General features: G+C 36.9%; 2 protein-coding genes across 7 annotated transcripts; one reads left to right on the top strand and one right to left on the bottom strand.

Moving 5' to 3' along the window:
• Positions 1-34,782: 34,782 nt before the first annotated feature.
• Positions 34,783-36,582, top strand: LOC107796069 (uncharacterized). The gene is made up of 3 exons (XM_016618789.2): positions 34,783-34,924; positions 35,015-35,183; positions 35,979-36,582. Exons 2-3 carry the CDS (start codon positions 35,027-35,029, stop codon positions 36,359-36,361), a joined length of 540 nt encoding a protein of 179 aa, XP_016474275.1. The 5' UTR covers positions 34,783-34,924; positions 35,015-35,026; the 3' UTR covers positions 36,362-36,582.
• Positions 36,583-37,123: 541 nt separating this feature from the next.
• LOC107796068 (homocysteine S-methyltransferase 2) lies at positions 37,124-42,760 on the bottom strand. Of its 6 annotated transcripts, none has more exons than XR_001650303.2 (9): positions 42,487-42,760; positions 41,047-41,103; positions 40,687-40,916; positions 40,142-40,271; positions 39,679-39,882; positions 38,772-39,103; positions 38,568-38,688; positions 38,413-38,484; positions 37,124-37,654 (listed from the first exon to the last, which is right to left on the bottom strand). XR_001650303.2 is itself a non-coding variant. In XM_016618787.2 (7 exons), the coding sequence occupies exons 1-7, from the start codon at positions 42,670-42,672 to the stop codon at positions 37,505-37,507; spliced, it is 1,029 nt and encodes a 342-aa protein (XP_016474273.1). In that variant the 5' UTR covers positions 42,673-42,757; the 3' UTR covers positions 37,124-37,504. The 6 variants fall into 6 exon arrangements, 2 of the variants coding, with proteins under 2 accessions (XP_016474273.1, XP_075093880.1); XR_012702705.1 differs by having other exon boundaries at positions 38,772-38,854; positions 42,487-42,759; XR_012702707.1 differs by lacking the exon at positions 37,124-37,654 and having other exon boundaries at positions 38,585-38,688; positions 38,772-38,854; positions 42,487-42,759.
• Between the last annotated feature and the right edge of the window lie 29,329 nt (positions 42,761-72,089).

Genomic DNA, 72,089 nt, shown 5'->3' with positions numbered 1-72,089 from the left:
AAGAAGAAGGAAAAGCTTCTTGTATTTCTGTATATTAATTTACATCAAGAGTAATGACATTTTATACAATGAATCATATGGCTAAACTAGGAAATGAAATCAGTAATCGCTACAATCAAGCTACACAATACAGTTTGCCTATAATTAGCATAGAGAATAAAATCTAATCTAATCATATCTTTCTACTAATTACACTAATCAACACTCCCTCTCAAGTTGGTGATCTCGTGTTTAGTCTCTTATTGCACTTTAATTTACTACACTTTGATTGAGTTGAGCTTTAATCGCTAGTATTTTGCACTAATTGTGTGTTTTATACCTTGTAGGAGTAATTCCTAGCTATGTAGATGTTTTGGAATGAATTCAAGCTATTTTGGAGCTTTGAAGTCTGAGTAAAATCCCAAGGATTAAGTTGGGATCGTGTTCAGGGAACAACGGATAATAGTGCACATAACGAGAGAAACGAAGAATTGAGCAGAACGCCACCCAGGTGCGCGAGCACGCACTGGGCGCGCAAGTCAGGCAGAACACTCTCCAAAGTGCGTGGCCATATGTGCGAGCACACCTCTAGGTGCGCGGCCGCGCACGTCCAATCCCGGAATCGTCCTATTTCACATAGGAAAAGGAGTTTTTGTTTGGACCCAACCCTAATTGGTATATATATGGCAAAACGGTATTTTCTTAACTTTTGATATATCTAAGACCTAAGGAGGCTAAGGAGGAGTTATAGAAGCAAAAGCACAAGGAGTTCATCATTTAATCCTTACTCAAGACACGAGTTTGGATCGTTTTATGTTTTTCTTTACTTTAAACATATTTGTGATGAATTACTCCATATCTATGGAGTAGTTATCTTTAGGATTTAATGGATTTGGTGTATTGATATTTGTTTGTGGATTATAACTCTAATTTTTATGTCATTTGGATGATTTAATTGTTGCATCTATATTCACATGTTCATGTAATCGAGAGAGGCATAGCTTGTGATATTGTTGCATTATCTTGTTGGTTGAGTTCATTAATTTTTCTTAGTAATCGAAAGAAGCTAGTTGAATTATTGTTTAACCCTAGTTAGGAGGATAATCGAGAGAGGTTATCCTAAAGACAAATCCACTACGAATTCTTGCATATCTTCACTGAGCTTAAATTTGGTTCATCTTGTGAGGTTGAGACTTAATCGAGAGAGGAGTTTCTACTAAACGTTTGAACTAATAATTGAATGAATTCGAGAGACTCACTTGAATATTAGAAGTGAATTACTAGAGTTAAATCCTAGGCATTTATCTTGCACCTATCCAATCAATCCCTATTTTCTCCTCTTACTTACTTTTGTTCGAGTGTCATTCGCCAATAAGTTAGACTCTTAGTTAATTGTAGTTTTTAATCACATAATCCTCAACTAGTGATCATATTAGATAGCAACCAAGCTATAAACTACGAAAATACCGTTTAAATCCAATCCATGTGGATACGATATTATGTTATACTATATTCGACTAGTGAGCATATTTAAGTGTGTGTTTTGCGCTCGTCAAATTTTGGCGTCATTGCCGGGGATTGGCAATCAATAGTATTGGAAATAGTTTATAGTGCTAATTCAGGAATTTTTCTTTTTCTTTTATTTTTTTTCTCTTTTACATTTGGTGTTCCTTAACTGTGCGTGGTAAGAGTGGTGCACGACTCGATCCTCCGGGAAAGAATTGCTATCTTATGACCCATAGATAGAAAAATAACTGTGACAACTGAGGAAGGAAAGAAATCTCCCCGACAATATAGAGAAGGTTGGGCAATCCTCAGCCAAATAAATCATGGTTAGAGATGATGATAATGTGGATTTGGATGCAAGAGAGGCAACCCAACAATGAGAGAAAGCTGCAAAGGATGCTGAGGAACCATCTATTAGAGATGCAGAGATAATCTATGAAGAATAGAGAGCTCGGAGAATGTCTCAAAATCAACCTTTGGCTGCAGACCAGTTCGAAAATATAGCTCCTGGTGCTGGGAGACCACTTAGCGATTATGCTAGACCGGTCTACAACCATGACTTATCAAATGTGAGACCACCTCCAGTTGCAGCTAACAATTTTGAGTTGAAGTAGGGGCTGCTTCAAACTCTGCAAAACAACTGTGTCTTCAAAGGAAAGATAAACGAAGATCCAAACAATCATCTGATGGACTTCAAGGAGATTATGAACACCTTTCAATACAATTGTGTGTCCCAAGATGCAGTCTACTTAAGGGCATTCCCCTTCACACTCAAGGATGATGCAAAGCACTGGCTTCGAAGCCTGCCTAATGGATCGATTAGAACATGAGATGAGATGACCAGAAAATTTCTTGATAAATATTTCTCATCAGCTAAGACAGGCAAGTTTAGAAGAGAAATCCATAACTTCTCCCAGATCGAGACTGAAATTGTGTTTGAAGCATGAGAGAGGTTTAAGGAGATAGTGCGAAAGTGTCAACATAGCAAAATTGAACTCTGGATGCAACTCCAGGATTTTTGGGATGGTTTGATACCTGTCTCACATAGAACATTGAGTAATGAAGCCGGAGGCCCGTTGATGAAGAAGACTCCAGAGGAGATAGTCACAATTGTCGATGAGTTAACTGAGGATGCAAATCAGTGGCCCTTTGAGATTGCTGAAAGAAGAAGATCAACTGGTGTTCACCAAGTTGATGCTAACACATCTGTGCAGGTACAACTTGATGCTATGGCCAAAGAAATAGGGAGGCTGACCTTAGCCTTGATACAAAGTGAGCCTCATGCAACATGTGATATATGTGGAAAATGACACCCTACTCATGAGTGTCAAGCCTCAACTGGGGAATTTAATGTTGTTGGGAATTATAACTTTAATGCAATGGATCATAAGCACCCCAGTTTTTCATGGAGTTCACCTGGGGGTACTGCAAATGCATGGCAACAAAACAACTCCAGATTCCAGGGATAAGGAGCTCCAAGCTTCCAAAATCAGCAGAGGCCGCAGTTCCAATCTCAACATTCCACTCAGACTAGGATAGAAGGTCTAATGAAGTCTTTCATTGTCAATACAGATGAGAGATTAAATGCTCATAGTGCAGCTATCAAAGAACTTGGCACAAGGTTGCGAAACTTGGAGAAGCAAGTGGGGCAAATTGCAACTATATTGTCTGAGATAATTCCAGGAACTCTCCCTATTGATACTGAGAGAAATCCTAAAGAAACGATAAGTGATATGACCTTGAGAAGAGGGCAAGTGTTAAAAGATCCCACTCCAATCCAAAAAGAGGCTGAAACCTGAAAAAGAAAGTGGGGAGCAACTGAAAATTGAAGTTGATAAGAAGAAGAAAGGCAAGAAGGGAGTAGAGAAAAAAAGGAGGAAACTTCGAGAAGGGAGGAACATGATGTGAGCGAGCATATGCCTGCTCTACCTTTTGCCTAAAAACTATATAGAGAAAAGCTGGACAAGTAATTTGAGAGATTTCTATATATGCTGAGACAGGTCAATGTGAACTGCCATTCACCGAAGTGCTCTCACAAATGCCAGCTTATGCCAAATTCTTGAAGGAAATCCTGACAAACAAGAGGAAGATAAAAGAGACCTCAGTGGTCAAGCTCATAGAGCATTGCAGTGCAATCTTACAAAACAAACTCCTACAAAAGTATGGATATCCAGGGAGTTTTACTATACCTTGCTCTTTAGGCACTCTTAACTTTGATAAATCGTTATATGATTTTGGTGCCTCAATTAACTTAATGCCTTTTTATATTTACAGGAAGATGGAGAATGAGATTGGAGAGATAAGGTCTGCACCAATATCTTTGCAGCTGGCAGACCAAACAACTATCATACTCGAGGGGATAGTGGAAGATATCTTAGTTCGGGTAGATAAGTTTGTATTCCTGTAGACTTTATAGTAGTGAAGATGGAAGAGAATAAGAAGGTCCTCCTCATTCTAGGAAGACCATTCTTAGCGACGGGTAGAGAAATATTGGACATACATTATAGAAAACTCATGCTTAGAGTGGGTGAGGAGATGGTGACTTTTGAGATGAATGTAGAAACGGGGGTGAAACGGGAGAAGCCAGCTGCAAGTGTTGAGTGGAAGGTAAAGAGTTCAAGAGATAAGGCTCCAATGATTGAGAAAGATAAGTATAGGGTGTATCCCAAGAAGGCTAAGAAGAAGCTGTCTGCATAGATGTGTGCACTAGTTCAGACGAGAAGAATGGAGCCTTACTTTGATTCAGACCCCGACTAGAGATTCCGGGAAGTTTTCTCTATCTTATGCTTTTTAATTGTGTGTCATGGGGACATGCCACAACTTAAAGTGTGAGGTGAGGGATATTTGTATGTTGTATGTATATTATGTTTAGTTTTACTTTTGTTAGTTTGAGTAGTTAGAGAATTTTTTTTTAAAAAAAAACATTAAAATTTTATAATTTTCGATTTTTCCCGACGACGGATATCATTCGATAGGTTTCTTGAGGGATTAAAGTCGAAGGAAAAAGACAAAATGATTTTCTTTTGTAGGGTAGTGTAATAATTCTCCCATGATATTTTTTTGGGCCACGGTTCTTTTTCAAGGTTTTTATTTGAACTAGGTGTAGTTAGTTTTTAATTTTTGTTAGTAATAGGAAACCTTGTGCTATGATTTGAATTAAAGACAATGTCCCTTAACTTTATTATGCCTTGAGAATAGCTAGTGCTTTAGATGTGACGCTTAGGCTCAATTTTTGACTCTTGTATAAGTACCTTATAGTGTATGATCTTAACTTTACTTCACTGCTTTGATTAGAGGGTCTTGATAGTCCAATCTGGAGTGAGTTATGTGCCATGTGTGTGAGTTTTAGTATTATTCATTGCACTACATTTAATGTCTAGAACTTGCCTTGTGTATTTGCAAAGCGAAATAATAGTTTTATGCAGTTTTGGAAGTGATATAGGCATTTCTTTGTTGAGCCAGATATATATGTTTACCCACCTAATTGTTATGTATCTTAGTTAACCCCGTTGAGCCTGTAATCTTATTTCTTTGGCAACCACATTGCAAGCCTTGCCCATTTGTTTGAATTGACCATCCAGTTGAACCTTGTAACTCTCATGAGCACTTGAAATTGTTATGAATTGTGTAAAAGTTGAAGTGTGGAGTGATTGGTTTGGCTTTTGAGTGGAAAAATTGAAATAAGGAGAAAGGTGCATTGTTTTAAAAAAAATAAGAGCCACTTGAATTGAAAAAGAAAGAAAAAATATAATAATTGTATGGTTGTGAAAAATTGATAGTGGCAACTCTTGATGTAATTGTGCTTAAAGAAGTAGGAGTTGATGTATATTTATGTGAAGGTGGAGTCATGGTTTGACATAAGTATGGAGTTTTAAATGTTAAAGTGTATGTATTAAAGGTTCTTAGGGAGGTGTAGTCACTCTTATATCTAAATGTATCCAACCCGTCCCATAGCTTACATTATAACCAATTAAAGTTCTACTTGATCCTTGATTGAATGGACTCAATTAGTAGAGTAGTACATTGTGGGCAAGCCTATGGTGCATCTTTTGTGGCATATCAATGTTGTTTATAAGAGTGAGTGAATTCTTTCTATCTTAAGTTCTTAATTGTTCTTAATTTCTATTGTGTGTGGAACTACTCTCTATTGTTGTGTAAGGGAACTTAATTCATGAAGGAAAGGTAATGACGTTGGCCTCTATGTTGGAGTAAGTGGGCGAGTTATAAATAATGCGTGGTACTTGTGAGTCAAATCTTGAGGCTAGTATGTTACACTATTATACTTAGTCTATTTTAAATATTCTTGGTATGATGAGTTAGGAGAGTTGTTTAAAAAGGTCATGTCTTTATAAAGTGTAGTTTGATTGCTCGAAGACGAGCAATGGTTTAAGTGTGGGGTGTTGATGGTAGGCTATAATCTCGTATTTTAGTCACTTATTGTACTCTAATTTACTGCACTTTAATTGAGTTGAGCTTTAATAGCTAGTGTTTTGCACTAATTGTGTGTTTTATGCCTTGTAGGAGTGATTCCTAGCTATGTAGATGTTTTGGAATAAATTCAAGCTATTCTGGAGCTTTGAAGTCTGAGTAAAATCCCAAGGATTAAGTTGGGATCGTGTTCGGGGATCAATGTACAATAGTGAACTTAACGAGAGAAACGAAGAATTGAACAGGACGCCATCCAGGTGTGTGAGCGCGCACTGGGAGCGCAAGTCAGGAAGAACACTGTCCAAAGTACGCGGTCATATGCACGAGCACACCTCCAGGTGCGCGGCCGCACATGTCTAATCCCGAAATTGTCCTATTTCGCATAGGAAAAGGAGTTTTTATTTGGGCACGACCCTAATTGGTATATATTCATGGAAAAATGGCATTTTCTAGACTTTTGACACATCTAAGACCTAAGTAGGCTAAGGAGGAGTTGGAGAAGCAAAAGCATAAGGAGTTCATCATTCAATCCTCACTCAAGATACGAGTTTAGATCGCTTTATGTTTTTCTTTACTTTAAACATATTTGTGATGAATTACTCCATATCTATGGAGTAGTTATCTTTGGAATTTGATGGATTTGGTGTATTGATATTTGTTTGTGGATTATAACTCTAGTTTTTATGTATTGAATCATTTGGATGATTTAATTGTTGCATCTATATTCACATGTTCATGAAATCGAGAAAGGCATAGCTTGTGATATCGTTGCATTATCTTGTTGGTTGAGTTCATTAATTCTTCTTAGTAATCGAAAGAGGCTAGTTGAATTAATATTTAACCCTAGTTAGGAGAATAATTGAGAGAGGTTCTCCTAAAGACCAATCCACTACGAATTCTTGCATATCTTCACTGGGCTTAAATTGGTTCATCTTGTGAGGTTGAGACTTAATCGAGAGAGGAGTTTCTACTAAACGTTTGAACTAATAATTGAGTGAATTCGAGAGACTCACTTGATAACTAGAGTTAAATCCCAGATATTTATCTTGCACCTATCCAATCAATCCCTATTTTCTTCTATTTATAGCTTCTTTGCTTACTTTTGTTCGAGTGTCATTCGTCAATAAGTTAGACTCTTAGTTAATTGTAGTTTTTAATCACATAATTCTCAACTATTGATCATCTTGGATAGCAACCAAGCTATAAACTAATACTGTTTAACTCCAATCCATGTGGATACGATATTATATTATACTATATTCGACTAGCGAGCATATTTAAGTATGTGTTTTGCGCTCGTCAAACATCAACCAATGTTGCATCTCCTTCTTCTCAAGAAAGTTCAAATGAACAGCCGTAAAGGATGAAGAGTATTCAAGAGTTCTATGAGGACACATAAGAAGTTATTAATTTTGATTTTTATGTTGTCTCTTTGCTGATAGTGAACCAATGAACTTTGATGAAGCTGTAACAGAAAAAAGGTGGAGACAAGCCATGGAGGAGGAGATCGAGTCAATAGAGAAGAACAACACTTGGAGTTAAAAACTCTTCCCAAAGGACAACGAGCAATTGGAGTGAAATGGGTATACAAGACAAAGAAGAGTGTTGATGGAGAAGTGGAGAGATACAAAGCACGACTTATGGCTAAAGGCTACAAGCAAAGGCAAGGCATTGACTATGAAGAAGTTTATGCACCTGTTGCTCACATGGAGATAATTCATTTGCTCATCTCTTTGGCGGCACAAATGAAGTGGATGATCCATCAACTAGACGTCAAGTCAGCCTTTTTGAATGGCTATCTTGAAGAAGAAGTCTATATTGAATAACCATTGAGCTTTGTGGTCAAAATCCATGAAGATAAAGTGTTGCGGTTGAAGAAAGCTTTATATGGATTAAAGCAAGCCCCACGAGCATGGAAAAGTTACATCGACAAGTATTTTCAAGATAATGGATTTACTCGTTGTCTCTATGAATATCCTCTTTACCTTAAAGTTCATACTAATGGAGATATCTTGCTTGTTTGTCTTTTTGTTGATGATCTTATTTTTACGGGTAATAACCCAAGTTTGTTTGAAGCTTTTAAGAAAGATATGTCCAGTGAGTTCCAGATGACGGACGTAGGGTTGATGTCATACTACCTGGGCCTAGAAGTGAAGCCGGTAGAGGATGAAATTTTTATCTCTCAAGAAAGCTATACAAAAGAGATATTGAAGAAGTTCAACATGCTCGATTGCAACCCGGTGAACACGCCGATGGAGAGTGGGACAAAATTGTCCAAGTTTGATAAAGGAGAAAAAGTGGATCCCAAATTTTTCAAATATCTTGTGGGAAGTTTGAGGTATTTGACTTGTACCAGGCTAGATATACTCTTTGCAGTTGGAGTAGTAAGTCGCTTCATGTAAGCTCCTAACTCCACTCACTTGAAAGTCGCTAGAAGAATTCTTCGTTACCTAAAAGGTACGATTTGTTTTGGGCTATTTTACTCTTCTTCTAGTAATTTCAACCTTGTGGGATTTTGTGATAGTGATTATGCGGGAGATATTGATGATAGAAAAAGCACAACCGATTTTGTGTTTTTCTTGGGTGATTCTGTTATTTCTTGGAGTTCAAAGAAACAATCAATTGTTACTCCCCCGACTTGTGAAGCTGAATATGTAGCAGCAACATCCTGTACATGTCATGCTATTTAGCCGAGAAGATTATTGAAGGAGCTCAATTTACAACAAAGTGAAGTTACGGAGATTTGTATTGACAATAAATCCGCACAAGCACTCACGAAGAATCCGGTATATCATGATCAAAGCAAGCATATAGATACAAGGTATCCCTTTATGAGAGAATGCATTGCCAAGAAGGAAGTCGAGCTCAAATATATTAAGTCTCATGATCAAGTTGCGGATATCTTTACAAAGCCTCTCAAGTTTGAAGATTTTCAGAGATTGAGATCAAGACTTAGAATGAAAAAGAAAAATCAAAATTAAGGGAGAGATTGTGGGGTTCATCCCATCAAAACAGGCATGTGCCTATGAAATAAAACTTGGCTGACAACTCTTTCTTGGAGCCAAAGTTTGGAAATAAGTGGAGGAGATTAATACCTCTCCTATAGCATTCTTGGAGGCTACGTATTTTTCTCCTGTAAAAGGAGGAGCTCTCTCACTTCTTCAAACACACCAAAAAATAGAGATAAGTAATAAAAGTTAGAGAGAGTAATCCACGGATCGTAGTCTGTGAGATAAATAGTGAGTGTGGGTAATATTGTTGTGAGTTATTTAAAATAAAGAGTGTTATTTCTTTCGAAATTATAGTAGTCTCTTGACACTACTAAAGTTATAATATTATAGTGATAATATTGCTCCGCTCGCGTATTGTATTTTACCCCGTTAAAAAATTTGGTGTCTTTGTTACTACTCTCTTGTGTTATTGTTATTTATCGTGGATGTTATTCCCGGATAAGATATTATTTTCCCAACAAACAGACACTGTCATATTTATTTCCCATTCAAGTTATTTTCATAGAGCAGGGCAAATGAACTCATCATTGTCTTCTTTGTTTTCCAATTTAATTCTCACCTCTCATTTCTTATTCAATCACGAGGCGTGTCCATTTCGTTACATTTATGATTTACGTACCCTCTTTCCAGTAACAACTACGGCCTTCCAACTTGAGATGTTGATCATTTTTTAAAAATGTGGTGTTCTTTATATGCATTGGGGCCAAAAAATCTGAATTCGTGCCGGAAAATTTCACATTGAAGGTAAAGCATTTTCTAACAAAAGCGATTTCATACCCAAGATTCAAACTTGAAATCTATGGTTAAGAATAAAAAAATATTTATCAGTCCATCACAACTCTTATTAGTCATCATTTATCTAAAACTTCGCAATCTTCCCTCGCTCTACAATCTCCTCTCCCTCCCCTCCCCCTTCCCTCCTCGGCCCCGATTTTTTTTTCCCTTTGTCAAACAGTTTTACAAGGACCACAAATTGAACATAAGATGGACATAGATCCACAGACGTCCATGTATATGCATAAATGTGTAAATCATGATGGATAATGTCATTCTTGTCTTTCAAAAAAATTATCAAATTAGTCCATTGTCTAATTGATTTGGCCATGCAACATCAGATGATCCTCTCTTGTAGTGACGCTCAAGTGATTGTAACATTTTCTTTTAATTATAAGTGGGAAAAACACTAAGTTCGCACTTGATACTCAGGTAAAAAAATTAGTCCTGACTAGCGATTAATTTAGCACGTGATGTCTCATAGCCGTTGTTACTTGGTGAAGCTATCTGTAATTCTGCTAACGAACAAGACCTCAGCTTACTAACTAACTATTGTGAGATATATATCTCTTCGCGTTAGTAAATTGGAATCCAGTGCAGGGGCGGATGTAGCATATACTCGGTGAGTTCAATTGAACTCATAACTTTTAACGCGGAGTAAAAATTTATATGTAAAAATTCATTAAAATTGCAAAAATAGTAGATACGAATTCATAACTTTAAAAATGTAATGGGTTCAATGCTAAAAATTTTAAAAGTTGAACCCATAAAGTTTAAATCTTGAATCCCCTCTAATCCGGTGGATAAACTTGTCAACAAGTAAATCAAGTTCAGTTGAGCATTCACTTAATGCAGCTATAAGGGTTCAATACGTACTCAGATTTTCCGTCATACACGACGAGATCGATGAGAAATACTGGTAAATAACCATAGGCAAATTTAAAACTGGTTTCGTGAGTTTATCTGGATTCTTTCTTTACAGCTCGGACTAAATACACCCATGCCAAAAAGAAAGTTTAAAATGTATATATATAGTGAGATCATACTAACCTACTTACTCTAAATCTTTAGGCTTGAGTCGAGATTATATCGGAAACAGTCTTTCTACCTGCATAAGGTCTGCGTATACTCTGTCCTCCCCAGATCTTGTGAAAATATACTGGGTATGTTGTAATTTTTTTGTTATCGTTCCTCTAAATCTTTGAATTTGCCTATGTAAATGGTCTTCAAACTTTGGCATTAGGGTTTAGTTCTAGAGCAAAGAAACAAAGCTCGGCCTTGATCGTGAATGGCAAAAAAGATTGATGGCGAAAAATAAAGATAAAGGCCAAAATTTGCCAGTGCTCCTGTCAATCAGAAATCAAAAGACTCCCACTCCTATTCCCATCTAAAGCGACACGTTACTCTAAAAAAACTGCAGATCGTTGAAGTTTTCATCAGACTGACGTTTGCTGTAACAAGCAAAAAGTCAGAAGAGTACTTACTCAGTGTTTGGCTAAATTTGTGTAAGCTCATGGCATCAGAATTCTTCCAACCTGTGCAATTAAATTCACCATCACTTTCACTAGCAACTTTAACTCTCCAAAATTTTAAAATCAGAATCTTGTACTACTCTATATTTGGGTACATATTTGGACCTGGCATCTTGATTCCAAAATTGGCTTCATACTCAAAGTTGCACCACTTGGCAAATGTGTGTGTATCTGTCCATTTTACTTGTGTCTCTAAGTCACTCTAACCACTTAGCTGGAGAACTGCAAGGCTAAAATGCACATAAAGTAAACTTCCCTATCCATGAATCAATTTCTTTCATTTCTTACTTCATCTTGCCCTAAGAAACTATAACATTTGAAGGGGGAAAAGGGAAGTAATTTGGGTAAATTTTTAGGACAGGAGCAGATCGAGAGGCTAAAAGATTACAAATGATACCCCAAAACAGACATCAAACTCGTAAACTCGCAATTGACTCAAAAACCACTGTTCTTTTTACTTGGTTCGAGTTGGTGCAAGTACCCATTAGATAAAACTCCTTGATTGTTCTTTAAATTTATAGCCTTGACAAAATAGCTCAGAAAGAAGGAATATAAACGATTAAAAGTAGCATGGAGAAGTGAAATCTCACAAATATATTGACCAATTAAAGTCGTTGTATGGTTTTTACCAAAGTTTAGTAAGTAATAATCAAAAAGGGAGAGATTGAACTCCATGCAAAAAACACATAATAGTGACAAAAATTGCCAAACAATTGTCAGAATAGTGAATACTGTTCGCTCCCCCCCCCCCCCCATGGGGAGTGAGAAACAATACAGGACAAGAAGAAAATCCAACTTCTTTGGCTCTTTTTCCTTTTCTTGATTTCCTGTACATTCTAACACTATCAAGAATGATCTCTTCTTCTTTTTTTTCCTGCAACTGGTTTGTAAATAAAATAAGTGAAAAAGATTGAGAAGAAAAATGAATCTTTGATGGGAAAAAAATTGTACCTTCTCAAATGGCATTTAAATTAACCCAGCCATGAATTAATCCAGTATGAAATCAGAACCTATGTTTTGGAAGTATAATCACACAGTGGCAGTGCATTTATTTGCAATATAAGGACCACAGTTGTAGTTCAATTGTACGGCTTCTCACATGCAGTCACATGGGCATTGAAAAGGTTGTTTGCATTATGTTCCTCCTGAGTCCTGGCTTCATAAAATGTATACTATATGCTACCAACCAAAAGAAATTTGGCATATTGATCACCAAATTGAATAAGAACACAGACAACAAAAGCAAGTCTCTAAACGAGTTTAGCTTCACTATATAACGAGTCAGAACCACAATAAAACCTTAAAGTTGCAACAAACACATATTTGTTTGTGTTACGAGCATTCCTGCCCTTAACATTGATAGTCAAGTAACGCAATTAGAAACCTATTCATAAACAACTAGAGAATACTCCTAATAAGCAACTGTGTGGTAAAAATGCAAATGTAAACAGGATAATTGTGTTGAGAACAGTTCAAATAAGTTCAAGCAAATGAAAACATTCTCGGTTCCAGTTGTGCCCAATTGTTATGCTAAATGGAGAAATCACATCCATCCTTAGGTTCCAGGATCCATGAGGCAAGCCTGGCCGTGAATCCATGTTTACATATTAAGTCATGATCTCCACAACAGAGGAAAAATAAATTCCCACAGCTTATAAATGCAACTTCTGTAATCTCTGTACATGACTCTGGCCTTTATTTCTGATAAGGATATCTTTGCTGGTCCGTATTCAAAATGATCTGTTAGGATCGGGAACTCGGGTAGTGCGAAATTTAGCCAAACAATGTTATAATGACAATAATAAAGACAATGCAAGTTGATAATAACGGCAATTAAAGTAGATAAAGAAGACACAAATTTAACGTGGTTCGGTCAAAGTGACCTACGTCCACAAACGGAGAGAAACAATTTTACTATACCAACAAGTACAAAAAAGAGTACAAAATTAGAATAAATACTCTAATTAATCCCAAATACCCTAAGAGAATAATCTCAGAAGATCACTCCAAATAAATTGTTCACAAAAGTGTTTCCCAACACTCAACTCTCATACAAAACACTCTTAATAAAGGAGGAAAGGAAGAAACAAGAAATGAAGACTCAAGTCTTGTTGGTGTGTTTAAAATGAACTAATGTCATTTCTTGGCTTCTTAGTTGTAAAAGAAAAGATACAACTTGTGCAAATGATATTCACCACACAATGCAATAGTTTTGGGTCCCAAAGAATATTGCCAACAAAGTCTACACTTTACAAATATGCTTATGCTTACATGAGATGGACTCCATTCGACAAAATATTGGCCATATTACATGATCCACCTAATTCCTTAACTTGATTGCTATGCCTTAGAGAAGAGGATCCTGTATTAACACATCTGAAGATTTCCAAGTACACTGTTGAATAGTAATCATCCAAAGGGGAATAAAGAGGTGCAAAGAGAGAGGAAGGAGAACATTAAAGAATACAGTTGTACTAGAATCCATGAAATAATCAAAGGACAGGCCAGATATAACCATGATATCTGGCACTTCAATGGTTCAACGGTTGAGGGACAGGGACATAGTACCATCCCTCTCTAATTAATAGAAAGAACCAGTTCTATACCTCACAAGAGAAATAGCGAGAGGACTGCTTTGAGGATTTAATCATACAACACTAAAAGGCAGTGGCATATTCACATACGGTAAACCGTGGTCAATTGAACACCCTTCATCAAAAAATTATATTGCGCATATAAGTCAAAAATTACTTTTTATACATGTATGTTAATCTTGAACACTCGTAGAGAAATTTCTGGTTTTGCCACTACTAAAGAGTCAGAGTGAAAGGCAAGGCATTTAGTCTTTAAAAGAGAACATACGAGTATAATTTTTAGGATCTTGAAAAATAAAATAAAAAGTAAAGGATGCACAGCTAGACACAAAGTTTAAGTCTAACCTCAATACGGGCAGCAAACCTGGGAAAGCTAACAATTCATATTGCGGTTTCTATCTCTTATCCTCACCGAAATGTTGCCAAATCCAAAGAAAAACACTAAGAGATATTTTATATTTAACACCATTTATCTTTTTTCTCTGGGGAAAATAAGGTAGTAAACAGATAGGGACATATAGGAGTAAAGGCGGCTCCTTGGGATAGCTAATTATCCATTGTTGATGACACTGCTTTGAGGATTTCTTGTATGCAGCAAGTAACTGGTCCATTTGCTCACCGTTAAACAAGCAGGTAAAGACTAAAAATATAACTGTTATCAATATGTTTCTTGCAAAAATTGAACAGATAAGAGAATTGTATAACTCAGTGGCAATACGCCACTGTGAAATGTCATCGCAAGAGAGCATGTATACGCAAACTGCAAGGAAAATAAAGTTAAAGATCCTAATTAAAAAGCAGCTTAATCCTTAAGAAGGCTTTGTCTTATATAAGAGAAACACTCATCAGAAGCACATTCCAGAAAAGAGCACTATCGGAGAAGTAGAAAACCGTTAGTCAGTTAGTGCCACTAGAAATACTGCTTAGAGCTCCATGTTTCTTGAGGTAAATTTAATATGACTTGAATGACGTGAATACTTGGATGTATAGGAAAATTTGATTTGAAAAAAGTTCCCAAAAGATTAACATTCTATTTCCCTGAAATAGATTATATCTAATGTAGATATTATCTATCAGTAAAAAGTAAAGACCAGAGCAGAAGAAAACACTGAAGGAGATGTTCATTCTTGAACATGTACATACACATAATATATGATATATTACTGAGATCACCAGATTTCGGCAAGAAGAGTGAATATGGAGCAAAGCAGTTCGAGTACATATAAATCCACTGCTTCATCTTCTGGAAGTGTTGAAGTAATGTTCAGACCAATGTCAATCAGTACCTGGAGAAAAAGAAGATTTAGTAGTAACTAATTCACTTAAGGTGAATGCAGAACATCAGCCTATATGTTCAAAGAAGCACATATTCCATGGTGCCCTGGGATCCAAATATATAAGCTCAAGAAATCTAACTCTTCCCTTATATAATAGGTTTTGGCAGTATGATTTAACCTAGAGCAAACTATCTCTCTTCGTCCTCCATCTCCATGAATCCTGCGTAGTATACAATAAGTTCTGCTTGTAAGTAGGTAAACCAGGTTTTGGAGTTCATCCATCTCCTAATCATATAGACTCCTACTAAACCTCGAGTCCCAATGGTCTCCTGCATTTTGTATCATTCAGATTTGTTGTATTGTCATCTATTTATGCTAAAGAGCGCAAGCCTCCATGCATTCTCTGTTAAATATAAGTTTCACACATGAAAAATTACATATTAATATGGTGCAGGATCATGAGGAATAAAATGAAGGACTCAAGCAAATTTATCATTCAAGTATGGAAGAAGTCGAGAAAGGAAGGAGTAAAGGAATCGAGGCAAAGATCTGTCAACGGAAGCAAGTAAGGAAGGCTCATGATTGAAGCGATAATGATTGAAGGACTAAGATTTCTCGTTGCTCTAATTGCTGAATATATGCGCCAATAAAGGAAGGATCAAGATCTTCGCTGCCCTGATTGCTAAAGATATGCGTCAATAAAGGAAGGCTATCAATCCCATAAATCAAGGAACAACTTAAGGAGAATTTATGACAAATCCCTTCTCGAGTAAGGAAGTGACCGGCAGTCATGGATCATCTATGGAAGCCCTGTATCTATTCTTGGAATGAATCGCAACAGATTCAATTCTGAAAATCAATTCCCTTGGGACTGAGATTTGCCAAAAATGATTAACTTGGAAGTACTGCCTAAGTTTGAATGCGAAAAATCAAAATATCAAACATGTGTGGAATCTAAGTATGTTAAACATCCTTATAAGTCAGTTGAAAGGAATTCAAATCCTTTAGACTTAATTCACACAGATATTTGTGACATGAAGTCAATACCATCTCGCGGTGGAAAGAAGTATTTCATAACTTTTATTGACGATGGTACTCGATATTGCTATATTTACTTACTGAATAGTAAAGATGAAGCAATAGACGCATTCAAGTAATACAAAAATGAAGTTGAAACGCAACTTAACAAGAAAGTAAAAATGATAAGAAGTGATAGGGGTGGTGAATATGAATCTCCTTTTGAAGAAATATGTTTAGAATATGGAATTATTCATCAAACAACAGCCCCTTACACGCCCCAATCTAATGGGATTGCGGAAAGAAAGAATCGCACATTAAAGGAGATGATGAACGCGTTGTTGATAAGTTCTTGTTTACCACAGAACTTGTGGGGGGAAGCCATTCTTACGGCTAATCGATTATTAAATCGAGTGCCCCATAGCAAAACACAATCCATTCCATATGAAAAATGGAAAGGAAGGAAGCCCAACTTGAATTATTTTAAAGTGTGGGGGTGTTTGGCAAAAGTTCAAGTTCCTAAACCCAAAAGGGTAAAGATAGGACTGAAAATCGCTAATTGTGTTTTCATAGGATATGCGACAAATAGTAAAGCATATCGATTTCTGGTTCATAAATCAGAAAATCCCGACATTCATAATAATACGGTTATAGAATCAGATAATGCTGAGTTCTTTGAAAATATATATCCGTATAAAAAGGAATGTAAGTCATTTGGTGAAGGATCTAAACGACCTCGGGAAGAAGCAAAAGAAAGTACATGTAATCAGGAGGATCCAAGACGTAGTAAACGTCAAAGAACTTCCACTTCATTTGGACCAAATTTTGTGACTTTCTTATTGGAGAATGAGCCTCAAATATTTAAAGAAGCTATGACTTCTTCGAAATTATTATTTTGGAAAGAGGCAATCAATAGTGAAATAGAATCCATATTGAACAACCATACATGGGAATTGGTTGATCTTCCTCCTGGAAATAAACCTTTGGGTTCTAAATATATTTTTAAGAGAAAAATAAAAAATGATGGCACTATTGATAAATTCTAGGCAAGACTCATAGTCAAAGGGTATAGACAACGAGAAGGTCTAGACTACTTTGATACATACTCTCCAATTACAAGAATTACGTCCATACGGATGTTAGTAGCATTAGCTGCAGTGTATGGTCTTGAAATTCATCAAATGGATGTTAAGACGACCTTCTTAAATGGAGAGTTGGAGGAAGAAATTTACATGGAACAACCTGAAGGGTTTGTGGTTCCAGGTAAAGAAAAGAAGGTATGTAGACTTGTTAAGTCTCTTTACGGACTAAAACAAGCACCCAAACAATGACATGCAAAATTTGACCAAATAATGTTGTCAAATGGTTTTAAGATAAATGAATGTGATAAATGTGTGTACATTAAAAATGTTCCAAATCACATAGTCATTGTTTGCCTATATGTGGATGATATGCTGATAATGAGTAATGACATTGCCAACATAAATGCTACTAAGCGTATGCTCAATAACAAGTTTGATATGAAAGACTTGGGAGTTGCTGATTTAATTCTGGGAATTAAGATCCATAAGACTCCTCAAGGTCTGGCATTGTCACAATCTCATTATATTAAGACAGTACTTGAAAAATTCAAGCACTTGAGCTTTAAAGTTGCAAAGACTCCAATTGACGTGAATCTTGCATTAGCAAAGAATAAAGGCCAAAGCATATCACAATTGGATTATGCTCGTGTGTTGGGATGCTTAATGTATATCATGAATTGTACACGACCAGATATAGCTTGTGCTATAAGTAAACTGAGTCGATATACGAGCAATCCAGGCCAATCTCATTGGATGGCAATGAAACGAGTTTTGGGATATTTAGAACATACCCAGAACTTTGACTTGCACTACAGTAAATTCCCTGCGGTGATTGAGGGATACTGTGATGCAAATTGGATCATCGGTTCAACTAATTCTAAGTCCACGAGTGGATATGTATTCACTATTGGTGGAGGAGCGGTATCTTGGAAGTCATCCAAACAAACATGTATTGCCCGCTCTACAATGGAGGCTGAATTCATAGCCTTAGATAAAGCTGGTGAAGAAGCTGAATGGCTCCGGAATTTCTTGGAAGACATTCCATTTTGGCCCAAACCGTTGGCACGAATATGCATACATTGTGATAGTCAAGCGGCAATTGGAAGGGCTGGGAGCGTTATGTATAACGGTAAATCTCGTCATATACGACGAAGACATAAAACCGTTAGGTAATTACTCTCTAGAGGAATTATCACGATTGACTATGTAAAGTCAAGTGATAATGTGTCGGATCCATTTACAAAAGGCCTAACTAGAGAGGTAGTTGAGAAATCATCAAGGGGAATGAGGCTATGGCCGAGAACAAGTCATTGTGGCGGTAACTCTACCTAGAAGACTGGAGATCCCAAGATCTAGGTTCAAGGAGATCAAACAAAGTCATTAATGACGGTTCAACATTGTCAAATAAAATTTTAGTCCGTTCTCGTGATGAGACATGTTCAGTACCAAGGATAAAGCATTAAGGCTTTTTAATGATTTCTAAATTTGATACGGGGTATATCAAATAGTGTATCTACAGGATGACACGTTCAGTACCAAGTGTTAGCCGCTTCAAGGAGAACTTTTTAAGGCCAGTTCTCTATGCACTTATGAAACCAGGCGTTGTTCATGGCTGAAACGAACACAACAATGAGAACCAAAGATGGTTAAGGGTTGATTGTGTGACTTATGGTTGTCTAGGTATACACCAAAGATCGACGGTTCAAAGATATTAAATCTACCGATTGACCGAGTATATCCGACATAAGTTCACTACGGAAAGTTTAAAGGGAAACCTACTTATCCAGATGCGATTAATCCTTTCTTGCAAATCACACAGTTTTTCCATGCATACTTCCGTGATATAGCCATTCCCCATTCATGTGGGGGATTGTTGAGGTTTTTGTTATTTAAGATGAAATAGTCTTAAAATGAGGGTGAATGGGAAATGGAGGGAAAATGAAATTTTTGAGTAAAATTTTAAGTTTTTTCCTCTTGACAATGAGACATTGTCTAAAGGATTTGAATTCCTTTCAACTGACTTATAAGGATGTTTAACATACTTAGATTCCACACATGTTTGACATTTTGATTTTTCGCATTCAAACTTAGGCAGTACTTCCAAGTTAATCATTTTCCGCAAGGTTTTATAATTGACATGACCCAAACGTACATGCCATAAATCATTTGACTCAAGTAAGTAAAAAGAAGCTGAAATATTATTATTGTTTTCCACAACCATTACATTCAGATTGAAAAGGCCCTCAGTGAGGAAACCTTTTCCTACAAATATTTCATTCTTACTAATGACAACCTTGTTGGACACAAAAACGCACTTAAAACCGTGCTTAACAAGAAGTCCAGTAGAGACTAAATTCTTTCTCATTTCGGGAACATAAAGGTCATTGTTCAAAGTCATGACTTTGCCAGAAGTCATTTTCAGAAATATCTTCCCATATCCTTCAACTTTTGTTGTTGAAGCATTTCCCATATAAACTGTCTCTCCGGGTCCAGCAGGAGCATACGTAGCAAAAGCTTCTCTAACTGCACAAACATGGCGAGTGGCTCCAGAATCAAACCACCACTGTTTAGGATTTCCCACCAAGTTACATTCAGAAAGCATGGCACACAAGTTATCAACATCATCATGCTTTACTACCATGTTTGCTTGACCCCTTTTCTTGTCTTTCTTCGGAGCACGACACTCCGTAGATTTATGTCCGATTTTCCCACAGTTGTAGCAGTTTCCACTGAACCTCTTCTTGCTTGGGTTGTATTTCGGAACAGAATCCTTCTTCCTCTTTTTGTTATCTTCAACAATATTTGCTCTCATTATTGTTGAATTTCCACGGCCTCTCCTTTCAGCAGCTTTATTGTCCTCTTCGATTCTCAACCAAACAATGAGATCTTCAAGGGACATTTCCTTTCGTTTGTGTTTCAAATAATTTTTGAAGTCCTTCCACAACGGAGGCAACTTCTCAATCATTGCTGCTACTTGGAATGCTTCATTGATGACAAGACCTTCAGCAAGTAGATCATGAATAATCACTTGCAATTCCTGGACTTGGGTAATAACAGACTTGCTATCTACCATTTTGTAGTCCAAAAATTTTGCGGCAACGAATTTCTTCATCCCGGCTTTAGTTTTATATTTCTTTTCAAGCGCATTCCACAATTCTTTTGATGTCTCCACGCGACTGTATACATTATACAGATTATCTTCCAGTCCGCTAAGAATATAATTCTTACATAAAAAATCAGAATGCTTCCACGCGTCAATCACGACAAAGCGTTCATTCTCTGGAGTTTTATCTGGCAGATCAGGAACATCTTCCTTGATGAACTTCTGTAGACATAACATAGTTAAGTAGAAGAACATCTTCTGCTGCCAGCACTTGAAATCAATCCCGGAAAATTTTTTGGGTTTTTCTGCCGGTGCCAACGTTGGTGTTCGGCCTGTCGATGCGTTGGCAGTCACCGTCGGAATAGCTTGGTTTTCGCTTTCAGTCGTCATTTTTTTGTAAAAGAATGACACAAACATACGTTTAATAAACGTTTTCAAACTGGAGTAAAAATCACGTAGATTTTAATCTCCAACAAAATGCCGCGAAGGCTTTACTCTCCAAAACGGGAGTACACAAAACCACAAAGGTTTTAGTTTGCAGAATAATAAGAATAACACAAATACATAAATAAATATTAAATTTCTTAAGACTGTTAGTCCCGCCAATATTGCTGTATTTGTAAATAATAATTCTGGAAAATATAAGTTATCGTAATGAAACAGTAATTAATTCGAGCCCACTGAATTCACAGTGTTTCCTTAAGGAATTTAATCCCCTCCTAATACCCAAGGTTATGGATTATTTTCTCCCAGAATAGAACGAATCACACACTGGTGTAGCGGTACTTCAAACCCCAGTGTTTCAGCGAACACAAAGTTCGGTAGCAAATCACACTTACGGTTCCTTTGTTTGAAGTTAAAACAATGCAGAACAAAGGAGTAGAAACTCAGAAAAATCGTATGGAAATGCTGAGGAAGGAGTGCAATGTATAGCCAAAGTTGAGCGTTTTCAGTTTGGTGTCTTTCTTCAACAGCTGCTGCACATATTTATATCAGTCAGCTTTGAAGATGAACGACCCTCCACCCTCCATGGTGGAGCATGCACTAGCTTGTTTGTGGAGCAAACACTTGGCCATGGTGGGAAGAGCATTAGGCGGCTGTTATTACAGCTGGTGGTCAATACACGGATTGGAACATATCCGTTACAAATGCGGATAATCTTACATTAATATTTACTATTAACAAATAAATTTGCTCCAAAAAATTAATCAATCAATCGATCATTTGACCAAATCCAAATCCGAATCCGAATCCAAATCCGAATCCGAAGCCGAAGCCGAGCCGAGTGAGCGACGACGACGACGGCGCGAGGCTTGCTATCTTCTTAACTCTTTAAGAGCTACAAGAAGAGCAATTATATATATACCCACCAAAAAAAATTTCCTCTTCCAATATGGGACAATGTCTCATTGTCAAGAGGGGAAAACTTAAAATTTTACTCAAAAATTTCATTTTCCCTCCATTTCCCATTCACCCTCATTTTAAGACTATTTCATCTTAAATAACAAAAACCTCAACAGGATTCACATTGAATCCGAACCAGTATAAAAATTCTGGTGTCTTTAATTCCTGCATTTTATGTCTACTTTACTTATATTCTGTTCTTATCTTCAGTTGACTAATTGGTAAACTAGCCAACTACTTAGAATACAAAAAACAAATTGACAATTCATCTCCCCCTCCTTGTACTTTCAATTGGTATCATAGCAGGTCTCACACTTTTTATCTTTTACTTAACAGCTAGTGAGAAAAGATCATATCAAACCAAGTAACAATTGGAGCACTCTTTCAAGAAGGGACATCGCAAGTAAGGCCACCATACTTCAGTGGACAACATTTCTCCCACTGGAAAGTACGCATGGAAATTTATGCAAAATCCTATGATGTCAAAGTATGGCATGTCATAAAATAAAGGGAACTATCCACTGTCAGCAGCAGCTCAACCACCTGTTGATCCTGAAGATATAAATGAATACACAAATGAGAAAATAGTTGTCGTTCAAGTTATTGCTAAGGCACGAAACTTGCTTTATAAGTTATAAGTGGAGAAGAGTATGAAAAAATTTCAAGCTGTGATACAACTAAAGAAATGTGGGACAAACTAAAAGTTACTTATGAAGGAACCAGCAAAGTGAAAGAAACTCGAATAAACCTGTTGGTTCATGATTATGAACTCTTCCAGATGAAAGAAGTAGAATCCATTGAGGAAATGTTTGCAAGATTTAGCAAAATCATTGGCGATTTGAAAGCCTTTGGTAAACCTTACTCAAGTGGTGATCAAGTTCGAAAAATCCTGAGAAGTTTGCCTATCACATGGCAGACAAAAGTAGTTGCACTCGATCCCAAGATCTAGATAAACTTTCATATGATGAACTACGAGGTGATCTTATAGCATTTGAGAAAACCCATCTCAAGAAAACACGTCAGGAAGAAAAAAAGAAAACAATTGATTTCAAAACTACAACTGAAAGACCTGAAGATGATATTGAAGACGATCCAGAAACTCTTGATAAAGAAATTGACATGGTATCGGGAAACATGAATGGATTGATGAGAAGATATAGAAATACAAAAAAGGGAAGGATCTCATCCAGACGAACTAGTCAATACAATGAACAAGACAAAAATGATGGGAAATGCTTTGAATGTGGAAGGTATGGCCATGTTCAAGCTGCATGCCCTGAGCTTAAAATAAAAGTCTCTAGAGGGTTCAACAAAAATAAATCCTTCGGAAGCTAGAGTGATAAAGACAGCTCAAAACATGAGGAAATAGCAAACATGTGCTTCGTGACTATGTTAGAAAATGATATGAACAAATATTCTGGTTGCTGGACTGATGAAGACACATCAAATGATGAAAGCAAAGAATACACTAAAAATTGTTTCATGGCACGAAGTGAAACAAGTGAGGTAAGATCATATGACTGTGATAGATGTAATAAATTGCAGGATATTCTTGACCTTACCCTAAAGGAGTCTCAAAAGATGGTGAATGAATTGAAAAAACTCAATCGGGAAAAGAAGGACAGGGAAATTAAACTTGAAGTATGTGAAATCGAAAGAGATGTGCTTCAAGATGAGGTTCAGGAATTGCAAATACAACTGAATGGCATGCGCAAATCTACCAGTCACAGTTCTGTCAAGTCTAACCAGGCGACTTACAAGTCAACTAGAAAAGGACAGTTAGAACTGAGTCCACAAGTACTAACACAAGTGGTAGATAGAAAACTGGATCAACCACTGTGTATCATTACTGTAACAAAGTTGGACATAAATATTCCTTTTGTAGATTTCGTAAGTCTAATGTTTCATGATGGATTTAGAAACCCAAAAACAACCTTGATTCCAGTTAGAACTAACCAGCAAGGACCCAGGCAAGTTTGGGTACCTAAAAGAAGGTGATAATTCTATTTTGCAAGAACACCATAGAAAGAGTCACAAAGGAAAATAGTATTTAGACAGTGCGCGTTCCAGTAACATGACGGGTGATAAAAATCTGTCCTAAGAAGTTACAAAAATAAATGGAGGAAGTGTCAAATTTGATGATGATTCAAAAGAAAAAATAGTTAGCATCGGCACAGTTCCATTCAGCAACAATTGTGATATTACAGAAGTATACATTATATATGGACTCAACTATAATCTCTTGAGTATAAGTCAGCTATGTAATTCAGGGTACGAAGTCAAATTCAAGAAAACAGGATGTGCTATTGAAGATGAGTGAGGTATAACAATACTTCCAGGGAACATGTATGGAAATGTTTATATTCTTGATGGCATTGAAAATCTAGATAGACATATCTATTTAGCATCCACATCTGATGATCCATGGTTGTGGCATAAGAAACTTGGTCATTCAAGCATGCATCTAATTGAGAAACTCTCCAAGCTTGATTTAGTTATTGGCCTTCCCAAACTCAATTTTTTTAGAAATCATGTATGTGATGCATGCCAGATTGGTAAACAAACTAGAAACTCATTCAAAAATAAAGACATTGTGTCTACGACCAAGCCTTTACGATTGCTTCATATGGATTTATTTGGACCCACTAAAACTGCTAGCATTGGAGGTAAACGATATGCTTTTGTTATTGTTGATGACTACTCACGGTTTACATGGGTGATTTTCTTATCTCATAAAGATGAAGCTTTGAAATTTTTTGAGATTTTCTGTAAAAGAGTTGAAAGAGAAAATAGATATCTCATCACAACCATCCAAAGTGACCATGGAGGAGAATTTGAAAGCAGAGCCTTTGAAGATTTCTGCAACGATCAAAGATATACCCATAATTTCTCAGCTCCAAGATCACCTCAACAGAATGGAGTAGTTGAGCAGAAAAATCGAACCCTACAAGATATGGCTAGAATAATAATATTAGAACATTCATTGCCAAATCATTTTTGGGCAGAAGCAGTAAGCACAGCTTGTCACATTCTCAATAGATGTCTTATAAGACCCATCTTGAAGAAAACTCCATATGAATTATGGAAAGGCAAACGGCCCAATATAGGCTACTTTCATCCATTTGGAAGTAAGTGCTTCATCTGTAATAATGGTAAGGACAATCATGGAAAATTTGATCCAAGGATGATAAAGAAATTTTTCTTGGTTACTCTATTAATAGTAGATCTTTTAGAGTTTATAATAAGCGTACTTTATCTGTAGAAGAAACAGTGCATGTCATATTTGATGAAAATAATACTAAGGCCAATAAAGGAATTATTGCAGATGATAAAGATATCAGCCAAGAAGCATCACAGACAAGCAAGTCACAAAAGTCGACTAATAACACAGACGTAGTCACATAGTCGACTAGTGAACCTGCTAATAATCAACCCGAACCGCAAAAAGAGTCAACTACTCCTGCAGTTGGAACGCGTCCAAATGAATGGAGAAGTGAACCAGAATATCCTTAAAAGTTTATCATAGGAGATCCGAGTGAAGGAATGAAAATTAGGGGAGCTCTTAAGAAGGAGGAAAATGTAGCACTTATCTCTCAAATCGAACCAAATAAAGTTGAGAAAGCCTTAAAAGACTCTAGTTGGGTACAACCCATGCAGGATAAACTCGATCAATTAGATAAGAATCAAGTTTGGGAACTATTACCTAAGCCTGCAAATGCTGCCATAGTTGGAACCAAATGGGTTTTCAGAAATAAGTTGAACGAAGATGGAAAAGTAGTCTGAAACAAAGTCAGATTAGTAGCTCAAGGCTACTTACATCAGAAAGGAGTCGACTATGATGAAACCTTTGCTCCGGTAGCACGATTAGAGTCTATACGAATTCTTCTTGCATATGCATCTTTTAAAGGTTTTAGATTCTTTTATATGGATGTCGAATGTGCCTTCTTAAATGGCTTTATTGATGAGGAGGTGTATGTAAAACAACCTCCTGGTTTTGAAGACTCACAATTTCCTTACCATGTGTACAAGTTGACTAAAGCTCTGTATGGACTCAAACAAGCTCCTCGAGCCGGGTACGAAAGGCTTAGCTCATTCTTACTTGATCATGGTTTTACAAGAGGTAAAGTAAATACTACATTATTTATCAAAAGATCATCAGGAGGTAATATCATTATCCAAGTCTATGTTGATGATATTATTTTTTAAAGTGTTAACCCTCTTTTGTGCAAGAAATTTGCTAATCTCATGCAAAGTGAGTTTGAAATGAGCATGATGGGAGAACTCATATTTTTCCTTGGACTTCAAATTCAACAATATGAGGAAAGAACTTTTATATGTCAGACCAATATACAAAGGAATTGATTCAAAAGTTTGGCATGAGCAGTGCTAAAGAAATTGGTACACTAATGAGCCCATCAACAAGTCTTGACAAAGACGAAAAGGGAAATCCATTAGATGAAACAAAATATCGTGGAATGATTGGCTCCTTACAACTGTTAGTCAACCATATATTATGTTCAGTGTGTGTAAATATGCCAGATTTCAGTCAGCTCCTAAGGAATTGCACCTGACAGCAGTCAAGAGAATAATACGTTATCTCATCGAAACTGTTTCATACGGAATGTGGTACCCAAAATCTAATAATTTTAAACTTGAAGGTTTTTCAGATGCTGATCTTGCAGGTGACAAGGAAGACGGGAAAAGCACCGGTAGAACATGTCAATTACTGGGAAAGGCATTAATATCCTGGAACAGTAAGAAACAAGGCTTAGTTGCATTATCCACAACTGAGGCAGAGTATATTTCCATTGGACAGTGTTGTGCACAATTACTTTGGATGTCTCATCAACTGGGTGACTATGAATTATCTTTTAAATCTATTCAAATATTCTGTGATAATTCTAGTGCTATATACCTCTCAAAGAAACATGTGCATCATTCTAGGGCTAATCATATAGATATTAAGCATCATTTCATCAGAGATCATGTCATTAAGGAAGATATAGAATTATCATTTGTTAGCATTATTGATCAACTAGCACACATTTTTACTAAGCCCTTGCTTGAGGATAGATTCTGCACTTTAAGAGAACTACTTGTCATTATTTAGCTTGATCATAAAAATTAGGACTTATGTGTTAATTCTAATTCCTGTATGACTAATGTTTTTAGTTTTCTTTCTTTTGTAAGTATGCATTAATTGAGCGCCACCGATTTCCCTCTCTTTTCCCATTAGTCGCAACTTTCAAGAAAGGAAAATCAATCATCATGTCCTTTCACTGACGCCCTATCCTTTCATGTACTCAATCGTCAAATTCGTTCCTTTTAACCCTCTAAATCACCTCCCTTCTTCTTCTTCATTGTTCTTATCGCTCAGAAACCCTTCTCCAAAACTCTTCAATGGCAAAACACTCCAAGAAACCCTCTACCTCCACCAGAAAAAGTACTCGCTCCAAGGCAAAACCCTCATCTCATACCCAGAACAAGTAGACCTAGGGTCCGACCACTCTGAAGGGTTTGCCTCTTCTCAGGCAGAGCCATCTGACTACACTCACCGAATAGGCAGAAAAGCTCTTGGAAAAAGACCCATGGAAGACCCCCCTAAATATTGTACCCCCAAGAAATCCAAGGTAGACCTCTCGAGTTCTCTAGAGTCAGACCTCAATTTCATGGATACTCCAAATAGAGACTTCTTTGTTGCCCTCAAAGAGAAGCCCATTGCCCATGGCAGAGTAATCGATCTTGACGACATGGATGCCTTCAATTGTAAGGTAAAGGATCTGTTCGATTTTCATGGATGGTCAAATTTCCTTTCTTTACCTCTTCCTAAAGTCTATGAACCTCTAGAGAGGATGTTTTATGTCAATCTCTGTTCCAGCAAGCGTGATAAGTTAGAATCTCTAGTTCTAGGAAAATGCATCGTTCTTGATTGTGCCATATTTGACTCATTTTTTCAGTGTAAGTGTTATGGTTTTCCTATGGTTTTTAAAAATACCTGGCATGAAGACTTTGAAATTACTTTTGATCAAGCCAAGCGTTGTATAGCTGAGTGTCCCTCTGATTCCCTTCCTAACCAGTTAGGTCCCAGTAATGTTAGCTTTGAAACCCGAGTTCTGGCCCACAGTATTATAACTACTCTTCTTCCTCGCACAGGCTCATTCTCTACTTTCTCTCAACGAGACACTTTCCTTGTCTACTATCTAGTAACCAAGCTTAAATCAAACTTTCCTCATCAGTCATAAATTTTATATTTGAAAGTGCTGATGACCCCACCAGTCTACCATATGGTATGGTTATTACCCATCTTTTGGAAGTCCATAATATCTCTATCTCAAAATATCCTTTTGTAAAGAAATAGGAGTGAGAAATCAAGAATGTTCAACCTGATTCAAAGGTCAAAGCCTTTGGTTCCTACCATGGTGTAAGTGACCATGATCTTGTAGAAAAATTGACTGTCATTGACAACAAGCTGACCATCATCAAGGACCTTCTTGTTGTAACTCAATCAATTGTTGGAGACATTCATGCCATCTCCAAAGAGACAGAGTCCAATATTTCAAATATAAGGGTCAAAATTCTCAAGTTAGCAGAAAATGCAGTCAAAGCCTTTAAGGAAGAACATGACATGATTCATGGGATGTCAGTTTCGGCAAATGCCAGCTTTGATCGTCTGACGGAGGCGATTTGCAACACTCTCACTTACTTCTTACGTCGTTAGTTGTGGATATTTCAGATAATACTTTTTGGTGTTTTGGACTGGTTAACCAGTAGTTGGATGTTTTTTTTTGTTTTTATTTTGCTAACTCTGCATGCCTATAACTATCTATATTTGCCTAAATTACTTGCCTTTGTCTGCATTATTTTGTTGTTATACATATGTATATCCCCTCTTTGCTGATTCCAAAAAGGGGAGAAAAGGTTAACTTATAGTGCAGGACAAAGAGATAAACAACAACACTTTTTGAGGGGGAGTCGATTGTAGTATATGAGGTTACAAGTGCAAGACAAACAACGACAACTTTTGAGGGGGAGTCGACTGCCACATCATAGAAGTCAACTAAGAAGTCGACTACAGCAAAACAAGCATCAACTATAATAGGGAAGTGAACTATTTTTTATATGTTATTTTGTCATCATAAAAAATGGGAGATTGTTAAATATAAGTTTCAATGATGAAAAATAACATATTAATATAGTGCAGGATCATGAGGAATAAAATAAAGGACTCAAGCCAATCTATCGTGAAAGTATGGAAGAAGTCGAGAAAGGAAGTAGTAAAGGAATTGAGGCAAAGATCTGTCAACGGAAGCAAGTAAGGAAGGCTCATGATTGAAGTGATAATGATTGAAGGACTAAGATTTCCTGCTGCTCTAATTGCTGAAGATATGCGCCAATAAAGGAAGGATTAAGACCTCCGCTACCCTGATTGCTAAAGATATGCATCAATAAAGAAAGGCTATCAATCCCATAAATCAAGGAATAACTTAAGGAGAATTTATGACAAATCCCTTCTCGAATAAGGAAGTGAGCGGCAGTCATGGATCATCTATGGAAGCACTGTATCTATTCTTGGAATGAATTACAACAGATTCAATTGTGAGAATCAATTCCCTTGAGATTGAAAATCTCTTCAACGGTTTGCTAAAGAATCTCCAAAGCCAATAAGCTCAAGTATAAAACAAAGTGCGTCAAGAGAGAAGCATATACTTTGAATGAACCACTATCACTCTTTTTGTTCTACTCCAAACAAGCATTGCAGTTCTCTTTAGATTTGTTGTGTGATTAGTGATAGAAGAAAAAGAGATAAACACTGGTAAGGCATTATATCAAGAAGCAATAAGTGACATAGTGACTAAGTTGTTGGTGTAAAGCTATATCAACTCTCTTGTAATCGAGAAACTTCAAATACTGAAAGAGAACACCCTTGCAACCCAAAGAGACTGGACGTAGGATGCAGATTAAATCTGAACCAGTATAAAAATCCTGGTGTCTTTAATTCTTGCATTTTATTTCTGCTTTACTTATATTCTATTCTTATCTTCAGTCGACTAATTGGTAAACTAGTCAATTACTTAGAATATAAAAAGAATAATCGACAATTAACCCCTCTTGTACTTTCATTCTCACCACACCACTTGTGACTCCGAAAACTAATCCAACTTTCATCCTTTACCCTGAATGTAATGCAGCTACTGAAATCCTTCCCTTCATGATGCTCCTCCATATTCCATGCTTAGATGAAAGTGTGTTATTTCTAGTCATCCATCTCCCATCCACAGTCCATACGTTTCCGCTATCATCTCCCTCCATAATGTCTGCTCCTCCTTCGTGAATCTCCATAGCAGAACTTTGTCGAATACTCAAGGGTCTTTCACCCAAATCCTTCCCTAAAACCTCATTCTTCTCCACCTCTAGGTTTCTAATCCAAGTGGTAAGTGAAAACTCATATTTTCTTACCTCCTCTACCTATATCTTCCTCTCATCTTGTAATAGTAGGATTTCTCGCATTCCTAATTACAGGAATGGAATCATTTTAATCCACCTCCTTCGCCGCACACGCTTCTTACAATTGTATTTGTTATGAAATTCAGTTTAGTTTTTTGAAGACACTATATCCGCTTCCCATTCTTTATCTCCCGCCTTGACGATGACCATTTTGTTAGGTGCATTCATCTTCTCACATTCTAAAATAAGATCTTAACATCCATGGATGATATCTTTATCCTTTTCCCCTCAGTTTCTTCAATCCATTTGTCTCCCTCAAAGGAGTCTTCTCCCATTCACCACTATATCACCACTTCCTTCTCGTGCTTCCCCCAATATCCTTTTTTACCCCACCCATCTCTCGTCTCTCTCATCATGGCTATCTCATTTTAACTCTTGTTCTATGTTAGTTAACAATACGATAAAACTATCTTCCTTTCTCACCTAAGAACCTTCCAAATATTCTTCCAAACCTAAGTATTTTTCCTTATTAATTTTTTCAACCTCCTCCACCTATCAATGATTGCTAACAGTTAGTGTATCTTCCGCCACTTTCATATTTTCACCCTGTTCGGAGCATCCAACAATCACATGCACGGCATTTTTCGGTGCCAATGTCAAAAGAATCTCTTTGCTAGTTTGTTTTTTAGTTTGGTGTCACTGTCACCACCTTGGTCCCCTTTGAGAACATTTCCTCTAGTTTCTGGGGCCTTTGGGACAATACGAATGGTTCCAAATGCATGTAGACCCTTTTTCGTGCTAAAAGGCCGAGCAAAGGAGCCATAGTGCAGGTGTATTGGCCCTTTCTAAGTTCGACTCCACCCACCCTGTTTTCGTTAGATTGGAGGTCGCCAAAAGTTGTTTTATAAGCCATCTGCTTCATCGGATGTATAAGGGCAGAAAGCAAGAGCCTCTCCCCTTCCAATGTATTATGTAAACTTTTTATATGTGGCTCTAGACTCGAGTTCAAGCCTTTTGATTGTTGCATCATTGCCCTCTAATCGTTTTTCGATGTCAAAAATAGAGTTTTCCGACATCATGACCACCTAGGCGATAACACTGCTTTGATCCGATGGTTCTTTCCACAAGACTGGCTGTGGAATATACAATCCAATAAACCGATTCTAATTTTTCTCCTAACAAGTTCACTAGTTCAAGAGCAAATCCATACTTTGAACACCTTATCATTTTCCTTCTTTCTATCATGACGAATTGTCTGTCAGCAATCCCTCTTCCTTAGTCGTTTTCATCTACACCATCATTTTCTCTGGTGCAACCTCCTCTCTGTTAAGCGTTCCATATTGGTTGAAGGACATGTTGTTATCTACTTATAAGGTCTTAGATAATCTTCACCTCATGAACAAGATTTTAAGGTTGACTGATTAAGTTAGGCACAAGGTTCATTTTTCAACACAATATTGGAGCAAGACCCATCCAAATTCTTCGTTCACCTAATGTTGGGCCCCCATGTTATATTTTCCATGGTCTAGATGTTCTTCTACTGAGCGTGCAGATGTGTGTTAGGTATCCTGTATTGGTTGAAGGAGTAGATTCTTATCTCTTTATATGGTGAGCAATCCGCGCAAGGACCATTTTCTTCATAGTTTCCCTTTCATAATAGCCTTTTCCTGCCCCTCTTTGTCTCTCTTCCCTCCCTCCTTATTTCCCCAATCATGTCCTCATTTACCGGGCTTTAGGGATAAATTCTAGTGTTAACCACACCCTGAAACTCATGTCACCCCTCCACACCATAGACATTGGTTGCACACTTTCCTCTTTTTAACTGACCGCCTAACTCTAGTTGTAAGTTAAACTCCACATCAACAAAACCTTCACATAACTTCCCTACCTTTCTAAGCTGGTGATGTTCACGACCACTACCCCCTTATTACTTCTTTGTTTTCACAACATGTGCTCTCAAGCCACCTTCCAAGGAGTAGGGAATTACCACATCCACTTCAATCCATCACCCGGTACACACATAACTTACACCTTGTTGACAAATGGAAAGGGAAGGTGGAGTGATTAACACGTCTTTACGAACTCCTTCCTTCTCAAAATGTGTTTCCCAGATAACCTGAATCCAGGTTCTTGCCTGCTGTCCACTTTTCTACATTTCTCGATAAAGATCAAAGCTGGGCACACCTTGTACGATTGGTTGTTAATATTTCTAGGTACTAGAAAGGAGGAGTCGTTGTCTAAAAGCCATTCTCATACAATATGTAAGTCGACTAAGGAATTGTTTTTTCTTCACTAAACCAAAGTGGTTATCAACAAATTTAGTCATTGAAAATAAGAACACAACTAAAAATATTTCATCCAACAATCACCTCCTTACATAAGAGAGGAGTGAGAGTTAAAGAAAATATTAGGCATGTTCGCACATTTCAACAAAGAAAAATCCAATAATCACGAAAAAGATGAACTTTGTTCAAATGGTTTTCGCATAGTAGCTTAATAATATGCGGAAAAGAGCCATGAACAAGTATTCTTAAACCCACTAGTAGCTTAACAAGTATTCTAATCGTTTTTAAGTTAATGATTTCTAAATTAATAATTTATACATATTCAATGGATTTTCTAAGACAAATACAGGGTTCAAATCAAAGCTAGTGGATTCGACTGAACCCGTTTCCCGCACTCTAGCTCCGCCCCTACCCCTAGATGCAAGAGCATGTACTAAGAAGAACAGTGACTTAAATAAATAGATTGAATATAAAGATTGAAGAGCGCTTAAAATTTAAACAAAGTTTGAATCTGTTCCAGACTCTAGAGAAAGTATTAGGACTAGTTTGACATTTGCTCAATCTCATATTATGTTTTCTCTAGGAAGGTATTAGAGATGCGTAGATAGTTAGATATGGCTCGAGTTTTACTAACAAATCAACCAATCCAAACATAAAACAAACTTCATGTACTCTGGTTTTCTTGATTTTTTAGGCTTTTTAATTTTTTTAGAAATCCACTGTGTTGTGCATTTGATATTGCTCAAACTAAGGGTGCGTTTGGTACGAAGGAAAATATTTTTCTTCATTCCCATGTTTGGTTGGCTTATATTTTTCACATGAACTCATTTTCCTTCAATTGGAGGAAAAATATTTTCCCTGGGAAAATATTTTTCAAAACTCTTTTTCAACCTTCTCCACCATATTCCCCACCCCTACCACCCCTACCACTCCCACCTACTGACCCACCCCTGCCCCACCCCCACCCTAAATAAAAATATTAGTAATAGTACTTTCTTTTTTTATGTTATAGATAAATTTATTTTTTCATTTCAACAAATGAGTATTTCCTTTTCATGATATAAAAAAGTATTTTTTTTTATTTAAACAAAAAAATTACTTTCATTTCATGATATAGAAAAAGTATTTTCTTTTTATTTCAACAAAAAATGATGAAGTAAAAACTAATTTCTTTCATTTTAATAAAAAGAGTATTTTTTTTTCATGATATTTTATTTCAATAAAATGAGTACTTTATTTTCATGTTGTAGAAAGAGTACTTTTTTTCAACCAAAAAAAGAGTACTTTCTTTTAGCTATGGAGCAAAAAATTTAACGTTGTTTTTGCGTTAAAAAGTAAAGCATCGCATTAATTCCTTTGGTTTTGTGTGAATTTTAGAAGAATAATTAAACTCTTGAAGAAAATAGAGTCCTAAAAACGTTGAGTATTTGTGTATGTGTGGGGAGGGGGGGGGGGGGGAGGGGAGGCATACAAGGAAACATGTGGACTTGGAGGAAGGGGGAGGGTGCAGAGAGTACCAAAATAAAAGTATTTTCCTAAAAAAAAAAAATTCTACTTTCTAACAAAACACTAGAAAAAAAATTCGGAAAATGTTTTTCACTCGCCAACCAAACAAGGAAAAATAAATAATAAAATCACTCATTTTCCATGAAAATATTTTCCTTCGTACCAAACACACCCTAAGTAACAAAAATAAAAGTATTTAAATTGAATATAGCATGAGCTTCTATTTAAATGAAATGACACAATTGCTATTGTTGAAAGTTCTCTATCATTTTCTTCACCTACAAATGCTGGAATCACTTGAGAATTATTGTTTGATTCTATCATTACCAAAGTTATTTTTGTTAATATGGTGATAAAAAGATAACTAGAAGCAAATAAACTAACATCAATTGCAGAGAAAAACTAAATCAATGTAATAGTGTCATAGAATTTTAAGCAAGCATATAGATGACATGCATTCAACAACAAAAAAAAAATCATTTTTTGCAAGTAAACTGTATCACGTATATTTTTAAAATAATCAATGACTCGTTCAAAACAGAAACGAAATCACAGTGGAAAACTGTATAAAAAATTTACTATTGTAATATGTATATTGCCTATTTAATTCTTTGATATTTTATACTAAAAACTGTATCGCATATTATAGGTTCTTAAAATATAAAACAAAGTTTTTAAAATTTAAAAAGAAAAAAAAAAGGGGGGGGGGGGGGGGGGGGGAGATCGCAAGTGGCGCAATTTTGCGGCTTTCTTTGAATACCGTTCGATGTTAGGGGCCTCTCTGAAGAGAAATTATTGGACAGTGCATTATCTGTAATTCAGCGAAACCTTGTGGGTCTGTATATAAAATAACACCAACTTCCCCTTCTTCTTCTTCTTTTCTTCCACAGCCGACGTCGTATTATCGATCGTTGGAACGAACTAAGCCCTAAGCTATTCAATTGCAGGATTCTCCTCTGCTTCACTCTCGAGTTCTACAAGGTAATTGTTAATTGTACCAATTGAGCTTCAATTAACGTTAAAGCTGTTTTGGTTTTTGAACGCCTGTTAATTAATCAAGATGATTTGCAGGTTGTTGAGAGGATGAAGAGGACAATGCCATGGAGTGATGAAGAGGACGATACATCTTCAGATGAATCCTCAACGCTTGATACTGATACTGAGGACAATCTGGGGTTCACCAAAATCGACCCTAAACTTAGTACTACTTCAAAATCCTCCAAAGATAAATCTTCTCAAGGTAACTTTTTTTCCTTCTTTTTTACCCCTTTCCGAAAACCCTTCTATGTTTTTTTCATTTGCTTGAGAAGTTTAGTCCTTAAAACATAATTGTTATTAACTCAAAGATTTTTCTGCTACTCAACAAAAAAAAAGGTTTACTTCTCAGTAAAATATGCTATTTAAAAACAAACTGCAGGTAACTGCATAAATATGTTGTTTATTTTTCTAGTATAATTTATTCTGGTTTTGTAGAACAACATAATGTGTGGAATAAATCACCAAAGATCCCATTTTGTTTGATATCCGTGAATTTGCATAGTCTGAAATACTACCCTAGGATCTTAAATAGAGCAATTTGAATTCTAGCCTAAACATAGTTTTGGTCCTATAACTTGTATAGGCAATTTAATTCGGTGTGTAAGGGATACTGTTGTACCAACGAATCATCTGTGACAGTAGGTGCAGAGTTAGTATGAATATACTATATTTTAAAAGTAATCTCAATATAGCACCCAAGGGTGTGGCCTAGTGATCAATAAAGTGGATTGAGACTTCAGATGTGCGCGCAAGCTGGGTAGGACACCACGGTTATCCAAAAAAAAAGTAATTTCAACATGTATTTAAAGTTCAAGCCGAAGGCAGTTGATGCTCCCACATACTGCTGAAGGCTACATCTACCACTGTATAAATGACTTAGGAGTCTACCTTTGTTGTTGGACCTGCTTCACTCAGTTTTCAAAGTAGTATATCGTCCTATATCCCAGCAAAAATTCAATTGCTTGATGCATAACGATTCAACTTTGCCTATGTTCAGCTGAGTTTGCAAAGCGGAAGAGCAAAGCTGTGGACTTTGAAGCTCTAAGCCGCCATGGGTATAAAGGTGGATTGTCTGTCTTGAAAGTTCCACCACCCAAGGAGCCAGATCAGGAGCAGAATTGGTCTTGGTCAAAAGGGAAGGAAACTCGGGAAAAAGAGAAGGAAGAAACTTATCAGGAGCGCCAGAAGACGAGGGCTGCACTTCAGGAAGCAGAGGAACTGGTTCACGCACGAACTCAGAAAGAGAGGAAAAACTTTTCTTTCTCACAGAAAGAAAAGAGGAAGAGAGATCTTGGTCAGGCTAGCAGAGGGAAGAGCTATGTTGAAGAGGAAAAGAGGTTGCTTAGGGATAATGGTGTTTACTCTGGTTTTGATGCCTGATTCATCAGCTGTCCTTTTTTTAGCATTTTTATAATGTAAAGGGGTGTGAAAGTTGGCTATGACAATCGTGCACGCGCTATATCCAGAAATGCTGTTGTCAACTTGAAAATGAATGTATGATACATTGATACTTCCATTGTCTTGCTAGACATTGTCATTGCACGAGTATCAACAGAAAAATCTAATCGAAGTTGATGGTCAATTATCCATCTGATACTCAATATCGGTACTTTCTAGTGGCTTTGCTTTTTTTCTTGTTTAGTTCTCAAGTCCTAGGTTGTGCAAAAAGTGTTCATGTGTAGCTTTTTGTTTGGTGGGCTGTTGGAGTTGGGGAAGCGAAAGGGGAGTACATTGTGTAGCTTAAGGTATTCTACAAAAATAGCAACTCCCTTGGTTCAATTTTTATATTACTCTTTTCATTTCGATACAACTGTTCCCGCCAAGGCGGTTTTGTCTGAGACACTTCCAATTCTGGGACATCCCTTATTACTGATAGTTAACAATATCATTCTAAATTTAACATATTTTATGAAATTAAATTCTTTAAATTTGATACGGTATTTTCTGTCCTAACTATTTTAATATTTTTCACACTACATAGTCAAGTTAAGATTTTGAACTTCACGCTTAGTCAAATGGTATCACATAAAATGGACCATTATTTTTGTTTCACACAAACAGTAGCTTTTTCAAGTTGCCACGGTGGCCATCAATCATTAGGTAACTTCGGTTTTCATAATTGGTAAGATCAGGGTTAAAATCTTGGAACTTCCAATATGGGAAAAGTGAAGTTCTAAACACAATAATAATACAAAATAGTTATGGTTCTTGTTGGTAGTAAAATAGATAGAACAGTACATTCAATGAGAAACTACAGATTACAAGTGCTCAAATCCTTGCAGATAGTTATGGTTCTTGCAGGATCTTTTGAACACCCTGCGCGTACCACAAATATGTTACACCACTGACAAAAAGCCTAGGTCGATCGGAGGACGTTTTACTGCCCTGACTCCAGTTAGGGCAGAAACCTCTTCTCAAATGTAGGCCATCCAGTTTTACTAGAGATGGAAACAATTCTTTCGAACTAGACACAAGATCTTGTCTTGTTTTTAAGTTAGATGCCCCTATTTTGTTCTCCTCGGATTAGACAGTACGTCGGCTGGAGAGTGCATGGTGTATTTCTCTAATGGTATTCGGAGTAGTTCTGCAGCAACCTCCTACTAGGGATGCTCCTGCCTCACACCATTTATTAACATAAGGAACAAAATCTTCATCTGCTATCCCAGTATTACGCTGCAACATAGAGGAAAGAATATCAGGAGGATAAATCTGAAGTAATTACAGCATAGATATTAGTAAGAACATCCAAAAACCATACGGCTATACAGCTTATGATTAATATTTCTTCTGGATTGAATGAACTGCATACAGCACAAAAAGTCCTCTAGAAATTCGTGGTTGTATTAAGCCCAAGGGCCTAAACTGTTTTTTGTTTTTCAAGGAAAACAAATGAAGCTGAAGTGGCTCTTCCCCAGTTATTTCGTGAGCAGAACTTTCAGTTTTAGTTTCATTTTACTTCTTGAAGATTCAGATTTAGATTTCTTTGCTGTATTGAAACATCTTTCTTCTTCTTTTGCGCTTCAGACAGCACCTTTAAGCTACCTAAATAAGAAAATGGAAAATTTTCACATTGATGCTTGAATTTTTTTAAAACACATTAATGCTTGAATATTGAGAGTAACAGAGGTTGTAGGCCATAATATCATCAATTAATAAGTGTAGAGTCTAAAGGTGAAGATGAAAGTGGCGTTTTTCAAGGATATTGACCTCAAATAACTCAACATTCACAATAAAGAGAAAGAAACTCATCAAGGTTTATGGGTCTCCGCTCCATGTTTTCTGCAAGAAAGGAGATGATATAGTTTCTTTCCTACAAACCACTGACTAGGGATAAACACGTAATTGTTTTGTAAATCAATGAGAATCAATAAGCTTTTTCAGTGTGAGTCAATAGGTACAGTTTAAAAGCAGAAAGTCTGAGGACTACTCACCACCCACTCCTTCCGATCACCATCGTAACTCTCACCACTGTTGGGGTATATAAGGATTGGTTTTGTTGTTACCTGAGAAATGCAAGTAAAAATAAGAAGACTATAAGAATATATTTATACAAATAGCTAGTGTTAAGTAAATAAGAAAAAGTTACCGAGAACAATAAGCAACCTAAGCATTACTTCAAAATTATCCATTTGCTTGTCTGGTTTGACAAAAGGAAAGAGCAAGGACCCGCTAACATTTAAAAGACGAATTTACTTGTTATTTTCCGCCTAAAATCCAAACAAGAGAAAAAATAAGAAAAATCATTTTCTCTCGAAATAATTGTCCTCCATATCCTTAATTCATTATTCACCTAGTCCATATTAAAGTTAGGATACTTGTTCAATGTAGCTAGCTTTCGCCTTTGAACTGCTAGCATTGCAAGACCTAACATACCTGCATGTATTCATAGATAAAAAATGAGAAGCATCCAAGAATAGACCTTCAACAGGACACACACATGGCTCCATGACCCCTGTCAGTGGAGGCATTAGTCCAAGACAATGAAGGCATTATAGTCCATGATAAGCAGGTGTTATAGGCCCAAAATTGCCGAATATGTTCCCATGCAGTATAACAGAAACGTATGTTTCTGTGTGTAAGTAAAACCAGTTCTCCTCTGCAGTTCCTCTCTTCCTTATGGGTCTGCATTGAAACTAAGTATAAGAATGAAATAATGAACCTCTGGATAGGTGGTGAGACAAGGCAATAATGTGGGATTTGCCATGAACCTGATGAGCTCCTTTCTTGATTTGGAGATAGAACAAGGAACTAAAGATGCAGTTTTTGGCAAATATAAGGTTTCGTTATACCAGGTTTAACTTGTTTTGATCATGTCACTTGACTGACAGGTTCAGCTTGTAAAACAGACTGGAAGAGTTTCTCAGTTGACAAGCTGTTGCAGTCTTGAGTTTCATAAAGCAGATTGGAACGATAAATAATGAATTCATTTATTGTTACAGATATTCATCTTCTCTAGTAAGCATAAGCAGCCATTAAAAGTGTCCATGTAAAATCCCAAATTGATAAACAACTCTGGTAAAAAGAAAAACAGAAAAAGGGCAGCCCGGTGCACTAAGCTCCCGCTATGCGCAGGGTCCGGGGAAGGGCCGGACCACAAGGGTCTATTGTACGCAGCCTTACCCTGAATTTCTGCAAGAGGCTGTTTTCACGGCTTGGAACCGTGGAATTGTAGACAGGAATTGTAGCTAAAAAATTACCTGATTGATGGATCGAATAAGATCCAGAATAAATCTAGGAGGAGTACAGTTGATTCCAACAGCTAAAACCTTTCCACATGATTCACCAATTGCAGCACATTCTGATAAAGAATCACCACTAACAACATTTATACCATCTTTAGAGTTGAAGGATAGCCAGGCAGGAGTCTTTATGTCTTCTTCCTCAAGAAGCTCAACAAAAGCCTGCATAGGTGCTAATAGTTGTCAATCTCAACATCTTAACAAAAGAAAACAAGCTACTAAACCAGAATAGGCTTTCCCACATTATACTGTGGTAGAAAAAAAATTTCCTTGTCACAAATAGCCGTGTCGCAGATAATTATTGTCCACAGCAATTCATAGAGAATGATAACAGAAGGGATACCACTAACTTCTAGTAGTAGTAAGACAATAAGTAGTTTTAAAAGATTTCCTCTAAATATATAACCCACAACGACCATACCTGTGCTTCTAGTTTATTTGGCACAGTCTCAAAAGCTATTAGATCAGCACCAGATTCTGCAAGAAGCTGAACCCTTCTTCGATGAAAATCCTTTAGAAACTTGAGATCAATTGCATCTCCATATTCCCCACTGCATTTTGATAAGTAAGTCAGTTCACATGCATGAGAAGCTACTACCAGTTGGTGCTTAAGAGGAAGGGAAAATGTTAACGACACCAGGAGAGAATTGTGAGAAGCACTTTATGGGTGTTAGTGAGACAAATCTTATTCTTTAACCTTGAGATGACAACAAACTGAAGAGTAGTTCTGCTCGGGCCATGTATTCCCAGAATGCACTTTAATGCACGAAATATCAAAAGTTAACAAGCACGACAAGCCTTAACAAGACACAAGGCAAATAAGGTAACGGATTCTCAGAAAATGCCTATAAGGAACAAGTAGCTAACCATCCTTACATCCCATAAAAAACCATAGGTCCTAGCACAGAAATCACATCAGACCAGAGAAAGAAAGAGGAATAAAGTGCTAATTCTTCTGAAAACTACCTGTATTCAGAACCATCAGCTAAATAGGCCCCATAACTCCCAACAGATGCTGCAACTAAGATAGGACGCTGTTTGAGAACCTTTCCATCAGTGCTATGATCAGACGAAGATTTACAGCATCTAGTATAGTACACATCTCGTGCTTCACACGCAATCTCAACACTCCTTTTGAGCAAGAATTCACTTTCTTCTAGGGAATATCCTTTGGCCTTAAACCCCTGGATAGTTGCCTGTCCAAATATGAGAAGACTTGAAACTAGTCACAAGGATATAGATAGAATTTAAGATGCATCCATGCGCAATCAATTTTGCATAAGAGGTAGAGAGAGGAACAATGGTTGCAAATGACAAAAGCAGTACCTGATAAGATGAACTGAGTATAATATCTGCACCAGCTTCAAGGTAATCCAAGTGTACCTGCTCTATTTAGTACACCAATAAGCCATGTAATAGTACAAAGAGAAAAACTTCATGTACAGCAAATATCTGGGAATGGTGAAATTACACTAAGTTCTCAAGCTTTTCCAGCGAAGCTTTTCAGATGTGATGAGATTCATAGTCTAAACCCTACAACAAATCCACATAGGATACCAAAAAGGGAAAGAATCAAAGAAAAGATTGCCAGTTGCCAGATTTTGGTTGCCAAACCAGCTTTTAAGCCCATCCAAACAGGCTCTTAGTTTTTGCCAAGAGCTTTTAACTAGTCATAAGGATAAGGATGTCATCACATTCAAAATTAAATGGGAGATTGTAGACATGGTAACACTTCAAAATAACCAAAGTATTTCCTCTAAATTTAGTGCCTCTATACATATTTCGCCACAAAGAATTGGCGACGTGAAATCCATAAAAGAAAACAAGAACTTCTCCGGCCGTCCAGCAGCATGCATTAGTTGCAAGGTTTCAATTTATATAAAGAAGAGATAAGTGATTTTTTTACAGCATTTTCGCAACAAATGGGGCAAGCGAGAAAGAAAGAGTATAAAAAAACAAGAGGATGAAGTGTTAAGCTTTTCTGTTAGGTCTACTGGATGCTTGAAGGTGATAGCTAGACCGAAAAGACAGATTAAAGGAAGATACAATTAATTTTGTTTAAGTATCATATAAAACTAATGATTTAGCAGATTAATTAAAGCCTCCTTTTCTATTTAATCATTTATCTCTTTTTTAGTCACTATCAGTTCGAACTAATTGGATTTTGCCTTAGTGCTAAAGCAAGATGGAGGAGAATAACTACAATCTCCTCCTCCTCCTCAGTTTTTTAAGAAAGTTTTTGAGAGGAATCAAATACTTCAGTTGTTTGTTTCATAACTAAAACATTGTTTTGGCTCAAAAATCTCACATTTTATGATATTACTCTCTACTTAATTTTTCTGAAATTGATGATTCCTGGGAAAAGCATGAGTTTAGCAGTGTGCAAGATAATAATGCCGCCTACAACACACTCCTTATACTCCTACAGATAAGCCCATGTCTTCACCCATAAAGTAGTAACTTTTAAAATCTAGAAACCCACAAGATGACCCACTCAGCAAGATTAACATCGACTCCTAATAATTAATCCAAATGGTGGTCCGACTTATCCACATACCAGTTACTGTAAAGCTAAAACATCCTACAGAACTGAACTGAAATTGTAATCCTTTTCCCTATATCCACTCTATTTAATAAGCATAACAAGTGAAAGTCTAAATATTATTGTTAAGAGAATACGAAAAGGTCAGTGAACTAAATATTATACTATTTAAAAACATCTATTAAGCTAAGTTTAATACAGTATTAAACTCCAAAGAGGCATACGGCGCGGACGAGGTGAGGATCAGTGAGGAGACATTTAGCGCTCCAAAGAGGATCATTGAGGTCGGCGCCATGACGTTCCAGCTCCGTCGCAAAGCCGCCGTCGATCACGGCAACCCCGCCGCATTTGTGGAGGAAATCTTTGATGAGGGAGGAGGATGACTGTGCATTGGCGTCGACAGTACTCATCTTTCTTGTAAAGGCAGTGACGTGATGAGCGAAGAGAACTTAATTCAATTGGGTTGGAGTAAAAGGAGTACACTACTCAGGAGGTAACAAATTGGGATGAAAGGAAATAAATAATGAGTAAATTTTAAGTATTTTAAAATATTAAAGTTTAATATAATAAGTATTTTAAGTTAATTAATGATTTTCACACGCAAAATTTGTACTTTCACTAATTCTCTTCAAAATAAAGTTTATGGACAAATACAACTTCAGTTTTCAATTATATTTTAAAACTTGAGGCTTAAATATTCTTTCAAATATTGTATGAACACCTACTGATAGTATCATTGGTATATTTACTTAATATTGTTGTTACCTAATATTAAAATTATAATATTAAAGTGTATTATTTCTTGTAAGGTAGTGGCTATAAATTGGCAAGAAAGTGGTCATCATCTTTGGAGTAACTCATGAAACCACTAATGCCATGATCTACTATTAATTATCCACCACAAGTTAAATTTTATAACCACCAACCATGTTCTATAATTTTATTATGCCACTACTTTGTTATTTATTCTATGGAATAAATTTTACACCAATAAATAGTGATGTTTCTTCCGTGTGTTATGGATGGAAAAAATATTGCAGTGTACATGAAAAATGTGGTTGATATAGTTAAAAAGAGAGTTGAGAAAAGGAGAAAATCTAAGTCTCCAACTTATTCTCTACAAAAAGAGAATATTATTTTATTGAAGGAAAATATTCATTTTGATGGAGTTTTGGACTCAACAACTTGTCCAGAGTTTGTTCGAGTTACACGACATTATCCAGCTGTTGGAAGTGGACAAGTCAAGAGTATTATTATTAGACTGGTGAATATGTTACTGCAATGGGCTTGAATCTCCTTAAAGAGAGTGAGATATCCGCGCCTCAACCCAAGAATATTTATTTAGTTCTTCATCTTATTTTTTAACTGTAATTACTTGCAATTTCACCAACATTTACATCAGTCTAATATTTGTTGGAGTCCTGTTAATTTCATTAGGATTTGATTAAATTTTGATATGGAACATGCCTAAATGAAGGGCCAATAGATGATCTGAATATTTATAGTTGACCAGAATTAAGGGTAAAATTTTATTTGCATCTCATGTTTACACTAAATTTTCTTAGATTGCTATTACTACATATAGTTCTTTTGCTATCTTAGCTTCGGTTTCTTAATATCTTGTATTATTATTATTTGATGTCAGTGCTTCTTTCATCTTTTCTTTAGCTGAGAGTCTATCGAAAATAGTCTCTCTGCCCTACCAGGGTAGGGGTAAGACTGCGTACATTCTACCCTCCCCAGACTCCACTTGCGAGAACCCACTAGTTTATTATTATTGTTGTTGTTATTGTTTATACTAAATTAATAGATGCATGATATATATTTATACAAATAAGTTAATAAAGTTTAATATAAACACTTTATACGAATAATCTTTTACCTCAGAATTAGCTTGACACTTGTTGGTGTTGATGTTGAGGTGTATCATTGCTTAAATGAAGTTCAATTCAGTTTCCACACATACATACTGTAACGATCCAAATCGATTATTTTACTTTCTAGATCCATATTCCCCTATTTAAGATCTCCGGTATGTGCTTTTACTATTTCATGACTTGCGGGGATGGTTGGTTTGATTTTGAAAGGGTTCAGGTTGAATTTGGAACACACAGGTCCATAATAGTAGCCTAAGGTAGCCAAGTTTGACTTGAATCAACACTTTGATTAAACGACCTCAGAATCGCGATTTGAAGGTTCCAATAGGTTTGTATGATGATTTTGGACTTGGGCGTATGTTCGGATCATGTTTCGGATGGACCAGAAGCGTTTCAACATTTATTGTTGAAAGTTGGCATTTTGAAAGTTTTAGAATTTCTTAAGTTTAATTTGAAGTAGAATTTAGTGTTATCGAAGTCCGTTTGGAATTCTGAGCCTTGGAATGGGTCCGTATTGTGATTTGTAACTTGTGTGTAAAATTTAACATCATTGCGAGTTGTCTAAGTATAGTTCGTTGCGTTCAAAGTTGGTTGGAATGAGTTTGAAGCTTAGAAGTTGATTAATATAGTTTTGAGGTGCAATTCTTGGTTTCGGTGTTATTTTATGTGTTTCAAGGCTTCGAGTAGGTCCGTAGTATGTTTATGGACTTGTTGGTATATTTGGATGGGGTCCCGGATGACTCGGGTATGTTTCGGACTACCCGAAGCTAAGTTAAAGTTGGCTGAAATTATTGGTGTGCTTCGCGATAGTGAAGGTAGTCCCACGATCGCGAAGAAGACTGGTGAGGGGCCTGAGACTTTACTCTTCGCGAACGCGATGAAGGATCTGATCCCCCTTCGCAAACGCGAAAAAGGGAGGGGTTGAGATGGGCTGGAAGGTTATTGGCCATCACGAATGTGACTAGGGGACCACAAATGCGAAGGGATAGGTTTGTTGGGCATCACGAACGCGACCTTGAGATCGTGAACGCATAGAGTAGTTTGGTCAGATGGATCAGTTGCTCTTCGTGATCGCGAGGAACCTTTCGTGACCGCGAAGAAGAAATCCCTGGGCAAACTTGATTTTTAATATAGAACTTAGCTCATTTTTTCTAATTTTTACTTGGATTGGCCGGATTCGGGAGCTCTTTTGAGGGAATTTTCATCAAGCATCACAAGGTAAGTGAAATCTACCCATTTTATTTTATTTAAATACATGGATTATGGGTAGATTTTAATATAAATATTAGTAAAAATTATGGGATTTTGTTGGAAACCTATGATTTGGTAAAAAAAAAAAAGGGATTTGAACACGAAATTGATTATGTGGGAATAAATTATATATTTGAGTACGTAATGTCATGGGTAACATTTATCTTCGAAAATTTTTAAAATTCGGGCACGTGGGCCCAGTGGTGACTTTTATGGACTTTCCGAATTAGGTTGAAAAATTACTCTAATAGATGAATTATGAACTTTTGAGCATGTATTGATTAGTTTGTACGACTCTTGTCTAGTTTCGGATTGCTAGGCATCGATTTGGGATTACTAGTGAGGTTTAAGAGCCAAGTAGTGAGCTTGGAAGCGAGGTAAGTCTCTTAACTAATCTTGTAAGATTCCTTTAGATGTATAAATTGATGCGTGCTACTTGTTGTGGGGGATATGTACGCACGAGATGACGAGAATCGGTACATAGCTATATTCATGTTTATGCCCGGGTAGACTAAGATTCACATCATGCCTTAAATGTACTATTTGCATTAATCTTGTATATTCTATTTCTTTAATTTATGACTGGGGTTGAGACTAGAATAAAATATTGACTGAATCTCTTACTTTGGAAATTGTGAAATATTTAATGAACAGTAGTTCCATGTCTTCTCTACTCACATGTATTTTTGCGAGCAAGAGAGTTTCTCTACTCTTATGGGATCGGGTTGTTCGTCTCGATAAGATTATAAATTATTCTTATGGGATCGGGTTGTTTGCCTCGACAAGATTATAAATACTCTTATGGGATTGGGTCGTTCGCCTCGGCAGACTCATGCGTAACACTTGAGAGTTCATTTTGTATTGGTATCAGTTGATTTTGTGCCTTCGAGGCCGGTTATGATATTTTAGTGATTTCGTAATAATCCGTGTTTGGAAGTTTATTATTAAAGCTTAATTGTTTTGTTGTCACATGTTGTGTTTCATACATGTCTACCTTATGTATTTTATTATTTGACCACTAGTAAGTGTCAAGTCGACCCCTCGTCACTTCTTTTTTGAGGTTAGACTAGATACTTACTAGGTACGTATTGATTTACGTACTCATGCTACACTTCTGTACTGATTGTGCAGGTACTGAGACAGGTACTTCTAGTGGTCATACGAGCGTGTAGACGCATCGCACGGAGACTTAGTGGTGAGATGTCTTTCATGCTTCAAACTGTAGTACCCAAAGTCTCTTTCTATCTTATTTATTGTTTCTGTCTATTACTTTTCAGACACTAGATGTAGTGGCTTTGTATATTCTATAGATGGCTTATGCACATGTGACACCAGATTTTGGGGGCTTCTAGTGGTTATTCACCGTTGTACTTGTTATTATTATCAATGTGATTTATGTATTATTCGCACTTGGTATTTTGGCAAAAAAGTACGTATGTTTCCATGCGATCTCATTTAATTCAGTGTATTTAAAGAAATTTTTGATTTTAAAAGTTAAAAATAGTTAATTAAGTTGGAAGCTTACCGTTGTCTTGGCTAACAACGTTGATGGGCACCATCACAACCTACTATAGGATTTGGGTTGTGACACATACATACAGTGATAGAAACCGTAGTGGCAGAGTGGGTTATCACTTCTTTCTGTCTTAATGGATCACTAGTTCAATTCAATGTTGTCGTAGGGCTATCTAAGGGGAGGGTACTGGGTTCTAAGGGGACTGGGTACGGGGTGTAAGGGAGGGGGGGGGTCCTTAAGGGGACTTTTGTTAAGGGGATTTAAGGGTACGGGGTAAAGATACTTTTACAGGAACCCTACCAGTACCCCTACTGGCCCTAAGGGGGTACTTAAGACGGTAGTACCGGTATTGTAACGAACCGGCCGGTCGTTTTGAGAATTAGCATCCCGTTCGGTGGTTTAAGGTCTCGAGCAGCTTCGTATTATGTATTATGACTTGTGTGTGGGATCCAGTCCGATTTTGGGATGATTCGAGATTTGATTTGGAAGGATGATTCTTGTTTTAGCTTAAGTGAAAAGAGTTGACCGGAATTTGACTTTTGTGTAGACGACTCTGGAATGGTGTTTTGATGATTCCAATAGCTTTGTGTGGTAATTTTGGACTTAGGCGTATGTCCGAATTTGGATTTTGAGGTCTGTAGGTTGATTTGATGCATTTTGGCGAAAATTGGAAAGTTGAAGGTTTGGAAGGTTGAGAGGTTTGACCGGGAGTTGACTTTGTTGATATCCGACTCGGATTGCAATTCCGAGAGTTGGAATAGCTCTGTTATGTCATTTGGGATGTGCATGCAAAATTTGGGGTTATTCCGGATTGATTGATATAATTTAGCGCGAGTTGTAGAAGTTGAAAGTTCATAAGTTCATTAAGTTCGATATGAGGTACGATTCATAGTTTTGATATTGTTTGATGTGATTTGAGGCCTCGAGAAAGTCCGTGTTATGTTATGGAAAAATAGTTTTTGTGGTCAAAGTCATTTTTAAAGAAAATAGGGTTTCTCATAACAAAATTTACTTTACTTTTCAAAAAATAAGTGAATAAAATAAGAGAGTAAAAAGCAATTAAAATTCAATATTCAGTGAATAAGGGAAAGAAATCTTATTGATGAACATTGTTTTCTCCCAAAAATTGTGGACATGAATCTTCAACCAAATAGGGATAAAGCAAAAGACTGATTGCATATAGTTGTGAGTATTCCGATGATGATACAAAATAAGGTAAGGACCCTTATATAAAGATATAAAAGATGTAACTATTCCCTCTCACTTAATTCCTACCCATTACTGATATTAACTACATTAATTATCCGTTACTGAAATTACTCGTAATAGTTATAGTAATAATAGGTTATCATGCGTAATCAGGGATAATGTCGATTCTCTTTCCATATTCGTAATTGTTCATGAATCTTCCTCATTTATGGCTTTCATGCATCTCGTGCCTATCTTTTCTCTTCCAGTTGTGAGGTACGGTACCTTCTTTTATAAATCTCGTGGGTATTTTAACCATGCCTCATCATTCTTTTTTGTTAACTTGCTACAAATACCACTTGTTATCATATCGTTAGTCCATGTGTCATGCCTATTTTTCCACCGCTATTGATAGTCTCCCCACTTTCTGAATATTCTTAACTGAATATTCGGGAAGTGAAAAGTTTATTTATAGCGGGAATGTCTTGCCGCCTCTTCCCAACAACATTATGCTTTCTTCAGAAGCGAAGAGATGTACGTCCTGTCCATTTAATGCTCGAGACACATGTCCTGTGATGATTGGATTTGTAGTTTATAGCATCTTTTTAGGGTTTTCTATGACTGCATCAGTTTGAAGTGACGGTTCCATGATGACAGTTCATAATGACGGTCCTTCCTTATAAATACCGCATTGCATACCACCCAAAAATTTCTTCTTCTTACTTGCATTCATACTCAAACGTCTTCTATAACTTTTCCCCTTTATTCGTGCTTTCACCATTAAAAATGACTTCTCTTTCTTCAAACCCTTTTTCATCATCTGACCCTCGTAAAACAATCATTGTTGATGAGCTTCCCTTGTCTTCTGCCCCAGTTAGGAGAGGTGGTAGACTCCGTAGCCTAGGTTCTTTATCAAGCTGTAGCTCTACTCCTTCCCAAAAGAATATTTAAAAGACTTCTTCTTCCAAATCTAAAACTCCATCAGTCCTAGATCTTCCTCAAGGAGTAAGGACCATAAAGAACCGATGCAGGAGCGTGCTGTTTCTGAAATTGTTCCTCAGGATTTCTCTTTCAAATCAGACTGTGAAACAATGAGAAAACAAGTTTCTTCCATTGCAACACTTAAACTCGCCAATCATTACCCTACTTTGAAACTGCTGGCCTTCTTCCTCTAGTTCTCCATGAATGCCATTGGAAATCTAACTTCCCTGTGGTAGTTCCTAGTGTTGATGAACGAATAACCTCTTATCGTGAAGGTTATTTGTTTGTTTACACTTATTCTTTCACCTTAGGATTCAACCCACCTATTAACCCAGTAATCATTGAGTTTTGTCGCTACTTCAATGTGTGTCTTGTTCAAATAGGTCCGATAATGTGGAGGGCAGTAACTTGCCTTCATTATTTATCAAACTTGGTTTCAACCCCTTTCACCTTTCAACACTTACTTCATCTGTATTCCACGAAGCTCTTTCACGAAGGTGTCTTTTCTCTTATGGAAAGAATCAAGAGAGTTTTAGTCAGCCTTGAAGATAATCGTGACCATGACTGGTATACCCGGTTCGTGGCTATTCCCACTCGTGATTTGGTGGGTAATGAAAATATGCCTTTCCCTGAGAAGTAAAACTTTGCACTTGAGTATTTTTTTTTTCCGTCACTTTCTTTTCTTTTCTCCTATAATCTCGATTTCCTCATTCATTTCTTCCATACGTTTCAGCAATCATGGAAGTTTTTGGTGAACTTCCCGACTTTCGTGATTGGGTAGAAGAGATGTTGACTGTTGCCCCTATGGATAAAGATCATGGAAATTATTTTCTCAAAAGTTCGGGTGGATAGTGAAAACCCACAGTATTATACCTTAATGTACCTTTTTTTTACTCTAACTTTTCTTTCTCTGAACCTTTTTTGTTATTCTCAAGTTTTGTTGTTCGTGGCATTCGTCTCGTCTCTATTCCCACTGCTAGGCTTTCTGTTAGCACAACCCAGGAACAAATTTTGAGTGTTTCCTTTTCAAAGAGGAAGAACAGTGTTTCCCACACCTCGGTAAAGAAGAAGAAGATGATGATGTCTCTCTGGTGAGAAAGCCACGAGTTAGGAGACGTATGGTTTTAGATGATGAAGCCAACCTTCCCCAAGATCTACCTTCATGCCTCGTGCCTTTCAAACTTGTTGATAAACCTGAGAGTGTCCCTTTGGACATCTCGGAAGATGAAGATATCGACCATTCTGGTAATCCCACCTCAAGTCATATTGATAGACTTCTCGATCAAGGATTTGAGGGTGAAGAAGATTTTGCCCTGCTTCTGAAGAGCTACCCCTTGATGCCCTTCCAGCGAACCCTGCAACTTCTGATGTTAATCGTTCTATCTCTTCTGCTACCACACCTGTTGCGGCTTCTGTTACCGCACCTGTTGTTATTCCTCGTGAAGAGGTTGGCCCTTCTAGCGAGAGAAGAGACATGAAGCAGATTTTAATTGAATTCCCCGATAATGGGAACTTGTTAAAGAAGTCTGGTCGAGCTGCGGTGTGGTTGAAATTGTTAATTGGCCCCGTGGAGATGGAAAAACTTGAGTCTCATAACTCTATAACCTTAATGAATGATATTATTCATTCTGCCCTTAAGGTATATTCCTCTTCTCTTATATTTCCTCCTTCCTTTTAAGTTTATAACCTTTCTACCTTGCCTTTTTGCATATCAATTTAATAGGTACACAGTTGATGAGAAGAATATCTTGTACTGAACAGCAAGTGGAAGAGCTACGTACAGAGGCTGATAATTGTAAGGAGCAATTTGAAAGCCTTCAACTTGAAAAAGATGCCCTTGCTAAAGAGAAAGGGTCTTTGGAACAACAGCTCAAAATTACAACTATCGAATTGTAGTTTTGAAGGATTCTTCCAATCAAGTTGTTAAAGATAAGGATAGGCTGGAATCCTCCTTTGCTGAACAACACTCCAACGCCACCGATAAGATCAAGAGTTTAAAAAAACTTCTAAATCATAAGGAGTTGTATGCTAGTGATCTAGTTCAAATGCCCACTCAAGATCAAGAGGATCTACGTGCCTCTTCTGATAATGTCAAATTCCTCGAAGATACTCTTGAACCTTTGAAGGCATCCTTTGAAGCTTCAGAAGCTAAAAAAGAAGACCTGAGGGCAAAGATAGAGCAACTAGAGAAATATTATGAAGCCATTGAAGATAAACTAACACTTGATGTGTAATGACCTAATCGGTCATTTTGTGTAATTGCACCACGTTACCCCTTTTATTACTTCACACATGTGTGTTTATGATTTTATAACTTGCGGGGTTGGTTAATTTCGTTCTGGGAAGCTTTTGGGTTAGTTTGAACCTTTGATTCTTGACTTAGAAGTTTAAATTAGAAAATGCTTATCAAACTTTGACTTTTGTGAAAACGACCACGGAACTTTGACCATAGGTTGACTTTTAGCTATCGAGCTCGAAATTTGAATTTGAGACTTGGAATAGGTCTGTTCGGGTATTTAGAACTTGCATGCAAAATTTGGTACCGTTTGGAGTTAATTTGATAGGATTAGGACGTTTAGTTAAAATATTAGAAATTCTTGAACTTTACTTTGAAATTCATGCATTTTAGTGTTCGATTCATAGTTTTGGATATTATTTTTGTGTTTTGATCACACGACCGAGTTTATATGATATTTTTACACTTGTGTGGATGTTTGGTTTGTAGCCTCGAGGGCTCGGATGAGTTTTGGATATGTTCTGGAGAGGTTTGGACTAAAAATTTCAAAATATGGTATTTGGTGCTCTGGTGTCGCAAATGCGAACACCGGGGTCACATTTACGAAGGTGATAGAAGAGGAGTAACAGTCGCAAATACGACCTCCCCTTCACATTTGCGAAGACAGTAGGATTATAGCTTAGTTCGCATTTGCGAACATTTATTTGCTTTTGCGATGACCCTCCAGTTCGCAATTGCGAAGCTTTCATCTCAATTACGATGTTGACTTAGGCTGTCAGGGTTCGCATATGCAAGCCCCTAGTCCGTAATTACAAGGACTTGGAAATGCGAACCTTGTGTCGCAAATGCATCATCTGCAGCTGGTTAAAGGGCTGGAAAAAGGGAGTTTTGAACTAATTTTCTCATTTTTGAACCCAAGACTCGGTAAGAGGCGATTTAGAGAGGGAATTTTCACCTACAAACCTTGGGTAAGTGATTCTAATCTATTTCTAATCATGTTCCATCAACATATCTTAAATTTTAACATCAAAAGCATGTGAATCAAAGTGAAAATTTGTGAAACTTTGTCAAGTTTTTGAAAAATAAGAAATTGAGTTTTGAGAGTTGATTTGGACTCGAATTTTGAAACTAATCACATATATGAACTCGTGGGGCAATGGGTAGACGGAATCTACCATTGGACCCGGGTTTTGACCGGGCGAGCCCCCGATTTACTTTTATTGATTTTTTGGGAAAAGTATAAAGATATTAGCTTTATCTATTGCAATTGAATTCCTTAGCATTGTTTGATGATATTAAGTTGATTTTGGTTAGATTTGAGCCGCGTGGAGGCAAATTTTAAGGGAAAAGTTATTTCCGAGTGTTGATTTAGCCTAGTTGAGGTAAATGTCTTGACTAACTTCGTATGGGGGGAACTACCCCTTAGGATTGGTATTGTTTGATTCAATTGTGCTAAGTGAAATCCGTGTACGTAAGGGATGGGTGGGTACGCGGATTGTACATGGTAATTGTCTGGTTTAGGTTAATTAGACTAATTCCATGCTTAAATTGAAATGCCATATCATGTTCTGAATTCTCTTAGTCAATCTATTCTTACTTGTGTTAGTCTATCCATATATGCCTTAAATAATTTCGTTAACACTTGTTCTATCTCCTAATTTATAATTTGCTCTCATGCTTTAGTTGAACTTGTTGTCTCTTTTATTGTTACATGCTATCTTTTCATTGTTGATTATCATTATTTGAAGTCATTATACATGTTAGCTCTTTTATTGTTGATTATCATTAATTGAAGTCATTGTTCCCGTTACCTCTTTCAATGTTGATTACCATTATTTTATGTTATTGTTCACGTTATCTCTTTTATTATTGATTCCCATTATTTGAAGTCATTGCTACACGTTATCTCTTCCATTGTGAGTTATTCTTATTTAACATCGTGGTTATGTATTGTCTCTCATTGTTGAGTTATTGGTGTTGAAGTTGTGAAAGTCGTTATCACATTGAGGTGAAATTATTATTGTTGAAACATCTTCCTTTTTGAGCATTTTATATTCATTGTTGTTGATGATATCCTTGTACCCGTTGTGGCAGAGCGGTGGGCTATTGTTGTGGAAATATTGATATTGTGGGTTGTTGGCAAATTGTGATATATGTGCACCTGCGATGCGAGTTGTTATTGTAATGTGATATTGACGCGCATGCGGCGGTATAAGGCTTGGGGTTGATGTGCATGAGGAGGTATAAGGTGGCACTTATGTGCGTGTTTCTTGAAGGAGTTAAGGGTTTGTGACTTCTTGTTGTATCATATGCGCATGTGTATTGATTATTGGCAGTTTAACAAGGTTACGGTAAAGAACAATTATCCATTGCCACACATTGATGACTTATTTGATCAACTATAGGGTGCCAAAGTATTCTCAAAGATTGATTTGTGATCAGGTTATTATCAGTTGAAGATTCGGGATCTGGACATTCCGAAGACTACTTATCAGACTCGGTATTGTCACTACGAGTTCCTTGTGATGTCATTTGGGATGACCAATGCCCCAGCAACATTTATGCACCTGATGAGCATTGTGTTCTAGCCCTATCTTGATTCATTCGTCATTATGTTTATTGACAATATCTTAGTGTACTCTCAGAGTGGGGAAGATCATGAGCAGCACTTGAGGATCGTACTTCAGAGCTTGAGAGAGAAGAAGTTATATGCAATATTCTCAAACTGTGAATTTTGGCTTGATTCGATGGCATTTTTGGGTCATGTGGTGTAGAGTAAAGGGATCAAGATAGATTCGAAGAAGATTGAAGCAGTGCAGAATTGGTCCAGACCGTCTTCAGCTACTGAGATCCAGAGTTTCCTTGGTTTGGCTGGGTATTATCGTCGTTTCATAGAGGGCTTCTCATGTATTTTTGCACCTATGAACAGATTGACCTAAAATGGTGCTCTGTTTAGATGGACCGAGGAGTGTGAGGAGAGCTTTCAAAATTTTAGGACTGCTTTGACTATAACCCTAGTGTTGGTGTTGCCTACGGGCTCGGGGTCTTATACTGTGTATTGTGATGCGTCACATGTTGGCCTTGAAGCGGTGTTGATATAAGACGACAAGGTGATTGCCTACGCATCTCAACAGCTAAAGACCCATGGGAAGAATTATCCAGTCCATGACTTGGAGTTTAACATCCATTGTTCATGTATTGAAGATCTGGCGGCATTATTTGTATGGTGTCCCTTGTGAGGTCTTTACCGATCACCGGAGTCTACAATATTTGTTTAAATAGAAAGATCTTAACTTGCATCAGTGGAGGTGGTTAGAGTTACTTAAGGACTATGATATCACCATTCTATATCATCTCGGGAAGGCCAATGTGGTGGTTGATGCCTTGAGTCAAAAGGCGGAGAGTTTGGGTAGTTTAGTATATGTACCAGCAGCGGAGAGGCCATTAGCATTGGATGTTCAGGCCTTAGCCAACCAGTTTGTTAGATTGGATGTTTCGAAGCCCAGTCGAGTTCTGGCCTGCGTGGTTTCTCGGTCTTCTCTATATAACCGTATTGGAGAGCATCAGTATGACAACCCCCATTTGCTTGTCCTCAAAGACATGGTTCAGCACGGCGATGCCAGGGAGGCTACTATTGGGGATGACAGTGTGTTGCGGATGCAGGGCCGGTTATGTGTGCCCAATATGGATGGGTTGCGTGAGTTGATTCTTCAAGAGGCCCACAGTTCGCGGTACTCCATTCATATGGGTGCCGCTAGATGTATTAGGAATTGAGACATCACTATTGGTGGAGGAGGATAAAGAAAGACATAGTGGAGTATATAGCTCGGTGCCTAAATTGTCAGCAGGTGAAGTATGAGCATCAACGACCGGGTGGTTTGCTTCAGCGACTTGAGATACCCGAGTGGAAATGGGAGCGTGTCACCATGGATTTTGTTGTTGGGTTCCCACGGAATGAGAAGAAATTTGACGCGGTATGGGTGATTGTGGACAGGTTGACCAAGTCAACTCATTTCATTCCGGTGGTGACTACCTATTCTTCAGAGCAGCTGGCTAAAATCTATATTTGTGAGATTGCCCGACTTTATTGCGTACCTCTATCCATCATCTCAGACCGGGGTACGCAGTACATATTGCATTTCTGGAGAGTTGTACAACGGGATCTAGGCACACGGGTTGAGTTGAGTACAACATTTCACCCTCAGATAGACGGACAGTCCGAGCGCATTATTCAGATATTAGAGGATATGCTTCGCTCCTGTGTTATGGATTTCAGGGGTGCTTGGGATCAGTTCTTGCCGCTTGGGGAGTTTGCCTACAACAATAACTATCAGTCGAGTATTCAGATGGCTCTGCATGAGGCCCTATATGGTAGATGGTATCGCTCTCCAGTTGGGTGGTTTGAACCGGGGGAGGCTAAGTTATTAGGAATGTATTTGGTTCGAGATGCCTTGGAGAAGGTCAAGATGATCCAGGATCGCCTTCGTACAGCCCAATCTAGACAGAAGAATTATGCGGATCGGAAGGTTCGCGATGTTGCATTCATGGTTGGAGAGTGAGTCTTGCTCCAGGTTTCTCCCATGAAGGGTATGATGAGGTTCGAGAAGAAGGGCAAGTAGCCCTAGGTATATCAGACCTTTTGAGATCCTTGAGGAGGATCGGGGATGTGTCCTACAAGCTTTCTTTGTCGCCTAGTTTATCTATGGTTCATCTGGTGTTCCATGTCTCTATGCTCCGGAAGTATTACGGTGATCAGTCTCATGTTCTAGACTTCAGCACAGTCCAACTGGACGAGGATTTGACTTATATTGAGGAGCTTGTGGCTATCTTGGACTGAGAGGTATAGAAGTTGAGATCAAAGAGTATTGCTTCAGTAAAGGTTCAATTGAGGGGTCATCCAGTCAAGGAGGCGACCTGGGAGACCGAGCACGACATGTGAAGTCGTTATCCTCATCTATTCACCACTTCAGGTATGTCCTTATGCACGTCTGAGGACGAACGTTTGTTTTAAGAGGGGGAAATATAATGACCCGATCGGTCATTTTGTGTAATTGCGTCCCGTTACCCCTTTTATTGCTTCACACATGTGTGTTTATGATTTTATGACTTGCGGGATTGGTTAGTTTCTTTCCGGAAAGTTTTTGGGTTGGTTTGAACCTTTGATTCTTGACTTTGATGTTTAAATTAGAAAATGTTGACTAAACTTTGACTTTTGTGAAAACAACCTCAGAACTATGTTTTTATGACTCTAATAGCTTCGTATTGTGATTTCGAACAAGGACGTATGCCCGAAAATAATTTTGGAAGTCCGTAGGTTGATTTATGTTGATTTGCTGAAATTTAGCAATGTGAAGTTGAAAGGTTTGACCGTGGGTTGACTTTTAGCTATCGAGCTCGGAATTTGAATTTGGGACTTGGAATAGGTCCGTTATTGTATTTAGAACTTTCATGCAAAATTTGGTATCGTTTGGAGTTGATTTGATAGGATTCAGATGTTTAGTTGTAACTTTAGAAATTCTTGAACTTTACTTTGAATTTCATGCGTTTTAGTGTTCGATTCATAGTTTTATATGTTATTTTTATATTTTGATCGCGCGAGCGAGTTTGTATGATGTTTGGTTTGGAGCCCCGAGGGCTCGGATAAGTTTCGGACATGTTCCGGAGAGGTTTGGACTGAAAATTTCAAAATATGGTGTCTGGTGCTCTAGTGTCGCAAATGCGAACACCAGGGTCGTATTTGCGAAGGTGACAGGAGATGGGCAGTTATCGCAAATGCGATTTCCCCTTCGCATCTACGAAGAGAGTAGGATTATAGCTTAGTTCGCATTTGCAAACATTTATTCGCTTTTGCGATGACCCTCCAATTCGCAATTGCGAAGCTTTCATCGTAAATGCGATGTTGACTAAGGCTGTCAGGGTTCACACATGCAAGCCCTAGTCCGCAATTGCGGGGGTTTGCAAATGCGAACCCTGTGTCGCAAATACGACATCTGCAGTTGGTTAAAGAAATTTTTGAACCCATTCTCTCATTTTTGAACCCTAGACTCGGTAGGAGGCGATTTAGAGAAGGGAGTTTCACCTACAAACCTTGGGTAAGCGATTCTAATCTATTTATAATCATGTTCTATCAACATATTTTAGATTTTAACATCAAAATTATATGAACCAAAGTGAAAATTTGTGAAACTTTGTCAAGTTTTTGAAAAAGAAGAAATTGAGTTTTGAGAGTCGATTTGGACTCGAATTTTAAAACTAATTACATATATAAACTCGTGGGGTAATGGGTAGACGAAATCTACCATTGGACCCGAGTTTTGACCGGACGGGCCCCGGGTTTACTTTTGTTGACATTTTGGAAAAAATATAAAGATCTTAGCTTTATCTATTGCAATTGAATTCCTAGCATTTTTGATGATATTAAGTCAATTTTGGTTAGATTTGAGCCGTGTGGAGGCAAATTTTAAGGGAAAAGCTATTTTCTAGTGTTGATTTGGCCTAGTTGAGGTAAGTGTATTGCCTAACTTCGTGTGGAAGAACTACCCCTTAGGATTGGTATTGTTTGATTCAATTGTGCAAAGTTAAATCCGTGTACGTAAGTTGACGAGTGGATACACAGGTTGTATGTGGTATTTGTCCGGTTTAGGTTACTTAGACTAATTTCATGCTTAAATTAAAATATCATGTTCTAAATTCTCTTAGTCAATCTATTCTTACTTGTGTTAGTCTATCCTTACATGCCTTAAATGATTTCATTAACACTTGTTCTATCTCCTAAATGATAATTTGCTCTCATGCCTTAGCTGAACTTGTTGTCAATTTTATTGTTACATGCTATCTCTTCATTGTTAATTATCATTATTTGAAGTTATTATACATGTTATCTCTTTCATTGTTGATTATCATTAATTGAAATTATTGTTCATGCTACCTCTTTCATTATTGATTACCATTATTTGAAGTTATTGTTCACGTTATATCTTTCATTATTGATTCCCATTATTTGAAGTAATTGCTACACGTTATCTCATCCATTATGAGTTATTCTTATTTAACATTGTGGTTATGCATTGTCTCTCATTGTTGAGTTATTGGTGTTGAAGTTGTGAAAGCCGTTTTCATGTTGAGGCAAATTGTTATTGTTGAAACATCTTCCTTTTTGAGCATTTTACATTCATTGTTGTGGTTGATATCCTTGTACCTGTTGTGGCGGAGTCGTGGGCTATTGTTATGGAAATATTGATATTGTGGACTGTTGGCAGATTGTGATATATGAGCACTTGCAGTGCGAGTTGTTATTGTAATGTGATATTGACGCGCATGCGGCGGCATAAGGCTTGGGGTTGATGTGCATACAATGGTATAAGGTGGGCTAAAGTATGTGTATCTATTTCGGTAAAACTGTTTTCAAAACCTATTTCAAATATAAGGCTCACACGGAGGTATAAGGAAAGATTGTGATAGAAATTTGAGTAATGTGAATACGAGGCAGTACTTCAGTTGTGATTCTTGATTATACGAGGAGGTACCTCGGTTATGACTTTATTGTACACGAGGTGGTACCTCGTTGTGATTCTTGTTATTTATTTCATGTTGCAAAGAGTTTTGGTGGGAACATTTCTTATTATTTCATTCTTTATTGTTCTAGCAATTGTTGCCCGTATACGAGCATTGTAATTCTCTTTAGGTTCTTCTTTTATGCTATTTTCATATTTGATTTCCGGTATTAGTTCATGTTATTATCTTGTTTCGTATCAATTACTTCTTTGCTTTCTATTATATACCCGTATTACATTTTCATACTGCTTATTTATATCTTAGTAGGTATATTGACCTGGTCTCGTCACTACTCTACTGAGGTTAGGCTTGATGTTTACTGGGTACCGTTGTGGTATACTCATACTACGCTTCTGCATATTTTGTGAAGATCCAGGTACGTCTACTCGTTTCGGTCGTTAGAGATCATTTGTAGTTACCTTACAGAGACTTCAAGGTATGCCTGCTTGGCGTCCGCGGGCCTTGGAGTCACCTTCCCTATTTTACTTCATGTTGTACTTCTTTTACACAGTGATGTATTAGATATTCTAGTTTTATTCTATAGAGTTTATGACTCAGTTCCACCAATTTTGGTGAGTGTATTGATGAGATTACATTTTGTTTCTGAAGGTTATATCAGTTATTCAGCCTTTTTTTAGAAATTTGATAATTGTTTCCGCCAAGTTATTATTATCTGTTAGGCTTACCTAGTCGTAGAGACTAGGTGCCATCACGATATTCTACAGAGGAAAATTGCGGTCGTGATATGATGTTAGTTGGGCTTTTTTAAACACCTGTCTAGAAACTTTGATCGAGGTTAACCAGGAGGGTTTTGACCTCGAGGCTGAGATTGTCAAAGCCAAAGATGTAATTGAAGATACTCAGCAACGTCAAAGTATTTCAACACCCGAGGATGAAAGTTCCAAAGGTAATAAAGACGGTCCCGTAGCTGACCAAGCTGATGCCTAGCCTTCGTCTTCTCAAGTTGATCCTTCCACCGCTGTTGATGATGCTCCTTTGTTTTTCACCCTTCACCATAGAATTTTTCTTTTGTTGGTGTTTATGAAACATTTTGTTTTTTTATTAGTTGAAGTTGATTTTGAAAAACTTTACCTTCCCTGTTTTTGGGATATTAATGATAATATTGTTTCGTTGCATATCTTATATTATGTTTTTTGCTCTTAGGTTTTTGAGCCTTTACTTGCATTTTAAATGCTTTAATATGCCGCGTCTTAATATGCACGAGTGTTTTTATAAAAGAGGGCCCTTTTATATTAACAACACTAATGAAGATGACCTCTCATCTTCATATAGGTTTAAAGATATGAAATATGAAGTAATTTGAAGAAGTTTTAATTCAACTTTCAAACAAATATTTATTTACAACATTTTCATAACTGTTTTCTTTATTAAAGGTTTACAAGCAAGGGTATGTCTATCCCGTGACTAAATTTATAGCCTTAACCTAAAAGCTCGTGGGAGTTTTCTTCAGAATCTTCAACTCTTTACTTCTCATTCCTTCTGCGAGCGTGAAAATTTGACATTTTCTTTAAGGTTTTTCCTTTGGCTAAACTATGCTTTTGTGATGTGCATCTTATTCCTTTGCGTACTTCTTTATATTCATAGTCCCACCAGTGTTTAAGCATTGAAGCATGAAAACTTAAATACTGGATCAACTCATTTCTTTGGTCCGTTCCCTGAAAAAGAAAATACACTCGGGACTAAAAGGTAACTTTTTAGATGATGACTGATGAACCCTTTTCATCAGAATTATTTTAACCTAGACTGAGAATAATTAAGTATTGCGCATGTCTTTCAGGTCTAATGTCATCTTCTGGTACGGGCTAGCTTTTTGCCTATCATCTAAAATGGTTAGTAAAACTTAATTGAACAAAGTAAAAAAATAAATTTTTAGGATACCTGACCGTGGGTACTTGCTTTCTCAAAAGTAATATTTTTTTTAAGTGAACTACATTCCAATGAGATGGTAACACATTGCCGTCCATAGTTTCCAATTTATATGCTCCCTTTCCAGCAATACTTTTAACTCGATACGCGCCTTCCTAATTTGGACTCAATTTTCCTGCATTTACCGCATGTGTTGACCGAAATACCTTTTTAAGGACAAAGTCCCCAATCTTGAAATACCTCAGGTTTGTCTTCCTGTTGTAATATCGTTCAATCCTCATCTTTTGTGTCGCCATCCGAACCAAAGCTGCCTTCCTTCTCTTTTCTGTCAAATCTAAATTTGTATGAAGTTCTTCCTCATTTGATGCTCCATTTGCATGCCTTTACCTTGTACTCGGTTCTCCTATTTTCAATAGAATTAAGGCCTCAGTTCCATAAACAAGAGAGAATGGTGTTTTTCTCGTGCTTATTTTTGTCGTTATTCGGTAAGCCCATAGCACCTCCGATAGCACTTCTGGCCACTTTCCTTTTGATTCTTCTAATCGTTTCTTTAGATTGTTGAAAATAATTTTATTTGTCGACTCGGCTTGTCCATAGCTACAGGATGATAAGGTGCTAAAGTAATTTTTTTAATTTTAAAACTTTTTAAAAAAATCAGTAACCTTAGCACATACGAACTGCAGCCCATTATTGCAAATGATTTCCTTTGGGACTCTAAATCGACATATTATATTTCTCCAAATAAAGTCGGTAACTTCCTTTTCTTGTACCTGTTGGAAGGCACCTGCTTCTACCTACTTTGAAAAATAATTGGTTAAAACTAACAAGAACTGTACCTTTCTTGATGCATGAGGTAAATCACCTATGATATCCATCCCCCACTTCATAAATGACCATGGTGATATGATTGAATGGAGCAATTCTGCCGGTCGATGCATGTTATTTGCATATCGCTGGCACTTATCGCACCTTGCTACAAATTTTTCCGCTTCATCTTACATTTTTAACCAATAATACCTCACTCTTATTAACATTTTTGTTACACCCCATATTTTTGTATGTAAGAGTACATCGCAAGTCAATTGATGTAAGCTTAGAAATGAGATCATCTTTGAAAATACATAAAGTAAGTTAATCATGTTACCGTGGGGGTTACAAATATTTAACATCATGAATAACAAGTACCAAGATGGTTGGAAGGCTTAGAAGCTGAACGAATTAAAGAAAATAAGTTTCGTCGAAAGTCGACAAATTGAGAATGCTATAACATGTACTTTTGTGGTGAGACTAAGGTTATTAACATGATAAGGAGGTTATGTATGAGTTATTTTAGTCGTATGATAGTCGTGTGTTATGTTTTGAAGTCAAGCAAGTTGTGGAACAAAAGTTGGCCAAGGTCATCACAAGTTACATTCATAAATGTGCTGAAAATTAGGTCAAATATAGCCGAGCTTTTCTCCCAGTAAACTTGGAATTACGGGATGATACACCTACAAAATTGAATATCTACGAGTCTAGTTTTCAACGCATTAAACCATTTATCAATACGAAATCATAGTAGAGAGATATTTGCGTTTTCGCAAGACTGCACAGACTGGTAGGTGACAAGTAGTGGCGGAAAATGGACGGGTTGGATCGGATTTGGGCGAGTTGAAAATGGGTTGAACAAAAACGGGTTGGATTCCAACCTGTCCATATTAATATGGGTAAAATACAGGTTGGGTAAAATATGGGTTGGGTAAAAAATGGGCACAACCCATTTTATCCATTTTACATGGCACAAGGAGCTGATGGCATAAGAGTAGGAGCTCCAAGACTAACTGTTGTTTTCTACACTACTAGTAACAAGATTAGGAGCACAAGGTATTAATATGTTTATGTAAAAAAAAAATTTAAGCATAACTCAATACAAGCAATCGCTTATAAATTCATTAATGCTACTCCAAAGCGCTGCTCTGCGATTTCTCAAGCTACTGACTTCCCAACAACTAGTACAATAACTACTTCTTCCACCATTTTCGTATCATTCAATAAAAAATAAGTCAATAGTACTGTAAATGAAGTCATTAACTAGATACATAATATTGCAGATTAAAAATAGTAGATACATAATGTTGCAGAAACATAATAAACCACAAAGACTAGACAACAAATGCAACTTTCCCAAGCATAGCAACAAAATCCAGAACATCCTTCAATAATTTTCTCTTGCTTACTCCATAACAAACCTGCATCTCAAGAAAAACAGTCATTAGTGATAATATTTGATGATGCTCTCTTAACATAGCAGCAGTATTATAACCAAATAAAAAACTAATAGGTCTACTACAACTTCATCAATACCTCCTCCCCCCCCCAATTCCAAATAGATAAAAAGTGCATTAGTGCATTACATAAGCTAGCCATAATTATTTATACAACTTTACTTATCAATGCGAACTAAGTTTATCAAGATACGGATGAAGATCTACCGCAATTTCATCCTCCTCGCTATCTGATTCATTGCAATCTTACAAAAACAAACAAGAAAAAATAAAAATAATTTATTGAAATACTATTATAGAAGAACAAAACAAAAAAATGATATACATAGAATGATTTACCTTTTTTCCCGCAAAATCAATCTCTAGTACACAACTTCGCCTCTGCATTTGCAGATAAAATAGAGTTTTGAAACATCCCAATAATGTGACCTCTAATGCTAAAGGTAGATTCCGAGGCTACGATGGTAATAGGTATACTCAAGACATCTCGTTCCATCAATAAGAGTTAGTCTATTTTTCTTCCAAAAGACAAGTACATCCAAATTTGCATTTGCTTTACGGTCAAGATTAGGCTCCTCGAAGTACAAATCTAATTATGTTTTATCTCTACCAGACTCCAACTGGTTCTCAAATATGTCAAAATTCTCAAGCTCATCTCTTGCTTTATTGGTATCTCTACCATAAACTTGCTCCCCCAATAAGGAAATTGAGGTTGAAGTTACCAAGTATTCCTTGAACAATAATTGCAAATGATCTTCAGCAACTTTTACCCTTGCATCAGCAGTCATAGGATCAATTTTGAAGAAATAAAATTTCACAAACTTCATTTTGTATCGGGGATCAAGGACAATGGCAAGTGATAAGATCTTACTGTAAGACCTCCAATATTTTTTAAATTTTCTTAACATTAATGTAGCCATCTCATTCATAATTGGGTCACTACCATCTCTTTCTTCCTCTAACAACATTTGAATTTTTCATACATTAGGTAGATACAAATTAGCAGTTGGATATTTGCTTCCAGAAAATACTGTAGTGATGTCATAAAATGGCTTAAAAAACTTAGCAATAGACTCTACCTTTTTCCATTCCTCATCAGAGAGACCATATTTAAAATCAGTATCAACTAACTTATATTGAATATAAGCTTGCTGGTAGAGGAGAGCACTTTCAAGCATTTGAAAAGTAGAATTCCAACGAATAGTCATATCTTGGCGAAGCTTCTTCGAACACGGTAGCCCAAGATTTTTAATTCATTCCACGAACTTCAAAATTCTTCCTTCCGAATGTTTTATATGCTTAATACCTTCTCTAATTTTTACAATAGATGCATCAGCTTTTTTCAAACCTGCCTTCACAATTAAATTCAAGACATGGTTCCCATAACGAACATGAAAGAACTTTCCATTACAAACTAGTGAACGCCTCAAAGATAAATGTTCCTTTAAAATATCAACCACACCCCTATTACAACTAGCATTATCCAAAGTAAGAGTGAAGATTTTCTTTTCAATATCCCATTCCTTAATAAACTCAATTAGCAAGGTACCTAAAACCGAACCAGAATGTGGAGGGGGCACATGACGGAAAATCAACACTCTCTTTTGAAGAATCAAATTCAAATCAACATAATGAGCGGTTAAACACATATATCCATTTGATGCTACAGAAGTTCACATGTCTGAAGTCAAACACACTCTACTAGGAATCTCTACAAGCTCATTCTTTAAAAATTCTTTTTCCCTAGCATACATTTTCAAAATATCAGACTTGGCGGTATTTCTTGAAATAGTTTTCACCATTGGATTTAAATACAAATGGATATCCCTGTTTCCTTGATGCTCGGCAAAGCTAAAAGGATAATTATGCTTCAGAATTGCCACAGACAATTTCTCACGATAAATTGCTTGATCAATTGGCTCATCCCTACGCTCTTGTCTATTATTTATGTGTGTATCAATATGTCGCTTCAAATTTGAAGTTCCAGACCTAGAGTCTGCCACATAGATCATCTTACAGACTTTACATTGCGCTTTACCTCTTTCACCATTGCTAGCAAGAAGCAATTTTTGAAAAGTATTCCAAACAATGGAAGTATTTTTTTTAACTCGTTTTGTTGGGACTGAAGAACTAATCTCTGACTCCTCAATCGCCTCCTCATTAACTTCTATAGACATCTCTGCCTAACATAGAAAGTTTCAAATACAAGCCTAGCATATTTAATATTTGAACATAAAACATAATGATTCAAAATATTAAGCAAACGACAAACCAAAAAGGGCTATAAACATCTCAAAAATAGAAGATTAAGCACAAATTTCTGGAAAGGGAGTACTTTTTTTTTCTTTTTTGCAATCCCTAAAATAAAAAATAAAACAATGCTGAAACTATTATACATGAATCAAAGTAGAAAATTAGTTAAATCCCTAAATATTCAAGAAATCCTCCGTAAAACCATAACCTTATAAAATAAAATAAAATAACTTCTGCTTATTTTTAGAGTTAGTCACAAACCCTAGCAGTCTAGCCTAAAATTTGAAAAAAGAAAGGAAAAGATGAAAAAGAGGGAAGATGAGGAAGAAGGGTTTCAGATGAGGAGAAGTTACCATTGAGAAGATTTGCCCGTGGAAGAAAGAGAAGAAGTTGATGTTGGAAAATTCTTCTGAGTTGTGAGAGTTTGGAAAAATCGCATAGAGCTTAACCCATATAGACAACTCGTATATTACCCAGTTTTTTACCCACAAATACCCATATTTTTACGGGTAAATATGGGCTGAAGCCCAAATATAACCCACTTAAAATATTTTTACGGGTAAATATGGGCTGAAGCCCAAATATAACCCACTTAGAATATGGGCGGACTGGGCGGGCTATCAACATATGGGCCTATTTTGCCAGCACTAGTGACAAGTAGGTGTGTTACCTACTTGTTTAAATGAAGGGACCAAATAAATCTCCCAAAAAGGGCGGCCAAGGGGCCTTTTAAGGGATTAATTAAATCATTTCATTCACTCATATTTCAGACTAAGAACTTCAGATTGAAACCCTACAACTCCTCCCCCAAAAATTTCAAATAAACCCTAGGTGATTTTGGGTGATACGAAGTGATTCTAGTGCCGAAAAACCCGGACAACTTGCTAATTTCCCTTTATCCTTCTTATAGCTGTGCTGAGGGACTGGTTTTGGATGAATAGGGATTAGGTTTCATGGGTTCTACTCAGTCCAAGGTAAGTTTATGCTTCTCTTTCCCTTATCTAAGCTTCTACGAGTTGTAGCTCAATCGTAAAGACTAGAACTTGCGAGTTTCGAAAGATTGGTATGTTGTTTGTTATGGCGTCAATGTTGGCTGGTTGTGAACTTAATTTTAAGTTAAACTCATGGCTGTTTTATATGAGAAGAGTCTTAAAATGTACTGTTGGTTGTGTTTCTAGATTTGAAAGAAAAGACAAGTCGGAAACGTATTTTAGTAATCTGAAAAATAAGTTTTGAGTTGTTGAACTTATAGGACTGTTATGGGGTCGTTTTAAAGTTGCATTGTGGCTGAAAATTAGTAGGGATAATTTAATATGTGGCGGTTAATATTATTTATAAATTCTGGAAGGAATAAGGGGTTTAAAACTATAGTTTTTTAGTCACAAATCGAGCTTGCCGCTCATCGGGATTGTTAAACTATTTTGAAAGGCTTATTATGAGTATTGTTGATGTTGTTTGGGATGTTTTTGGTTTGTGGTAACTTGTGGAAAGTCATATAAACAGGGGAGGTGTTGTCCGTTTTATCATAGAATAAAGTGTGTCGTTCAAATGCGATAAGTTATGGCATTCGTATTGTGACGAAAGTATTGTTCATTGCTTGTAGACACAGGAGTTGTAGGTTAAGTTAGCTTGAGGATTGGACAGGATATTTTGAGGTATGTAAGGCCTTCCTTTCTTTTCTTTAGCATGATCCCGTAAGTTATGTTGCCCTTATATGGAATAGGGGACGAGGCTTTGTATATGTATTATACCGACGATTAAGGTCCGTTCACGAGTATAGTCATATGAATGTTGAAATGGATTGTGTTGGTCGCATTTTCATGTATTCTTAAAGAGTAAATAGATCCTTCTGAAAGGTCTTTGTCTTTATATGTAACAAGACGTCTAGATGTTAATTAACATTACGTACGAATTGTCTTACGAATCATAAACAATATAGTGTATGTATAATGAGGGATAATTATATACGAATAGTTCAACAAGGTAGCATAATGTATAGTTTGCAGCATGATAAGAATGTTTAGACCTAGAGAATGACGCAACTTCCAATACTTACACATTTGTGTTCATGAAACTGATAAAGACCCACGAAGATAGTTATGTTGCTCTCAAGTTAAATAAGGTTGATTATATATGAGGGTGATATTAAGAGACAATATACGTTACCTATGGATAGAAGTGAGATTTCAAAATAGTTACAACGTTCTTTATGGCTAAATAATATAGAATACAAAGGATGACGTAGCAAGTGGCTAAGGAATAAATATTGGTTATTGTAACAAGTTACTCACAAACTTATATGTTATGAATACGAGTTTATCTATTGAAGATTGAATGATGTCTGCAGGAGTGATATGAAATGAATATGTATAAGACATGATCCCTACGGACGGTCTATGAACGTGTAGGTGTACAGTGAAGCCCTATGAACGGCCTATGAACGTATAGGTGCATAATGAAGGTTGGTTATCGACGGTCTCAGTTAAACGCATAGCCAGACTTCAGTATTATGAGCTGTACATACGGTCTACTATGTTACGCATACGAGCCACTGTCATTCATGTTTATGAGTGAGTTACGGATGGTCTCTTATGAAACATGTAAGTGCCACTTTTATGTTTCAGTGTAGCCCTAGAGATGTTTGATCTGTCTTAGGTAAGTATTCAGATATGAGGTATGATGGCTAGAAGAATGTTATAGATGAAGTTCCATAATATGATGGTTTCCAGTACAGCTAGAATATGGGAACAAGTTTAGGTATATCATGACACGAATTAGATATATATACGACAATTACGACATTAGATGTTATCGGCCAACGGAGCCTTCCCTTGTCAGTCTACATCCTTTGTAAGGTAAGTTGGATAATTTAATACTTAGATATATTTTGAGTCGGAATAAGGTAAGTATGATTCCCGGATCTCATTGACGCTCCAGATTTCTTTCAGTATATCATATTTACATGTCAGTTCAGTTTCAATTAAGTTATTCATATGTTATCTGCCTTACATACTTAGTACATTTCTTTGTACTAATGTCCCATCATCGGGGCACTGCATTTATGCCTGCAGGTTCAGGTATCAAGTTTGACGGGCTCTTACCATAGATGAAGTTGATATCCAGCTGAGTATTGGCAAATCTCCATTTCATCTGGAGTACAACTGAGTCTAGAGGTTATCAGACTGTCCTATGTATATATATACTTATGGGTAGGTCAGTGCCCTATCCTGACCATATTTTGATGTCAGATATCTTAGAGGCTTTGTAGACATAGGTTCAGTATGTATAGCATGTCAGAGGCCTTGATGGACCGTGTGGATCCATATTTTGAGTACGATAGCTCGCTGATATAACATTTGCACACTTACAGTTACATAGTATGCGTTGTGGCTATTTCAGCCCATGATAGTTATAGAGAGAATCAGTTCAGCCAAGTCGACCTATATATGCTCTAGTTTTCATCGAATGATCATGAGTTTTAGAGTGGTTCGCTCGGGACAGTACGACACCGAGTGCCAACCACGCCTCCCCAGGTTTGGGGTGTGACAGGTTTCACCAGCGATCTTCCTCCCGCATAACTACTACAATATCCTTCGTGCACCTCTCGCATCACATACTTAGTTTGTGATGGTCCAAGGCACTGCGCTAAGGGTCCTCCAAACATTTTGTGATACAAATCTCCTTCTATTAGGCAATAACGAGTAGCTTTCATTCGCATCAATTAGGATTTTTTCTTATCCTCAGGTAAAATTCCATACTGCAAATAATTTACAAACTCGTTTATCCAATCCCAAGTTAAATTATTGAAATTTACCTCATTTTTTGTTTGATCAGTGGTTGAATGGATCAAATGCACCACAATCGCATTTTTCACATTTGACACATCAACGATGGGTCCCAGATTTGCTAACGCATCGGCTTCTGCGTTTTCTTCCCTGTATTTGGATATCTTTCCAGGTCTGGAACTGCCTCAATAATTCTTGTACCTTTTCCAGGTATTTTTGCATTTGCGTCTCTCTTGCCACGTAATTCCCTTGCATTTGGTTTACTACCAGTTGTGAGTCGCTTTTGATTTCGATTTGTTCAATTCCAAGTTCTCTTGCGAGTTCTAAACCTATAATTAGGGCTTTATACTCTGCCTCATTATTAGTAATTGGATAATACTTTATTGCTTGTCTTATAATCTTTTCCAAAGGTGAAATTAAAACAATTCCCAAACCTACTCCTTTTATATTTGAAGAACCATCGGTATATAAGGTCCAAGTCCTCATATTAGACCCGGTAAATACTCGTACCTCTTTTTCAACTTCAGGAAGTAGGTTCGAGCTAAAATCTGCTACAAATCCGCTAGTACCTGAGACTTTATGGTAGTTCTAGGTTGATAGATAATATCATATTCACTAAGTTATATGGCCCATTTAGATAACATCCCTGATAACTCTTACTTGTGCAATATATTCCTTAGTGGGAAAGTTGTTATAACAGAAATAGGATGACATTGATAATAGGATCGTAACTTTCTTGATGCCATTATTAATGCTAATGCAAGTTTCTCTAAATGAGGATACTGTGTCTCGACATCTAATAAGGATTTGCTAACATAATAAATTTGAGATTGCTTACCCTTGTCTTCACACACCAGCACCGCGTTTACTTCCACCTCTGACACAGCTAAGTAAACATGTAGTCTTTCTTTGTCCCTTAGTTGTGCTAACATGGGCGGTTTTGATAAGTACAACTTCAAATCCTTCAAAACTTATTGACATTCGTCAGTCCATTCAAATTGATTTTGATTTTTTAATATTGAAAAGAATTTAAAATATTTTTCTGAAGATTTGGATATAAATCTCCCTAAAGTTGCTACTCTACCTGTTAACCTCTGTACCTCTTTTTTGCTTGTAAGTATATCAGATATTTACTCAATCGCTTTGATTTGAGAGGGATTCACTTCGATGCCCTTATTAGAAACAAGAAATCTCAAAAATTTACCTGAAGCGACACCAAATGCGCACTTTTTCGGGTTTAGCTTCATGTTACACTTGCGGAGAATTTTGAAGGTTTTACTCAAGTGGTGGAAATGGTCCCCTGCTCATGCTAATTTGACCAACATGTCATCAATATAAACTTCCATGGTTTTCCCCAAATGCTCTTGAAACATTTTGGTCACCAATCTTTGGTACGTTGCTCCAATATTTTTTAAGCCGAACGACATAACTTTGTAGCAGTAAGTCCCCCTGTATGTAATAAACAAAGTCTTTTCCTCATCTAGAGGATCCATCTTTATTTTATCAAAACCAGAATATGCATCTAAAAACTTAAAAGTTCATGACCTGTGATAGAATCAATTAGTTGATCTATATGCGGTAAAGAAAACGAACCTTTAGGGCAAGCTTTGTTTAAATCAGTATTTATCACGCATACTTGCTACTTCCCATTCTTTTTGGGACTAAAACAGTATAAGCTAACCAGTCAGGGTACTTTACCTCTAGAATTGAACCAATTGTTAGAAGGTTTTGTACCTCATCTTGGATTACTTGATTTTTAAATGCTCTTTGCTTCCTTTTCTTTTGTTTGACAGGTGGGTACAATGGTTCCTCATTCAGCTTATGAGTCATTACTTCTGGTGGTATACCTGTCATTTCTGAATACGACCAAGCAAAACAATCGGCATTAGCACGTAAAAATTTAATTAATTTACCTTTTTGTCAGGCCAGTGGACGAATAACATAATAGCTTCGAGCTCCTCTATGGTTGTTTTGATATTCTTATTTTCCTATGGCTTTTAGATCATATCGGGCCTTGAATCTATATCAGCTTCATTCTTTGGACTTTCAGTTGAGGTGGGCAATAAGTTATCCTCACCTGAATTATGTAATTGCTACTTCTTATCTTCGTCCTTGAGTGTTCCACTTGCGATTGCAACTGAGTTGATATCCTGAGCTGCCTGTTAATCTCCTCTAATTTGACGAATTCCCCATTGTGATGGTAATTTAATCACCTAATGCAACGTTGACAGGACCACATCCATATTATGAATCCATGGCCTTCCTAAAATATGTTATAGCCCATATTTGCATCCACCACTTGGAATTAGTGTCTTTGATGACACCTTCTGCTAATATTGCCAATATGATTTCTCCTTTCGTGATGACACTTGAATTATCAAACCCAGAACGATCGTGCCTTAGGTATGATTCGATTATTCGCTTGCATCTCGTTCACTACTCTCATTAGTATGATATTTACTAAGCTACCTGAGTCAATCATAACTCGTTTAACATTAGTATCATGAACAAGTAAAGATATTACCAGTTCATGAATATGAGGAATGATCAAGTCGTCCGCGTCTTCATCGACAAATATTATATTGTCTGTTTCCAAAACCTGATGAACCTGTTTCCCGTAGGTAACAGTGAATTTGGATGTCTTTTTAGTTGTCGTGTATGTTACCCCATTAACTTCTTTACCCCCGATTATAACATTTACCGTTCTCTTTAGTGATGCGGTTTTTGGTAGTTCTTGCCTATTTTCCATGTAAGATTGTTTTCCTTTTCACTAAATAGATCGGTGAGGTAGCATTGATCCAATAGATACTCAACTTCTCCTTGTAAGAGACTGCAATCTGTTGTTCTATGGCCATGATCATTGTGAAACTCGCACCAAAATTCCTAGCTCATTTTGCTGGGATCCAACCTTATCTCTTTCGACCATCGCACCTTGTCACCCATTCCTCTTAGAACAACTACCAACTCTGATGTACTGACGTTGAAATTGTAATCTCCTATTCTTGATCGAGAGTTGGATCGCTATTTATGATGTG

This window comes from Nicotiana tabacum, chromosome 19 (genome assembly GCF_000715075.1).
Source record: "Nicotiana tabacum cultivar K326 chromosome 19, ASM71507v2, whole genome shotgun sequence".
Classification (NCBI taxonomy): domain Eukaryota; kingdom Viridiplantae; phylum Streptophyta; class Magnoliopsida; order Solanales; family Solanaceae; genus Nicotiana; species Nicotiana tabacum.
This window is presented reverse-complemented; position numbering and strand designations above follow the sequence as displayed.

Excerpts from the sequence above, each read along its gene's own strand:
- LOC107796069 (XM_016618789.2), top strand. The coding sequence starts at position 35,027 with ATGAAGAGGACAATGCCATGGAGTGATGAAGAGGACGATACATCTTCA. Across the intron at positions 35,184-35,978 it reads CAAAGATAAATCTTCTCAAG|CTGAGTTTGCAAAGCGGAAG; the intron begins GTAACTTTTTTT and ends GCCTATGTTCAG.
- LOC107796068 (XM_016618787.2), bottom strand. The coding sequence starts at position 42,672 with ATGAGTACTGTCGACGCCAATGCACAGTCATCCTCCTCCCTCATCAAA. Across the intron at positions 39,883-40,141 it reads CAAATAAACTAGAAGCACAG|GCTTTTGTTGAGCTTCTTGA; the intron begins GTATGGTCGTTG and ends GCACCTATGCAG. Across the intron at positions 38,485-39,678 it reads TTATTCGATCCATCAATCAG|GTAACAACAAAACCAATCCT; the intron begins GTAATTTTTTAG and ends TGCATTTCTCAG.